The sequence below is a fragment of the Mixophyes fleayi genome, chromosome 6 (assembly GCF_038048845.1).
Source record: "Mixophyes fleayi isolate aMixFle1 chromosome 6, aMixFle1.hap1, whole genome shotgun sequence".
NCBI classification, from domain to species: Eukaryota; Metazoa; Chordata; class Amphibia; order Anura; family Limnodynastidae; genus Mixophyes; species Mixophyes fleayi.
Window position 1 is genome coordinate 24,588,071 of NC_134407.1, and position 72,089 is coordinate 24,660,159.

The 72,089-nt window shown below is 40.5% G+C and overlaps 3 protein-coding genes across 6 annotated transcripts in view; 1 reads left to right on the forward strand and 2 right to left on the reverse strand.

Moving 5' to 3' along the window:
* The first annotated feature begins 6,617 nt into the window (after positions 1–6,617).
* PPP2R2D (protein phosphatase 2 regulatory subunit Bdelta) lies at positions 6,618–32,888 on the forward strand. The gene is made up of 10 exons (XM_075216031.1): positions 6,618–6,916; positions 7,055–7,129; positions 16,982–17,079; positions 23,406–23,571; positions 24,897–25,009; positions 25,840–26,017; positions 27,607–27,771; positions 28,675–28,844; positions 28,969–29,060; positions 30,727–32,888. Exons 1-10 carry the CDS (start codon positions 6,910–6,912, stop codon positions 31,004–31,006), a joined length of 1,344 nt encoding a protein of 447 aa, XP_075072132.1. The 5' UTR covers positions 6,618–6,909; the 3' UTR covers positions 31,007–32,888.
* Positions 32,889–35,875: 2,987 nt separating this feature from the next.
* Positions 35,876–40,369, reverse strand: LOC142160927 (uncharacterized). Of its 3 annotated transcripts, none has more exons than XM_075216034.1 (2): positions 39,786–40,369; positions 35,876–39,707 (listed from the first exon to the last, which is right to left on the reverse strand). In XM_075216034.1, the coding sequence occupies exons 1-2, from the start codon at positions 39,787–39,789 to the stop codon at positions 39,073–39,075; spliced, it is 639 nt and encodes a 212-aa protein (XP_075072135.1). In that variant the 5' UTR covers positions 39,790–40,369; the 3' UTR covers positions 35,876–39,072. The 3 variants fall into 3 exon arrangements, with proteins under 3 accessions (XP_075072135.1, XP_075072136.1, XP_075072133.1); XM_075216035.1 differs by having other exon boundaries at positions 35,876–39,554; positions 39,657–40,369; XM_075216032.1 differs by having other exon boundaries at positions 35,876–38,888; positions 38,967–40,369.
* Positions 40,370–40,520: 151 nt separating this feature from the next.
* Positions 40,521–72,089, reverse strand: part of BNIP3 (BCL2 interacting protein 3) — a 31,729-nt gene continuing 160 nt past the window's right edge. The window contains exons 1-6 of one of the 2 annotated variants that reach the window (XM_075216036.1): positions 72,051–72,089; positions 58,258–58,438; positions 57,555–57,639; positions 55,317–55,423; positions 52,850–52,999; positions 40,521–41,340 (exon numbers count right to left, since the gene is read on the reverse strand). The exon at positions 72,051–72,089 is cut by the window's right edge and continues 160 nt beyond it. In XM_075216036.1, coding sequence (XP_075072137.1) covers positions 41,295–41,340; positions 52,850–52,999; positions 55,317–55,423; positions 57,555–57,639; positions 58,258–58,438; positions 72,051–72,089 — 608 coding nt within the window. In that variant the 3' untranslated portion in view covers positions 40,521–41,294. The remainder of the gene's footprint in view (positions 41,341–52,849; positions 53,000–55,316; positions 55,424–57,554; positions 57,640–58,257; positions 58,439–72,050) is intronic. The other variant, XM_075216037.1, reaches the window with a different exon arrangement.

The window sequence follows — 72,089 nt, forward strand, 5'->3', positions numbered from 1 at the left end:
TGAAAATGAAGTTAACTCCAATTTTTTATGATGTGTAAGTGCAGAACCCAGTCATGTTAGGACTTGCATTTCCTTTGCAGCTTTAGAATGATTTTATGCAATGTATTACATTTTTAGATGTTCTTTCACAATTTATTCAGATATTTCAGTGCCTGCTTTGAATATCAGATTTGAATGTACTATTTCTACCTTATGACCATTAGAACCTGCATGATGTTTTTAAGTGGATTACATACTTCAGTATTTAGATACATATACAACTGAGCTATGCTGACAAAACCAACATTATCTTTATAAAGGATGGAATATTATACGCAGATGGACTTTTATCATATTTTTCATTTTGTCAGCCATATAGTTCAAAGAGCGGACTGGTATGTTTGCATTTATGAGAATTTATAAAATCCTATTGAGAGACATTTTCACCGTACAATAACTTCTTATATTGATGCAGAACATTCTTTTCTTTCCGCAAATTATCATAATTTTTGATTATTTATTTTTATTACCAGCACAATATGTCATACCATCTCCTTTTAACATTGACGGATCCTGTGAAAATGAACCTAAATTCATGATTTTTATTAGATAATAAATATAGATTATCATAGAAACCACATTAATTTTGCCATGTACATGTCATTTCTATTCACATACTTGTGTAGATCTCCTGGATACAAGCTTCCTAATAAAGAAGCTTGTATGACAGAATCTTTGACACTACAACACGAGTATTTTCCTACACCTGTTCAATATGAAAGTTCCAAGTTCTGGGGACAACAAAATGTCCTTTGATGTCACTGTAAAAACAAAGGTCTTCCATGGTTCTGTGGTTACTTTCTGCCTTCGAGATACAAGATGACCCAGTTGCATTGGTTATTCAGAAGATGGCATCAAGGGATCTCAAACGTTAGAAGCCAGGTCAAGGGCACACCACACCACCCAACTGCATTCACTGGAACATATTTTGCACTTGATGCTTAGGGAAACCAACTCAGTACTGGCTAGGAGACCTCTCTCTGTAAATATGTCCTTGAGGTCATCAGCCGAGACTCTTCAGAGCTCAATATACCAGCTAGTCTCTGAGTCATGTGTAGGGAACTGAATGGTGAACTGACCAATGGCCCAAATTCCTTGTCCAGGGTATGGGGGAAAATACAGTATTTTCTAGAGGGAGCAGCGCCTTACAGGTGCATCATCGTCTAATACATGAAAAAGTTGCTCCCGCGCAAGTAGATTCTTGAAACTCCAACATTAAACCGAAAACAATAGAAAGAAGTACAGTACAATTTTCTTTACATAACAATGAGATACTCACCTATCGTTGATGGTCTATGCACTTATATTGCATCAATCCATGGGTGTATGGAGTAACACCGTTACTCCTGATGTCCCAGTGATCAGATCTCATGGGGTACTTTCTTATCTGAGAAAGTAACCCATGAGTACTCGTACACTGTGGGGAATAGAGGGTTCTCCAACATGCAATTTTCATGCATTCACCTGTATTAAAAGAATACAGCGTTTTGGATATTCACTATACTGATATCCATCGGTAGCCTAAAATAACTCGAGCGGAACATTTTTAGGGTTTCTCAGGGTAAAAATCTTCCCATAAACATGGTGACATTTTAATATATATAATTCAGATTTTTTTTCAAATAGAATCGGTTCTAGCAGTTGAAGACCTCACTCTACTCTGCCCTTAACAGCCATGCATGAGTATGCCATCTCACTATTGCAGGGGTCTATAGACCTAGAAAGGTGGACCCATCAGCTTATGGGCCTGATCAGAAACAAAACAAACAGCACATGTGCAGATATAACCTGTCCCCTAGTCAAGTCAACTACACTCCATATTGGCTGACTCAGTACAGCTTATCTCCTATCCCTGCTTACATCACCCCCTAAGATTAATCTGGTCATCCAAAAGGCCATTTAAATTTATGGCAGGGGTGGAAAACAATTTAGACTCTATATAACAAGTTCAGGCAGCTGATTACTATTTGTTCATGTTTATATTCATGTCCTCCTTGATACTCGGCAATCAGGCTTCTAGCCTCTGAGCTCCACATAGACTGTCCTCATTAAAGTGACCAACAATCTGCTCACAGCTATGTCGAAGTGTCACTTCTCCATACTTATACTCCATAACCTGTCTTCATTTTCCAATACAGTAGACCACCCGTTTCTCCCTTGACCTTTGTGGCAATGTTTACTCCTGGTTCATCTCTGACCTTTCTGAACACTCTCTTCAGTGTCTTTACTTCTGACCTTCCCTTCACCTGTCTATCCCCACTCCATCCATCCTAACTGTTGCAACAAGACTGATCTTCCCTCTCTGCAAATCCCCATACTTGCTCTCCATCACCTCCGAAATCCAATTCAAGCTACTCAACCTCACCTTCAAAGCTCTCACCAAGGCCTCCCCCTCATAGATCTCTGATCTCATCACAAGATACATTAATACTTTCTGAATTACAAAAATAATTTGAATCGAGGATATAATGCAAGAGACAGGTTCATGAAAGCTAAAATATTTGGTCAAGCTAATAAAGCAAGGTAACTTCTTTCCATTTTAAGAAAATCATTCTAAAACAATTGCATCATTATTTGAGACTGCCTTTTTGAGAGAAAAAAATCATAGACCTAAGCAATTTGCTAGATTTTTATATATTTGTTTATGTTCTATAGATAAACTGCTGTATGATACACAAAAGGTTTTACATTTGCAAATGGCATTATAGATCTAAACTACTGAGAAACTAGAGATGCCCATACACGCTGTGATAGCAACAGTAATAATGGCAAATTAGCCCTTTGTCATAAAAGTGTTTCCACACAACATGAGCCCAATAATAATCTCAATGTATTGAATCATTATTAGTCATGCCCATAAATTCAGTCGGTGGATAAACACTATCTGCCAATATGTACAGACATCTTTGGACTGCACTTACAGGCCCCAATGTGTTTCAGAAACGATCCAACCTTGGACTGACAACAGAGTGCACATATTTCGTCCCAACAAAACAGTGATCCTTTCACTCTTTGGAAGGGCTGACCTGTGTATGGTCACCCTAAGGATGGGTTTACATACAGCAAAGACCCAAAAGACTCATACAGTTAGTTATGTACACACTGGATTAGAGTGTGTTATAGAGATTAGAGAGAATCTGTCAGCTCCTGGCAGGTGAAGGTTTATCCTGGTTTCCAAGAAATTCAATTTGAATTGAAAGGTAAAACAGTTTACAGACCACAGGGTTAATGTATTAACTTGTGATTTTTGCAAGTCGCCGCTATTCGGCGAGCTTGCAGTATAAATTTAACGCGGCAATGGCTTTAAAGGCAAAACAATACCTTTAAAGCCACTGCTGATTTAATTTTCATTGCAAATAGCGGCGACTTGCAAAAATCGCAAGTTAATACATTTAGCCCCATGTCTTCAGCATCATCATTTGCCTGACATTGCTGGAGTTCCAGACATAAAGTAACTATAACATTTTCTGCCATGCGCACAGTAATCATAGAATTCTGTGTTGGGTGCACAATACAGATAGCATTCTCTGCTGGGTGCACAATACGGATAGCATTCTGTGCTGTATGCACAATACGCATAGCATTGTGAGCTGGGTGGACAATACACATAGCATTCTCTACTGGGTGCACAATATGCATAGCATTCTGTTCTGTGTGCACAATACGTATAGCATTATCTGCTGGGTGCACGATACACATAGCATTCTGAATTGGGTGCACAATACACATAACATTCTGAACTGGGTGCACAATACACATAGTATAGCATATGGCAGGAATAGTCAGATATAATCCAAACTCAGGGCAGATGGCCAACAGAATAGTAGGAGGAAGTTACAAACCAAGGTCAGGGCAGGCAGCAGGGAAGCAGAAATGGTAACAAACAGAGGTTATGCTGGCGACTCAGTCCAGCACTTATAGCGCTGAACAGTAATGTCTAGCACCTAGATCAGAGAAATGTCAAGACAATCAAAGTAAACAGTTTAAACAGGTCGAGATGCAGTGGAATACCTGAATCTGCCACTGTTCCTTTCGCAGTCTCTGTCCATAACACTGATACCTATATGCACTGATAGCCGGTTTGCCAGGGTAACGTCCCCATGCTGCTCTGTACCCATATGGTTTGACAGCCCACCCAATATAATTTAATTTTAGTGTTGGATGAAGTACTAATGAATTGTAAAAAATAAATTGTGAAAAATAAAAATCATTATGTGTGTTCTATAAATAGTCAAATCTTGATTGACAAATCAATCAAAAATTCAATCAAGTGAGGTCTAAATTTTTCATCTTAAACGATCGGATAAAAGCATTTACAGTGTAATCAATCAAGTCAAATAAACCCACACTGCACATGCTCCAAATAAGTGTAGCCTGTGGGTCAGGTTGGGGATCCTCTCATTGACAAAAATGCAATACATTCTACTCTTTGGAGATTGCAGAGCAAGGATACAATGAACACTTGTGATCCCAGCTAACAAAAAAGATTCAGGGCTAGATTTACTAAGCTGTGGGTTTGAAAAAGTGGGGATGTTGCCTATAGCAACCAATCAGATTCTAGCTTTCATTTATTTAGTACCTTCTACAAAATGATAGCTAGAATCTGATTGGTTGCTATAGGCAGCATCCCCACTTTTTCAAACCCGCAGCTTAGTAAATCTAGCCCTCAGTGTCATTGATCTATATAACTGTTTCTCATCCTTTTTTTTTTTATATATTACATGCAAAAGTTTACTAAGTGCCTCTAATGTGTCATTTTATCTCATGTAACTTCTAAAACAGTGGTTCTTAACTTCTTTGAGGGCCGGCACCCCATTGATACTCAAAATACAGTCACAGTCCATTGAAAAATAGGTTTATATTTTGATTTTTCTATCAAGAGAACATAAATTTATTGCAAAAATACTTTTGCATACATGTTTATTGTGTCCGCTTTAACGCGTTGCGAAAGCTCAAAACGCTGCCTCTGTACACACGTGCACTCTCTGCGAACGCAGGGCGGTCTCTGGACGCGTGCATTACCTCGCCATCCAAAGACCGCCCCTCATTCTCACCCACTGCCCGTGTTTGTTGAGCCCTTGGGAGTTTGCCCAAGGGCTCAACAAACCTTCATTTTCTGAAAGTTTTAAATCCGTCTGAGGGGTTTCTATGCATATCCACAGGTTGAGGAGCCCCTCTCTATACATCCAAACCGTCAGCTATGTGTGTGACCAGTGTTCAAAATTGCTTTAAAATAAAGGAGAAAATGTGATCATGATGCAATTGTTCCAATTGCACTTAAAGGACCTCATTTAGAGTCGGAAGCAAAGTCTCATTTAGGCGCATCTAACCAAAAAACACTACCACGCATGTGCAGAAAGCTCCAAATCCGCCTGAATCTTGGACGCTATTAACACTTGCGACTCACTACGAGAGAATGGGAGGAACGCGGAATTGTGAAAGCGTGACCATGTAAATGCATCCTAGTCGCAGTGAGGCGCAGGCGCAACACACGTCAAAACAGGGATAAAGCTGTGCGGCTGGAATTAGTTGGCGCAAGCGGTTAGCTAGCTGCAGGAACCGCTGGCAGCTCGGTAGGGTATTACGAGTGCGACGCAACTGGGGTTTGCTTGCAACTCGTAATACCCTACCAAGCTGCGGCACACTCCCACTCCTTACACGGACTTTGCGTCCGACTCTAAATGATGTCCAAATTGTTAATGTATGTGGTGGTCCATCACTGAAATCATTCCTTTGCTGATAATAAATGATGTTTGTTTGCAGAGCAGTAAATACTCCAATCCCAATACATCATCATCATCACCATTTATTTATATAGCGCCACTGATTCCGCAGCGCTGTACAGAGAACTCATTCATATCAGTCCCTGCCCCATTGGAGCTTACAGTCTAAATTCCCCCCCCCCCTCCCCCCACACACACACACAGAGACTAGGGTCAATTTTGATACCAGCCAATTACTCAACTAGTATGTTTTTGGAGTGTGGGAGGAAACCGGAGCACCCGGAGGAAACCCACGCAAAAACGGGGAGAATATACAAACTCCACACAGATAAGGCCATGGTTGGGAATTGAACTAATCACCCCAGCGCTGTGAGGCAGAAGTGCTAACCACTTAGCCACCGTGCTGCATGTTTGCAGACATATAGAAAAATGTTATATGTTTATATATATATATATATATATACCAGAGGTAGGTAACATGTGGCCCTCCAGCTGTGGTGGCTGAGACAACTAGAGAGCCACAGGTTGCACAGGTCTGTATTATACTAGTCATGACAGAACCTAAGCATGACTGACAACACATAACCCAAGTGTCCCCACATCAGCCATGAGAGAGTCTCCAGCACGCCGAGAGCCTACACTGACAGACTATATATATATATATATATATATATATATATATATATATATATATATTTACATTTATATACCTTCTCCCCAGCATACATACATGCCCTCTCAGCTCGCCTTAACCCCCGTGGTGCCGCCCAGCAGAGGAGAGGCCGCCCGCAGCACACCGCTGCTCTGTCACTCGCCTGCCGCGCCCGGCGGCTGGAGGGTTAAATGACGTCACCGAATCATGTCGACTCGCAATGGGCGCCATTTTGAAACCCCATCCCGGAGAAGCCTAGAGCGGCTCCTTGTACGCCGCGTCCCCCCTCCCGAACTGTACCCGGCTCCTCCTTCCCTTCCCCCTCCTCCTCCTCACCGGGACCGGCGGAGCAGACGAGGCAGCAGCCGCCATCATCCAGCCGAGCTCCCCACACACACATACAGGGGGGGAGGGCACCGAGAGTGTGAAGGGCGAACCCTCCCCGTCCTCCTCAGCGACGCCCGGATTGGGAGGCCTTGGTCCTAGAGGGCAGCCATGGCAGGTAAATAGAATAGGAGGAGGAAGGAGGGAGGGAGAGAGAGGAGGCTGCGGCCTGCTCTGCTGCACGGCACCGGCGGCCTCTCCTCACCGGCTCTGGCCCAGCGCTCTCCTCACCGGCTCTGTCTCTCTTGTCTTACAGGAGTGGGCGGAGGGAACGATTTCCAGTGGTGCTTCTCCCAAGTCAAAGGTGCCATAGACGAGGATGTGGCAGAAGGTGGGTGCAGGACACAGATCTGGGGGCTACTTTCACTGCTCTCATTGTGAATTCATAGACACACAGGACACCCATAATGCTGATTCTACACTTTTACTCTGTTAAATTGAATTTTTATTTTATTTTTTATTTTTTTGTAATGGGTCAGGGGTGCAGTGTGGCACCCACTGGGTGATACATTGCAGCTGCAGGCAATCCTGGGTGACGTCTATTGAGCTGCGCCCGCTGTTGGGGGGGAGGGCAGGGGGATGCTTTTGTGCTGGCAATGACTAAGCTTTGATTTTTTTTCCACCAAAGGTCAGAGATGTGTGGGAATAGAAAGGGTAGGCAGCCTAGTTCCTGCACACTACCATCCATCATCATGGTCAGTGGTACTCCACTATAGCAGCCTCTCTAGGCCACTGATGCTCAGCAAGTCATTATCCAGCATCACCAGGGCAGTAGTCCTCAAGGCATACGTCAATGTATGTTTTGTGGCTTTACTAGTGTTTTAGATTATGTATTTATGTGTCAAAGGCTGGCAGGCTGGGTAGTGCATTTATCATCCTTGTAAATGTCTTTAATTGTACAGGGGGGAAAAAAGAGTCCTAAAAGCAACATATTGCTGACAGTGACAACTGTAATAATGACTGCTCAGAGAGCTCATTTATTTTCTTTGTATACATACTTAGTCCCTCTGTTAATGGTTTATGAATGGTGAGATGGCTCTGGTCTTTGCGGCCCATTCATAATTTCCAATGTGAAATCTTAGGGTGTGTAGTCATTTAGTTTGATGCAGTGATGTCACGTTGATGATAAGTGGTAGTTAGTGCATGCTATGAAACCTGCATGGCTTGTATTTGCTAAACCACCATGGACTTTACTGTGTCTTTTTGTGTGTGTTTAATTGTCTGTTATAGCAGCTCTAGGCAGGCCTACTTTTGATGGTGTTAAAAAAATTTTTTATTGGCTTTGGAGGAAGTTCAAGATTCAGTGCAGTGTCCAATGACATTTCTTGCATTGATCCAGGCACTTTAATTTTTTTTTTATGTATGTATACAGCATCACTATTGGCTTTTCTTTTGAATTATAGCAGTTACAACATAAAGAATAATTTGTATATAACTGTGGAAAATGACCGTGCATAATTAAATACAGCTTTTATGAGTTTACATTAGTTACACCATTTGTATGTACTTAACCATAGAGCAGACATGCTGGACGCTCTGGTACTAATCAGGTTGAATTCACGCTTTTATGCAATAGCGCCAACATTTAAGATGGGTTGGAGGATAAAGATCAGTGAGTAATTCAATGCTGTCATTAGCAGGAGCATCTCCACTCATTACCAATTTTCCTTATTTCACAATTATACATGTAGTTAAAGTGAACAAGGCAGGTCATCGTCTTTAATTTCAAAGCGGTCAGTCTTGATATTTATGTACATAGAAGTTTCACAACCATTCATTTGTGATGTTCCCACTATTCTGTTAGAAACTTCTCTGAACAGCAAGGCAAATCAAAGTGCTCTTACCCCACTTCAAGAATGGTGATTTTTACATGGGCATATTTCAAACCTGTTTAGTAAATATACCCCTTGGTGTAAATGGCACAGATGTAGCCTGTGTAATCATCAAACCAAGCTACCATTCTTCAGAATCCATCCTATTAAGTGTAACTAAACAGCCCTCTTTCTCCATACATGTTTATTTTGTAGCGTTCCGCAACATCTTGTGTATATGTTCAATTAAGTATTCAAGGGTGTTTTAAAGCACCTGTCCTCGATGCAGGTCATTTTTTTGGGGCCACATAGATAACCTTGATTGTTATTTGCTTCACTGACTTGTTTATTTTACTTATTAATCATTTCTCTAATTGAGTACACTTTATATGTATGTAATTAACTGTGTCACACTGTCTTTACCAGATCTGTCATGGTTTGTGGGGTGTTATTTTCAGGCATGGTTTGGGGGATGTAATTTTTCCTTGATGTACATGCTGCATATACTTAAGGCACATACATGTATTTGTTGTAATGGTGAACTATGCGATAGTTCCTTATTGTGCGTTAAGTTTGTGACAGAAGGCTTAATATGTCACTAGACATTTAAACACGGTCTGTTTTTCAGTTTCACATTCATTTATTGACATGTATGAGCCCACATGCACTATCAACTAAAGACAACCCATTCTGGGAGGGGCATGACTCCTCACGCAGCAAATCCTGCTGGGAAATCCTCAATGTTACACAAGGATAATGTATTTTACACAGCCTCCAACCATTACAGTAGAGCTCTATGAAAGGGAGTGGGTCCCCCTTCAGTTACCTGAAGCCAAGAGCTGTTTTTTTTTTTGCAGCTCTCTGCACTGAAGGACATAGGTGTAAATTTACCAAGCTGAAGGGGTTGAAAAGTGTAGATGTTGCCTATAGCAACCAATCAGATTCTAGATATCCTTTTGTAGAATGTACTAAATTAATGATGACTAGAATCTGATTGGTTGCTATAGGCAACATCTCCACTGTTCAAACCCGCCGGAAGCTCACAGCTTGTTAAAGTTACCCCAAAGTCCGTCCATGGCTCACAATAGATCTCTATTGTACAGCTTTGGACAATGTGTAATGGGCTTGTCAGGCAACCAGGTTTGGGTAACAGGGAATTCCTGGTAGGTGGGAGCCCCTTATTTTCTATACAGAGTGGACATATTTTTGTTTTTTTTTCTTCTTGTGAACAGGTTTTTAAAGTAAACAACCTCTTTTAAAAATGCAAGCAATTGCCCCCTCTGGTTTTCTTCTGGCTGCCTCGTGGCATCAGTATGTACAAATAACGTGTTGAGGGCAGTCAGCATGACCCACCACTAGGAAGTATCAGTTGAGCTACTGTCCACCCATCTGCCCCAGACAACGAGGCGCTGATTCAGTCCAGCTTGAGTTGCCTCGCGTGTCCGTTATACGCGCCTAATGCTGAGAAGGAAAGTTATTAAATTCTGGAACCTACAATGCTCTTTGGGCCTGAAAATATTTTGCGCTGAATCTTGCTCGCACCTAGGTGAGCAAAAATCGTCAGTGTTTCGGGTACTATAATAGCTGGTAGTTTGCGCAGCAATGCTCATAGGTCCCGCTCTGAATGGAATCCACTCCTAAGTATCTATTCCCTACCGTGTAATTGACAAAAATAACACTTTCCCGTCACTCCAGGAAACGGTGATGTTGAATGGAGAGTTCATATACTATACAGAGGTCTGTATAGATCTGAGACTGGCTTAGGGAACTGTACTGTTTTACACTTACTTGGAACGTATCCATTAGTTTTGTTACGTCCATGGTTCATGCGAAGACGGCTATTATCTCTTCCTGTGGTGTTTAAAAATACAAAACACAATCCTGGTTTATTGTAATAAAAATACAAATGTTTATTAGATTATGGATTGTGTTTCTAAAATGGAAGGGTTATTTTCACCACAAAATGTATTTTTAACCAAACATGCCCAGCTAGCAGAACTGTGGAGGGACCATGCAAGGTACACATGGAACCTCACTCCCAGGGTTGTAAAAAGTCCAGGCACCTATAGTTAGGGTGCTGTGACAAGCTGCCAGACCCTGTTTTCCTTCTCTGACACTGACAAATCATTCAGTGAAACATGGGGCACAGAGCGTCTCATTGCAGATGGGAATCTGCAGGAAAGCACCACTTCATCTTGCCCCCTTAACCCTGCACAGATGGTTCCTTCCACAGTAGGATACAGACACCACTTCCCTTTCAGAGCACCATAGATACTGAAAGGCTGCAGTAACATTGCTGATATCTCTCTGAGCGCCATCTACCTGAGCCAGAAGAAAAAGCTGTAATAATGAACACATTTTAAGAGGGAATACCTCTTTCATTGTTTCTCAGCAAAAAGCATTTAGATGATGTTAATAATAGCTTATTTTCTGTATAACTAAGATGATCATATAAATGTTATGTAGAAAGTAAATGAATATTCAGATCATAATATCACCTTGTGTTTTAGTCCCCATCAGAAGGGCATAAATGCACTTGGTGATGGGGTTAGAGAGATGAGGTGTTGGGGTGTTAAAAACAGAGGGATTATGTATTTTATTCTGGCTTCTGAATTTTGCAGTAGGCCGCAGCAGATTGCTATTTCCACCCCACGTATTGTCTCTGATGCAATGATCCAAGCACAATAACATGGTAATGGGACATAGAATGTCAGAGGCCTGTTCGGAAAGCCTACCTAGGTTTGTTCACACTGCAAAGCTGCAACAATTATATCTGGAACTGAAAAACCACTAAATTTAATTTATGTAGTGTTAGGGTAAAATGCTTTGTTTGGTCTTACAAAAGTGTGGTGGAGTATTCCCTTGCCTCTCCCATCACAAACCTAAAAAAAGACACATTCTACAATCTTTAGAAATGAAGTACATGACCTGGTATAGAACATAAAGTTACATGAGAGCAGACAATTTCAGCTATATTTGCGTGAACCAGAACCTTGTATTCTAAAATTACGTGCACACACCTAACACACTGAAATGTTAGTTAATAGGAAGTATATTATCACACACCTAAGAACCCCCCCCCCCCCCCTTAAACAAATATGTAACTACACACAAGGTAAATAGAGTCCCAAGCAATAGATAATCGCAAAATTGCTATTTATAGCTCTGTAAGTACCAGAAGGTAACGCTAATGAGCCTTTTTTTATTTATCTTTTTACTAAGACTTGTCTTATTAAATCTTATAGCATATACATGAAGTCCTAGTAAAACAGTTGTCTTCAGAATGTTGCAACAATATTAGAAATTTGTATTTTTATTCCCATGTCATGTTACAGAGGGTTATTTGTTCTGTTGGTAACTATGCTGAATTGCACTTTTTGAAAACCGCAACTATACAGAAATGAAGGACATTCACAGTCTACGAAGATTGGCTAAATATTGAGTATAAAAATCAGGATAGTTTAGATGTTTAGCAAAATTAAATGTCGTGTGAATTCCAAGGCTAATTGTTTATGCTTTTTTTTTTTTTTTTTTTTTTTTTTTTTAAACTTCAGTCCTCAGTGAATCTAGCATATTGTTGGGTGTTTTGCCAAGGGCAAGAAGCAACCTTAGTCAGTTGGTATCTGTGACAGAATGGGATTACTCTGCCACCCTGGCTTTCTCTCGTCCGTTTATTTGTGGTTTTATCGATTCATCTTTGGGTTACTTTTTACAGTCAGTAATTTGCCGTTACTGACCACTCCTGCTGGTGTCACTCGGCCACCAGATACTTGTGGACTTCGAGTGTAATCCAGCATAGTTGTAGGAGTGTAGTCACAGTCACATGGAACCGCTTACATCTGGGTGTTTTGGCTGCTACAGGTCACCTGTGGCTGGTTCATCCTAAGCACTTATTTTGGATCAGGACTGCTGGATACGAGGCAGATTGTTATCTGTAGGTCAGAGGATTGCAGCAGATAATAGGCATTGTGAAGTAGGAACAATAGTGTTTATTGCTCAAAAGTAGTCCTTAAAATCAGTATGTGGTACTGATGTTTCCTACAGAAGAACACTATTGTACATACGCAATACAGCAACATGTGCTTTTTATATTGGGCTAAAAACTAGTCTCCACCCTGCCATAAATTCAAATAAGTGCTTGAAATACTGCACAAATTCTTGTGGACGTTTGAGCAGTGGCCAATCTGGGATGTGGGGTAGACTGCATTAAGGCAGGCAGTCAGAACTATATGGTACTGCGTGACTCATGACCCCTGTGCTGTGAGGCAGAAGTGCTACCCACTAAGTCACTGTGTTGCCCAATGATGTTTATCATCGGTGAATAGTTCCGGTTACAGGGAGCAATGTGTTTGTTAAATGTTTGAATCTCATTTTTAAATATAATTTTGCTTTTAGGACATTTCCATATTATCTTTAACACTGACACACAGTAACCATCTCCATTTAGACAAAGGAATATGGAGATCAAGCCTACACCATCCCCTTAATTGGCCTCAGACTCTGCCAATAATAGAAATACATTGAAACCATTATTTCTTCCAATTTAGAATGCAGGGGTAGGTGGATCCAGCCACAGTATCTCTAAAAGCAAGCTTTGCCTATGGTTATCTAATGTCTTTTAATCCAGTTTGGTTAATGCATTTTTGATGTGTCCAAATCTTTTAATCAGAGTTAAAACCTATTAATTGAAGCCTTACTCCTTGCATTGCTTGGATGAACACTGTAATTTATTGTCAAAATACTTGGATGTACTGTGAATCCCCCTATCTGCCGCCTGCCAGTCTTACTGCTTTACTCACTTAGCAGCCACTATATGGGTGGTTTGGGTAAGATCAGTTGACGCTGAAGATCACGATAGCAGACTGTTGACAGTGAAATAAATGTTCATGGTTTCAGTGTGTTTACTTGGTTAAAATGGCAACATTGTGATTGTCGACAGTCACAAAGTCGAAATTCAAGCCGCAGTGTTGGCACCAGCCGGTGTACCTGTTATATAGAAACAAATCTATCTAGTTCAATAACTCCCAGCTCGTTAATATAAAGTGCATGTGGAGGAATATAGAGTGTTAGCCAGCCAAGAATTCAGATATATACATATCTGGTGTATTAAAATTACCAATCCCTGTCTTGATTATATTCACCAGACTGGAGATAGATAGATATATATATATATATATATATATATATATATATATATATATATATCTATTAAAATTAATTGTAATAACGGCGGATGCACGTACCAGAAATTAAGGTTTATACAAGCACTTTATGACCCGGGATGACCAGGTTTTCAGGTTCAGCATAAGGACACCAGTACTCGGGTTCAGGTTATCCGTATGATCCCACTTGGCTTCAACTCTTGGCTAAAGTCTGTCTTTCTGCGGTAATAATCTGAGATTGTATACTAGATTTACGCGTTTGGATTTAACCCTAAAAGTTTCATACAGGTTAATAAGGACTATATCAGGATTTAGACACATTCAATTAAACATCTAAAGTCACACAAATATCAAAACATAATACATTATAAATAAACTTGTATAAAAAAACAATACATTCATATGCAATAGGTAGAATGTTAGCTTTCACATTTCTTAATCAGAATGTGATGAGCCCATTAATGTATAGAATATGGGATCTTTCGTAGACTGATTCTATTTGGAAGGATGATAATATACTCATAATATAATCCCCAAATCCTCTGGAAAAACAGAAAAGAAACCATGCCTCAACCTCTCGTGAAACAATTCATAACCGCTCTTATTAAAATTAGAACACCTAGCAATCACAGACCGATACAAAGATCAATCCAAAAACCACTTTCATTCAAAATCTTGGCTCAAAGCCTCTAGTGAGCATCTTTAATTTATGAATCCACTTCATTTCTGACACTGCCAATCTCCCTGACGCATCCCTTCTCCACCAATTGTTCTCTACTTTTTCAATCCCTTACAAATTCCTCAAGAATCTTGCAGAGCAATTGTGGTATTTTTTCTAAAATGAAGTGGGACCAAGTGCTTTTCCAATCCTTTTTAATATTACTTTAAAGAGTTTGTCCTCTTTGCGAAGCACCCTTCAAAATTTAACATTTTCATCTGTCAGGGATATTCCTTCTCAGAAGTTGGGATACCAGATTGATCTTCATTTTGATTACAGCACTGCAGCTCTTCCAGTGATATAGCAAGTTTCACAATTCTATTCCAGTAGTGCTTTATTAAAAATGTGTAGTTTAGTCCCTTGGGACTCTCTGCTATCTATTCTTCAGGTAGCAATGGGGGAAACATGGTGGCAAAGTGGTTAGCATTGCTGCTTCACTGCGCTGGGGTAATGCGTTCAATACTAACCAGGGCCCTATCTGTGTGGGACTTGTATGTTCTTCCCCTGTTTGCATGGGTTTCCTCTCACACACTCCAAAATCATACTGGTAAGCTAGTTAACTTCTGTCAAAATAGACCCTTGTGTGTGGTGCAGGAAGGTGCTATATAAATAAGTTATTTCTACAAGGAGGAGCAGGTTAAATTTAGTTGAATGGTGTTCAAAAGAGGCCTTTCCATTTATCCACCTTATATTATAGGAATGTAATGCAGATAGTGAAGTATAGCTGTCTCCAATATTGCAAACGTGAAATGTGTGATCCAATCTTACAATATCAATATTTCTAATACATTTTTATATAAATGAAGGTGTTCATTTTCAAACTAATTCACTTTTCTTAGCTGGAGATCTGGAAATGAACCTTTTAAATGACTTTGCTGTCTATATCGAGATCTGCTTTAGTCCCTAGTGACTCTTTCTGAGTACATTGCTCAATTTATTTGCTGATTTGCTATATCGTAATGGTTTTGTTTTGGCATTTTTTTTACCCTCTTCTGTGCCAGAAGACATATACTATTACACCTCATTTTGGTGAAGTTGCTTGACTGAAAAGATTAAGGGATAGATGTATCAAATCTTCTAAAAAGAATTGAGGGTGTTGCCAGTAGCAACCAATCAAATTCTAGCTATCATTTGCCTATTACATTCTACAAAATTATGGAATCTGGTTGCTACGGGCAACACCTTCACTTTTCCTTTTTAAAAGGCTTTATAAATCTACCCTAAATATTTGAATGAATGTCCTTAAAGGTAATGCTGTGTTGCAGATGTGACCTTGCTAAACAACTGTTGTACTTTATTATCCCTACTACCCCCTATAATGCTGTGGGGTCAGTTGAGTAAATGTACCCGACTGGCTATGAAGCTCTGGTCGAGCAGTATACCGTGTTCTCTGCTTAGTCTTCTGCTACAGCCTACATAGCAATGAATTTGACAAGTCCGTAGACAAGTGTATCAGATATAGTACGTTACAGTGAGTTAGACATGTAGAAAAACTTCCATGGAAACGGGATTCTAAAGATCTGTCAATTCTGCTACTGTGCAGGAAAATGAGCATCAATCTGTGTATGATAAGTAAGTGTAAACAAAAAGCGCCCCATGTTAATATTCTGGGGAGAGAACAAATTTAATGTGCAAAACCCATTAAAGTGGACTTGTAATGCCCACAAACTACAGTGTCTTGGAACATCTAATAGTTACTCTTCTGGTTGTAAAATTGTATTTAAAAAAAAATATATACTCTACTACTTATCTTCTGATGTAAAGAAATATGTGGAGGAAGGACATGGGGTACAGAAGAAGGGCCTAGGTATTTTATGATCTAATACTGGGGGTCAAAAATACAAATTTTTGTGTTTTAACCTCAATTAAGTGTACATTCAAATAAGTGTTAGGTGAGTCTCATTGGGTGGGGTGGCTTAAATGAGAAAGTGACCTTCATTTTTGATGAACTCGTAACAAAATATTTCACTATATATTTTTTTTTTATTATTTTTTTTCATGTCAGTGTGGTCACTGTCTCCTTATTTGATTCATGAATATTGATGTAGCCTTCCTCCTAACTGCCTTCACTCTGTGTACTGTATGGATGTACTTTATCAAAAGCTGGAGAACCACTGCTATGTCGTTCAGTGTAACTGGCGAAAAGCTGCATCTTTAAATAATGTGACGCTTAAGTGGGTGACCAAACTGTACAGGTCCAGAGGTTCAAGCACTGGATAGTATCTAACTGCTCTGTTCTCCATCCATTTCTGCTGTCCTGACAGATCAATTCCTATCTAACTGGATTGGATTTTGACCTATCTGGGTAGAGGTCACACCCAGTGCTGTGGAAAGTCAATGTAGTAAAAGTAAATTGGCCAACCAAATCTGCGTGTTTGAGGCCACATAAATCTATTGGTGTTATTATTGCTTGTTTATGGCAATCTGGTGAATATTTTTCTGGTTAGAAACCATGTTAGGATGTAAAACCTGTTTTTCTTTTTCTCTTATAGCTGATATCATTTCTACTGTCGAGTTCAACTTTTCTGGTGACTTGTTAGCTACAGGAGACAAAGGAGGAAGAGTGGTTATATTTCAAAGGGAACAAGAGGTTCGTTCTTGCTTTCTAAAGTGTTTGTATTTATGAAATTCTAATTTGGACGTGCTTTTTAATAACCCTTTTATATTTACATTACATGTATGTATTTTAGAATATAGGTCTTTTGATTATGTTCATTTAAAAAAAAATAAAAATATGTGTGTTGCAATAAAAAATGGACTATAAGCATTCACCCACTGATTTGAAGGTAAACATACCGTAGTGCGATCAATTGTTTTCAGAGGTCATATAGCTAATTGGAGTCCAGCTGTGTACAATTGGTGTTTTCAAATTATTTCAAAATTAAAACACATTTCTGTGAGGTTCAACTCAATTCTAAAAGAAAGAGCTTCATCGTGAAGGACAAAAAATATTAAAATCAAAGAAAAGGTTAGTGCACCAATCGGGTTAGTGTAGTGCATATCGGAATATATAAAGTTTTCAAAAGTGTTTTAATATTCCCTAGAGCACCGTCAAGTCAAACCATAAGGAAGTGGAGATATTGCACAACTGTGTATTTGTCTAGCCACAGGCCTTCCTCCAAAACTGAGCATCCGTGTGGGAATAACACTTGTTATGGAGGCCACCAGAGGTCTACGGGAACTCCTATGTGGTCTTCCATATCGATAAACTATCCATGGTACAAGAATAGACTAGGCACTTCACAAATATGCATTTTATGGGAGGATAGCAAAAAGAAAATCTGAATGCTAGGCACTATGTTTGGTACAAACTTGGCACTGCCCGTCATTCCAAGAACACATGAAGTATTGTGGAAGGAGAATAATGCTTTAAGGATTCTTTATTGCTTCAGGGATGAAAGTGCACTGTAGTCTGCAAGAGACCTATGACTTGAGAGAAGATTTATATGTCGGAAGGAGAACGACTCCCATTACAGCAGCAGCCACTTTTGCAGTAGCTTAAGTACAAATAGAATTCAAGTGATGTTGTAAGAACTGAAAACATGAGTGCTTGGGCCTGGTAATGTTTGATGGATTGGATGCATATTACGTTCCTGGCGGTACAATGTTGCTGTAGTCTACTTATCAAACGTAAAACTGATAAGATGAGGAAGATTATACTTGTGAATGAAGGTGAAATTGAATTGCTGTAGTTGGCTGTTATGGCAAGGCCCTTGCTTGTCAGGGTCCTCGGTGATTGAGCACATCAGGTAAGGGTATAATTCCCCAATGTAAGAAGTGCAAATAATGGAGTACTTAAAAGGTCCAATGAATTAATTTCATACTTGCTATATATATATCAAATGAAAGAAACATTAAAACAAGAGGTTAAAATGGGCACTAGACATTTTTATGTAAATAAACCCCTTTTCTTCAGGAGTAATTTAGGTAAAAGAAATATCTCTCGAACTGGTGAAAAGGGTGAGAAATGTCTGGTATGGAAACAAGTGGGGCGTAAAATAAAGGAGTATATATTTTAATGCAGAGGGATTTGGAGGCGAGGGGGGGTGGGGTGAATAAAAGAGAAGTAAACAACAAGGTTTCTCTAAATAACACAGAGTAGTGGACATGGAAAAGCGGCAACGACAAAAGAAGAGGCCAGACATACAGCCGTGAGAGATGGGAATGATATAGGCAATGTGGTAAAAACAAGTTATGGAAATAGTACTGTTGGTTATTGTGGGAAAACTAGGTGTTTGAGAAAGCGGCATTCGAAACATACTGGCAATTATAAGATAAAAAGAGAGAATGTGGGGGAGCAAGTTTGACTAGGGTTAGTCAAGTGGTTAAATCAAGTCACATCCATTACAACTGAGTAACATAACTAGGATAATTGGTAAACAATTCGGGGCAATGTACGAAACTAATCACTCAGATATTGAATTCACACCTGATCACAAAACTGGAAGATAAGGTACATACCAACACAATATACATATAGAATTCTATATTTTCAGTCTCTGGTTTTGAAGGTCTTTTTGTTGGATATCACTTTTGGATCTTCATATTAGATTGAAATCTATCCTTCCCCCGCTATATAAGGAATGTGTTCAATTGCTATGGATGGTTAAAAAAGGGATCACGTGATAACTAATTTAATATACACTTGTGTATCGAAACATCTAATTACCAAACAATGCTGTGTTCATGCTCTAGAAACCTGTTTTGTTTTTTGTGTGTAATCTCAGTTAAGTCCTTACTATGTACTGTAAACCACATAAATTAACTTCATATGTGGTATTACAGTTCACAGATAATCTGGTAGTATGTGCTTGCTGTACGGATGTGGATTTATACATCTTTCACTTGGTGTGAACTGCTGGACACGTGCAACCTTTCTAATATCTGCTTCTAGCACCGGTTTAGTGGAATTATGGTCAGCAGAACAATCTCTTGGTGATAAGTGTTGGCTCTGTTTGGAAATACAAAGTAATAAACAAGGATCTACCATATTTTGAATAGATTTATTTTTCCTAAAATAAACACAAGAGTATATGATTGTATTAATGGGTAAGTTTTTGGCACTAACATTTGTTTTATATTATACAGTCGTGTTAACAAATTCACTTGGTCATGTCTTATTATATTATCTGTTTCTTTTGGTTGTTTTTCAATGGTGATTGTGAGTCAGTCGCAAAACACAAGTAACTATTGGCAATGATGGCAAATTTAAAAGTTAAATGTATTCAGCATAATTGTAGCCTAAATTCCAATTTTGACTCTCAATGATCCATCCTCAAAAACAGGTTATTAAACACTGGCTACCCTGAACATCATTCTCTAGATCAGGGGTGGCCAACCAGTCAGAGACTAAGAGCCCAAAAATATATAGGTACTGCAAAGAGCCAACTTTACCTTTTATACATGTGTGCATATACATATACCCAGTATAAACACACACATGTATACCTTACACACATACATTGAAAATATAGCAAAATTTAGAATATCCTGTTAAGCGAAAAAGAAAATATCTAACACATTGCCAAAATAGTCATCAAATCTGCACTGCTCACAATCCTTCACACCTGTTAACGTGCCTCTCTGACCTCTTTACATGCCCATCGCATCTCTACACATGCCATCATATCTCCCCATATGTCCCTTACATGCATATCAGCCTCTCCACATGCCCCAGATATGCTCATCCGATATTCCCACATGCCCATTAAATGCCATCAGACCTCCACACATGCTCATTACACCTCCCCATGTGCCCCTTAAATGCCATCAGACCTCCCCATGTGCCCCTTAAATGCCCAGCACACCTTCCTGCGTGCCACTTACATGCCCATCAGACCTCCCCGCAGCAATCAGATGTTCCCACATGTCCCTTACAAGCCATCAGACCTCCCCGCGTGCCATGAGATCTACTCAAATGCCATTACATCTCCTTACATGCCTATTAGGCTCTTCACATACCATCAGATCTCACACACCGCTTACTTAGCTCTCCCACCCTTAGCAGCTGGAGCCTGCGCAGATGAAGGAGGAAGAGCACACTATACACTTTGCTCCTTCTCTGATTTGATTGTCTGTGCCACTGTGGCTGCTCTCGGTCAGTTGAACAGCAGAGCTTGTTTGCAATCTGCCCCTGCCGGCGCCTGTAACACTATACTTTTGTTGATGCTCCTGGCTAGGAGCCACATTTCAAAGCTCAAAGAGCTGCATGTGGCTCTAGAGCCATTGTTGGCCACCACTGTTCTAGAGAATGCCTACACTCAGCATTGGGATCTACACTGCAATATTGACCACTGCCACTGAATAAACCAAATAACCAGTTCGCAGGGGCATCACTTACTATGTTTAACACTGCTTCAGACAAGATAAAACAAATGTAATGCAACCATTATCCACTATGAACCCCTTCAAAACTAGTTCTACCATCTATTCCAGTTCTTTTTAGAGAAAGTAAATATATCCAGAAATGCTTGAACTCATTTTTCTACTTAGTAGTAAAGAGTAAAAGATTTACACTAAGGGGCGTATTCAATTGTCGGTGGAAATGCCGAAAATCGTGCGCGGAAAAACAGTTAATACGGTAATTTACTCGCTGGATTTCAGCTCGCAGCTCCCTGAGCCACGAGCTGAAATCCAGCTACAAATTACTGTATTAACTGGAAAAACAACAATTGAATATGTCCCTAAGAGCCATAATTCCACTAAAAAGATACTATAAATACAGATCAATGAAATGCTTCCCAGCAATGTATAAATCTACAGCCACACAACAATCATTCTCTCTTTCATGAACTGTAGTACTACATATGTGGTTTATTTAATCACGTGCCTATGTGGTCTGCAGTATGTAGGAAGGACTAAGAGGACCTGCAGTTACGCTACGGAATGGTAAAATTGTGAAAAATTTCATGCAATATAATTGATCCCGTTCATGTGATCCCTCGTGTTTTAGTCGTCATACCAATTAAACACACTTTCTATAGCATCGAAAGATAGATTTGAAAGTTTGTCAGAGTCTTTTTTAGAACTTTAGACTAAAGACCCTTAAAACAGTGAGACTCCATAAAAATACCGACCTTTTATCCATTAGCGATCATTTTATGTGGCATACTTATTTGGTCTACTCTCGCCTACCTTTTTATATTCTAGATTTGTGATCTTGTGTGAACTCCTCTGCCCCCCTCTTCTATTCTTATCCCTGTGTATTCTATCTATCTTTTTTTTTTTTTGCTCTACACTACCCCCCCTGCCCCCTGCCCCCGATCTATAAGTTATGTGATCCTTACCTTTTTAATTAACCTGCTCTTATGTGATCCGTTAATTATCGTTAGAATTAAGAGATTCATGTTGTGGTTGTTTATCAATAATCCTTATTCCATTTCTTGTAATGGATGAGATTTGCACTTTTTTTTTTTTTTCTACTAGAAATGTCAATCTCTGTATAACCTGTGGCAATACCTCTTGCCTCTTTATTTCCTACTACCACTCTTCCATGCCCACTATTTTGTTTTATTATAAGTGTAAAAAAAAAAAAAAAGTCCTTAAGAGATTTTATTCACTTTATTTGCGCTTCTTAATTTTACATTGGGCTATATCTGGATCCTGCTCTCTGAAGAGACGCTATGGTGGTACAATTGTACCTTTTACTGGTGATTTATTCCTTCTTCCTTTCCCTTCTTTACCTTTTGATAACGGCACTACTGCTACACGTTACCACCAGGAATACACTATGCGTCCTGCTCACCCTATAAAGATGCTCTGCATGAAGTTTGCCAGGGTGGAACATTTATAGCAGAAATGTTTTGACCATAAAACATTGTAAATATACACTAGCTACATACCCTGAATAAAAAATACACAATTTTGCACCCCAAAAAATAATAATAATGGGAATAAATAGCAGGAAATGAGTACTTTATTACCAAAAACACATAAAATACCGAAAACTTAAGAAAAAGCTTTTATATGTGTTGCTTAGTAAGAGAACCTGAAAAAATCTCATTTTGATTCCGTGATGTAAGAAAATAAAATGTGGGACTGGAGTGAGACTGCACTAGAGATGAGGCACAACATGTCCCAGCAGACTAAACAGCGATCAGCAAGTGACTGTCGCTACAAGACAGAGCTGCTTTTCTCAAGCACCACGTTCCTTCTGCACATTGCCACTGTGAGCGCCCTCTGCTGGTGTAATGTGACGGAAGCAGTGATGTGCAGAGAGGCATAGACATCAGTTTTGTCCTGTTTGTGCCGTTGTGATTGTAGGAGATTAATTTGTCATACCCCCCTTCCCACCCATCTACACGGTTGAGACTCTGGTAAGCATATGGCTGTTAACATTTCTCCAGCACTTGTGCGGATCTCTCTTTAGTAACTACAGGCGAGCAGCAGCTGCTTTTTCTTCTGACCCTTTATCTGCGGTGATTAAATGCATGTAGTACCTGGCTGAGCAGAAAGACTCCTGACATGATGAAACGGGCATTTGTTTGGGTCAGAGAGACCTACAAACTCCATTGATGGATGCACTTTCAAATTTGAAAAAAAGAAAGAAAAACAAAGCAAGACATAGACAAATGGCAAAAAAAACTGCCATAAATAAATGTAGACTTCTGAATAAGCTGTTTTTCTAGAGCCAAGGTGAGAATTAAAAAAAAGCACCATAAGGTAGGAGGGAAAGTGTTTCTGTTCTTCAAAAAAAATTGTTTAATCTGAGAGTACCTGGTGGTAAATGAGGGGATACTTATAAATGGGACAGTATCAAGGGGGAGCACTATGTGGCACTGAAATGCTTTTGCTACAATTTTGAGACCCTGTATATTGTAATAACTGATATTGATTTGTCCAATGAACTATATTGGTGATTATAATATTTGCATATTTTGTATTTTTTTTTTTTGTCTTTTTATTTCCCCCTCACAGAGTAAAAACCGTCCTCATTCTAGGGGTGAATACAATGTTTACAGCACCTTTCAGAGCCATGAACCTGAATTTGACTACTTAAAAAGTCTAGAAATTGAAGAAAAAATTAACAAAATTAGGTGGTTGCCACAGCAAAATGCTGCCCATTGCCTACTGTCTACCAATGGTAAGTCTGTCTGTACAATAGTTGTAGCGTCGGCATCATCTTGGTTATACTGTTAGTCCTATGTTCCAAACCCTAATAAATGAATCCTCTAAGCACGTTTGACCTTAGAGAAGTTGACTTGTAGTCTATGTTCCACATAAAGTTGTTGTGCTTTCTTTGGCTGAATAACAACTGATATTCTCCTGTATGTTTGAGGTTGTTTCTGGCATTTTTATAGATGAAACCTTTCCCTGACTCTATTCAGGATAAATGTCAATGGCTGTGAAATTATTTGTAAATGTTGCCCATGCTTATTTGTCTTTCAATTGATACTAGCCGGTTCCACTGTACAGCATTCAATGAGGTGTACCAGGTTCTGTTTGTTTATTTTGAGGGGAGGGCAAATGTGCCTTTTTGAGAGCAAATTCGTGACTCTGGTTGGCCAGTTAGATAATGCATTCTGCAGGCTTGGACAAATATTCCCCAAAGTTAGGAGCCAGTAACTTCGTACCAAACAACAAATTTGTGAGAAGTGCAAAAATTATTAGATCTCTTGTATGTTGGTGGGTAACTCACTCAAAGAATGACCAGCATATAATTAAGCCAAATTTTATACATCCCACATTTTAGCAGACTGTGTCTTCTTATAGCTGCATATTGTCAGTATGTACTCCATCACCGTACAGTGTTCGTCTTTGTCCCATTACGTTAGCTGCCAGTGACCCCTTAATAGCGCCTACCCCTCGGTACATGTTATGCAAACAGCGATTACAGAACTAAAGGATCACCCTTACTACACACTGTTCTGTTACTGTATGCAAAGCCACACTACAGTGAGACCCGCTTATACCAGCATTATAAGGTACAGTCTAAACTGCCTAACTAGGTTTGTCATGTTTACTGTGAAAGGAACTGAACTGGGGAATTCTACAGTAGTCAACGATGAAAAAGCTACTTTACGTAGTGTAAATAAGGATGTAGTAGTTCAACATGATTATGTATTTTGATCACCTGTATGTATTTTTTATATACCACTTACTGAGAAAAGGTTTAATCCTTTACATCCGCCATGACCCCAGTGGAGCTTTCGGTCTGTATTCTCTCCCACGTGAACATTGTAATTTCATCAGTAACCAATTAACCTACCAGTATGTTTTTGGATAATGAGAGGAAACTGGACCTCCCAGAAGAAACCATACTGCATCCTATTTAAATTAAGTATCGTAATTCACAATAACATAATTTACAATTGATCTATATGGGTGTTTATTTTATTATCTCTAATTCTATATTTCTTTGAACAGTCTGCACAAGTGTTTGAATATAACACTCTTCTTTGTTTGTAGACAAAACCATAAAGTTGTGGAAAATAAGTGAACGCGATAAAAGAGCGGAAGGTTACAACTTAAAGGACGAGGATGGCCGACTACGTGATCCCTTTAGAATCACTTCTTTACGGGTGTGTAACCTTGAATTGTTAGAATCAAATTTAGGTGAATATCTGAAGACTCGGCAGTATTTCATTTAGTAAGCAAAAATAAGTGTTTCTTCTCGCTGAACAATTCTGTGAAAATTAAATGTTTATCTCACTGAGCGTTATTCTGTTATCCGCTAGGTTAGGCTAAGAAAGGTCTCTTGCCATAAAATCCATGAATACCACATTGGAAATGTCTTCAGTTCTAAGCACCCAAAACATTTGCAGTATCACTGTAAATTATATTGATAGCTCTAATTTTTTTCCTGGAAGAGGCTCCACTAAATTGGCCAATTAGCATCTTAAAGGTCTGGTTCATAATCCATTTAGTATGCAAAACAGCCTGATTTGCATGCCAGTCTCAAGCTAGCCTCTCCTGATAACCCTGCTCTGTCAGCGGTCTAGTGAGATGTAGAGGAACAGGAGACTGGTAGAAAAGGATGCAACTCAGACTGGTAAGTAGTTAGAATCCAGAGTGCGCTTATTAACTTCTAGTAAACAAATGGACACCTGTTTCAGAGGGGACAGGAACTCTTTACAGAAAAAATTGGTTGCTGCGGTATCTCAAGCAGTCCTTTTTTATTGCATTTCTTTTTCCCAGGTGTTGGAGTAGCCATTGTGAAGATGTTTAATGTGATTTATGCTATACATAAATGTGCCAAAAAAGTCATACCAGCGGACATTTGATTTTGTCTATTTAGTGCAAGTTAGGCTTTTGGGAGACAATGTTTGTTGCTATGAGTAACGACACATTTACTGAACAGAACATAACTCATACAATATGTGTGTTTCACCCATTTCATTTCTCATCCTAGGTGCCAATATTGAAACCCATGGACCTAATGGTTGAAGCGAGTCCAAGGAGGATATTTGCGAATGCACATACATATCACATAAACTCTATTTCAGTAAATAGTGATCATGAAACTTACCTCTCTGCAGATGATCTGAGAATTAATTTATGGCATTTAGAAATTACAGATAGAAGTTTTAGTATCCTTTTCTTGTGAAAACATAGGATTTGAAAGGACCTGTACTGCTTTTTGTATGTATTTTTGTTTCTCTTTATTACATGTTCTTTAAAAGTAGAGAGTAAACAACAATGCGACCCTTATTGTATTGTTTAGGTAAACTATAGCAGAGTGTAGCAAACTACCTGAATATACAGATATTGAAGAGTAGACATGGGCTTTGGTGCACAGTGCTGTTGCCTGCTTTTGGCAATTTATGAAGTTTGCAACATGACAATCTATGGGCATCTGGCATTTTCAAAACTGCAGAAGAGACAGTGGTGGGGTTGGGTATGTTTACAGAACATATATACTGCCTCAGAATCATGGTGTCAAATATATTTTACATTAGCAATATTGGATATGCTACAGGACAGAGCTCTTAACAAGTCATTCAACACTTTATCCCCCCCCCCCCCAACTAGTAGAACTATGGGGTCTCTTTTCCAGGAAACCTGATGTTTGCAAAATGGTTGCTCCCCACCTCACAAGTTGCAGCAGCCAACCAGTCTGCATTATCTGGCTAAATCTTCACAGACCCATAGTTCTCTAGAATGTTGTGACTGGCGAATGCAATAAGTGCAGAGTGGGGGGGAAATGTCTCCAACCAAACTACATAGGTCTGAGGATGTCAGGGGAAATTGGTCTGAGTGGAAATTGTAAAATATGTTTCCCACCTTCACATTGGCCTAGTTTATTGGCTTGTACAGGTCATCCAGCAACTTTTATTAAATATACTGTTTTACCTTCCTGGCTTCCATCTGAGATTTCCCGCTATGCCTTTATAGAAGTAGGGGGCGATGCTTCGGGATACGCCGTGCTGTCCAGATACAGTGGTATCCTAAGCAGAGCTCTGTCTTAAGACAATGAAAATAAGTAACAATACCTGATGGTATAAATACTTACATGACTGAAAAACTCACAACCAAGATAGAAAGATAAAGAATTTTGTAGTAGTCCTCTGTGGGTGAACAACTCATTTTAATAATATGTGCTATAATAGGACCTATATTACTATTGCTATTCTTATATAACTTGTATACATCTTCATAAATGTAGACGAGCTTATACCTTACGTTGGAGAATCTGACTGCCATTGATAAGTCTCAATGTATAACCTGCAGACCAAAAAAAAATGATTTGTGAATCTTCCGTGGGATAAAAACAATCCAGATCCCAGTAAACTCTGTAGGCTTCTTACATGGTTAATTTCCTTTTGTATCCAACTATTGCATCCTCTTGCACATAAACGAGATAGACGCAAAGCCATCTTCCCTCCATCTGATCAGTTAGTTGGACCTTATTTACTCTTATTCATGTGATCTTTCAATTTTGCCTGTTGTGGGAAGATGCCACACAAACTGATATTTTAAATGACTGTTTTTTCTTTTAATTGGTGAATCACATTCCTGTAGTGAACATTTCTGGTTTAGCTTTGAATGTGTCCAAAGGACGATCAATAACATCTGATACGGTGTACAGTGTGTGTCTTTAGTGCATCTGAAGTGTTGTTACCCAATGCAGTTAACAGTTTCCACTAAAATCTGAAAAAACCCTTAACCACATTGCCAGACATTGTAGATATTAAGCCTGCTAACATGGAGGAATTGACGGAAGTTATCACAGCTGCTGAATTCCATCCTCATCAATGTAACGTGTTTGTCTACAGCAGTAGCAAAGGAACCATTAGACTATGCGACATGCGGGATTCAGCACTCTGCGATAGACATTCAAAATGTAAGACCAATCTTACAATTGAGATAAATGTTTTGGCTTTTTTTTTTTTTTTTTTGTTGTTGTTGCAGTTTTAATGTGTCTGTGCCCTAATGCAAATGTTTTGTTGTGTGGTTTGTTTTGGTCCAGATAAGCTATGGTATTTCAAGACCACATTCCCATTCTTGAAATAATCTATTTTAGAGTTTCTCCCTTTTTGTTCAACAAACTGTTTAGATCAAATCTAGAGTTTGATGTATCCCTTGAATCTGAAGGTAACGCAAGGGGTACATGGACCACATGCTGAGAATCCTTGAATCTCTTCCATTGTATAGTACTATGTTTTAAAATAAATTAGTTAAACATATAATGCTCCTGTTTCTTGTTTAATTTCTTTTTTCTGTAAAACACAAAGTAACAGTGTGCACAGAGGTCTTATTTACACAGTAAGCTCCATTCATTGCTATATTTGTGCCTTAGTTTTCACCACAAAGGTTATCTTGCAATGATGCAGTTTCCAAGAAGCCCTGGAACTGAAGTGCTTCCCGTCTGAGAGGAAACTACCGCTGTCATTGTGTGCAGCTTTCCTGAAACTGCTGGGGATAGTGTTTGGAAATATAAATGTTAAAGTTGTTTAGACATTAATGGTCTAAATGTTGGTGAGGAAAAACAAAGGTAGTTTTGTGATGTTGTGTGTACTATAGTATTCATTTAGTAGTTGTACATGTTTCATAATGATTGGAGTATAACATTTGACTATTCTTATTTCATGTCAGTCTTTTAAAACTTGCATAATGAGGTACTGAACCTCAATCATAAGTTGGTGTTGGTAAGAGAAGCAGCTGGGTGATTAATATGTGTATGTGGTCTTGGCTTTTTGTCCAGTTGTTGTTGGTACTTTGCTCATTTTCAACTCTTGTGTTTCAGTTTTTGAAGAACCTGAAGATCCCAGCAGCAGATCATTTTTCTCTGAAATCATCTCTTCAATATCAGACGTCCAGTTCAGTCATAGTGGTCGCTACATGATGACAAGAGATTACTTGTCTGTCAAAGTGTGGGATCTCAACATGGAGAGTAGGCCAGTAGAAACATATCAGGTTTGTATGATATGCCTAGCTTGTGTTTTTTTGTAAACTTTTATTATAACCTTATTTCTAGATCTTTTATGCTTTTTTCTTTTTTTTTTTTTTTTTTTTTGTTTTGCTTTTCTGCAATCTGCAGGTCCATGAATATCTTCGGAGTAAGCTTTGTTCCCTGTATGAAAATGACTGCATCTTTGACAAGTTTGAATGTTGCTGGAATGGATCAGACAGGTAAGAATGACTGCTGCAGATGCCTTGCCCAGTGTGAATACTAGTTGTAGTAATTACTGAGCAGATACCTGTACTGCTTTTGGTTCACCCTCCACCAGCATTACTAACCGTTCTTCAAGGCTAACAGACCTCTCGTAATGCCAAAGAAAGATGGAATTTAAAATTTATTTTTATAATACTGCAATCGCTAAATATAATGTTCATATAATGTGAAAAGGAATTTTGTAGCATTAAAGACCGTACATGTGCAAGTTTCCCTACCAAGGCTTATAGTAAGATGTGATAAATTGTACCTTTGTTGTTCAGCACTTGTAGGAGAATACCATGACCCCAGGTCAAATAAAAAGCTGTCATTAGGACGAACTATAACTGCAAATTATTGTCCACTTTAGGTTTCTGTAGAATAATAGAAACTAATCTATTGGCCCATAAACTTGGAGCATTTCTACTTTTAAATTGTTTTAAACCCCCTGAGCCCAACACTGCAGTGAGTGCTGGAGGTAGAGGTGAGAGCTGGCTCCTGTTTGGAGACTGTTCTTTCTAACCCTATGTCAAATCCTCCAGCACTCAAAAATGATTACGGTAGTCCTGGCGACGTGCTAAATTAATGTAAGGACCGGCCCAAGGGTAGAGATCCCCTTCAAAATTGTGTGGGAAAATAGCTACTTAAAACAACCCCATTAATGCAGTGGCTTGGCCAAAATATGTCACCAGCAGGACTGACCCGTATAAAGCAGGACAAACGGCCTATGAGGCCTTTAGTTCAGCACATGCATTTTTTAATACACTTAAACAGCCGCATCACCTTTTTTTATCTTTAGTTGTAGTTCTTATTCAGCATTGTGGCTGTAGCCAAGAACATGTATCTCCACCAATAGTTACAGTGGTACGAATCAACTATTTCCAAAACTATAGTTCATCCCGATAACACAGATAATACCGTTATTTCCCCGTGTATAAGGCGCACCTTTTTACCCCAAATTTTGGGTCTAAAAAAAAGGTGTGTCTTATACAATTGCAAGTTCCACTTACCTGATTGAAAAAGTCGGCATCCGGTGTGAGGAGTCCCCGCTAATCAGCGCTAATCAGCTCCAGCACCTCCAGCGGTGTTCAGCGTGTCAGCCGTTACAAAAGGACCTTCAGGTCCTGCAGGCGCCTCCCACAGTGTCAGCGCTGTCAGTCACATGACTGACAGTTCGGATCATCGCTGCTGCAGATTCCTCTGTGTTTCCCCTACAAAAGCTGCACAGTCTTGTTGACATTAGACAAGTCACGTAGACACGCTTGGGGCAAGACTGTGCAGTAGCGCTCATTGCCTCACTGCCTCATTGCCTTATTGCCTCATTGCCTTATTGCCTCACTGCCTCATTTTGGTGTGAATGTGTAAGCTGCTCTAGTGAATCACAAATTACAAGCTACAGTGTGCTCTGTGACAAATTGCAGGCTCCTCCATAGTGTGCTCTGTGGCAAAAATTAGAAAGAGCCTTTTGATTCCTCCTGCTGCACATTGCATTGAGTTCAATAACTATATAACTTTTTTTGCATTTTGGGCCCCAAAATTAAGGTGCGTCTTATACATGGGTGCGTCTTATACTTGGGGAAATAAGGTAACTTACTACGCTTTGTGTAGGTAAGGCTCTGATAAAGTGTGTGTGTGTCTTTGCAGTGCTATAATGACCGGTTCCTACAACAACTTCTTCAGAATGTTCGACAGAAACACACGTCGGGACATTACCTTGGAAGCCTCCAGGGAGAGCAGCAAGCCTCGTGCCATTTTAAAGCCAAGGAAAGTCTGTACAGGCGGTAAGAGGAAGAAAGACGAGATCAACGTTGACAGCCTAGATTTCAACAAAAAGATTCTACACACTGCATGGCACCCTAAAGAGAATATTATTGCCGTCGCTGCCACCAATAATTTGTATATATTTCAGGACAAGGTTAATTAAAGATGGCATTTTCCTTTTTTTCTTTTTTTTTTCTCGCCTCCATTTTTTTTCTTTTTTACTTTCCTTTGAGGACAAAGTGTTATTCTTGCATAGTTAAACCTAGTTGTTTATCCTGTAAGAGCCCAGACTACATTGTCCTTCCTGTAATAAAGAACATGGATGCACTTCCCTTTGTAGCAAAAAACAAAAGCAGAAAGCTGACCTGGATTTTATTTCACGCCAGCGCTGCTCCTGTGTTCACCAAGGTGGAAGGCCCAATGTCCACGACCCAGAATGCAAATACCCACTAGAAGCAGAACTGATTGAGGTTGGTGCTCAACATGTATTTAATTCTTAGCCTCTTTTTTTTTTTTTTTTTTTGTTTTTTTTGTTTTTTTTGTTTTTTTCCTTCCATTTCATAGACCAAAACAATTACGACAGAGGAAAATAAAATATTAAAATGATTTTTCTTTCCACACTTTGTTTTCTATCTGCTGTACTATAATTAGGTCTTTTAAGAACATGCATTATGTTTTTGCCTGTAACATTCCTCCTCTGGCCTTCCTGTAGGCTTTACATATTTTTACATTTGAGCACTTAGTTAGAACCTGGTTCGGGTCAGTAAGGTTTTTTATTTTTTTCCCCCCTCCTCTTCCCATGTATATTTACTCTCTGTATCTATAACCACACCTTCTCGTGGAAACCACTTAATAAAAATAAGAAAGTATAAAAAAAAAAAGTGTTTTTAAATTTGAACTTTATGTATCCAGTCTTTTTACTTTTTTTTCTTCAATTGCATGTTCCTTGATAATTCTCAGAATTTAAATTTGAAACATCCATGCCGTGCAACATACTGTACAACATACTGTAAGGGTTTATTAACTTGGGTGTGTGATGTGTTGTGGTCCCAGCACACTGTGAGAGAACTCGGTATGCGTCTCCCTATGCAATACACTTATTGATGGATGGCGGAACGAACTATCATGCGTACAAGGAGAAAAATAGTGCATGCATTATTTTACTCCGTGTGATGTTTCCCAGGGCATTGCACACTGAAGTTTTTTTTTTTTGTTTTTGTTTTTTCTTTTTCTGTTTTGGACCTGTGTGTGTGGAACCCACCAAATGACACGCAGAGGAAATGACTCGTGAACGAGCCCTAACATTGTTACTTTTCTTAGCGGTTATTCTTGTAATTGTCGGGCCTCAACAAATGAGACTAAAAATACAGGGATTTTGCACAGTATTATGCGGAATGGTTCCAACATCGAAACGTTAATTGACAAAGTATACCTAATGTGCATTATTTTATTTTTCTATATATATTTTTTTTTATATTTTTTTTTTCATGCATCTTCCATCAGTGCACCTCACCCAAAACTTCTTAATTTGCGAATGCCAAACTTTTTTTTTTTTCTCTTTTTACCGTACAAAAATTGCCACTATGAACAAATAGGTTTAACTATAAACAGCCGCTTGAGTCTGTTTCCGAATGCTAAGCAACAAATGTAGTAGTATGAAGCACAGACTGGTAGTAAGTGCAAGAATTTTGTGCCTCCTCTGTGACCAGATGAATTGACCTGCAATCAGTGGTCCAATTATAAATTTGACAGTAATATGCAAGAACAAAATATGTACCTCATCCTTTAATGACAATAGAGTGCCACTCTTCATATTAGGCATAGATAAAAATAAAACTCTGAAATATATGAAATTGAAAAGAAAAATCTTCCTATATTGTATATTGATTGTGACACCGTTTCCAAATGCTAACTTGTGGAACTTTTTGGGCCATAAATTTTGACCACGTTCATAAAATATCAAACGGACCTATACAACGGGATTGTATATATTTGTTCAATTATTTTGACCAAAAAGTTTAATAAATTTTAAATGTTTACCTGAATTTGAATTGTGTATTTTGATAACTTGTTGGGTTTTTTTTTTTGTGCTGACCGCGTTTTACTCTTCGACATATGTTCTGAGAATGCCTTTATTGAAATGTTAAAAACAAAAGGGATTCCGTTTTAGAACAGAACACATGAAATAGTTGTCTACTTGAATTTTTGTTTCCTAGCCATAACAAATATTAAAATAGAATTTTGCATTCATGTGTTATTTTGTGTCTTGCAAACTTATCTCTGATAAAAATTAGACCTTTTCAGGAACATTAAAGCTAAAACGCACATTTTATGTATATTAAAGAGCTGTTAAGAACCACAATTATACAGTTCAGGAGCTTGTCAGAACTGAATATATTTTAGATAATTATGTGATCATGAAAAAAGATTTTTTTAAAAATAAAGAAGTTTGTGCATAGAATTGTAAGTGTTGACAGACAGTGAGCCTCTTTGTTCTGAAATTGCTGATGATGGCTTACTCAGTGACAATGTAAAACATTAAAAGTTCCGTCAAGGTATGGAAACTTTTAAACGGACTATATACTTGTTAATATTTATAGCGCTTCTATACAAGGTAACTTATATTTTAGGTGTATTTGTTTTGTAAGTTAATGTACATTCAACCATTTATTTGTTACATTAATTTTCTTTTTAATTGGATTTTCAATTTTGTTTGAGATTTACTGAAATAAACTCCTTTAGCAGTAGCAAATCTTATGTTATTTGAACTGTCACCTAGCTTACAGTTTACTCTAGAGCAATGTTACTTGACACCAGTATGTGTATTCTGTTGGATGGGTTGCATCCTGAAAATATTTGGGTGCAGAATATAATAGGAAAAGTTAATGTCTGTAAGTTGAGAGAGCACTTAAATGAGTCCATGAAATTGGAACGGCTTTTATAGGACCATTTCACCTAGTAACACAGGTTTATGCCGTAAAGCTGTAGACGTTTCACATTAAAAAAAATATATATATATACTGTCTTGTTGCGAAGACGTACATTCAGGGGCCAATAAAACCTCTGGGTGAACATCACCATTAGAAACTGGGATGGGAAAGGGAGGTGAGCATTCAGGAACATGAGAGAAGAAATTGTTATCGAATCTGGAATAAAGACAGTTGATCTTTAAATTAGGAGCATTTTAGATTATTGTTATTCATTGAAAAGAAGGTAGGCGATTCATGCGAGTCTAAAACTTTTGTTTTAGGCTTGAGCAGACGGAGATTTCCCCCACAGATTTCAAGTCCCTCTTCCTAAAATACTCTGATACAGAATGATACGTTCCAGTGGAGAGATGAAAATGTTGGTTAGGTGTTTCAATAGTAAATTATAACATGTATAATTGGAGCGCTTGTCTTGAGGAGTTGCCATATTTGGGGGTCATCTAGTACCTCAAACACCTGTATCTCTGATAAGATCTTAATAACCCAACTTAAAGCCTTTTTAAACCAGGGCAGCATACCAGCTATGCCTTAGAGCAGTGTTGGCTAACCTGTGACACTCCTGGTGTTGTGAAACTACAAGTCCCAGCATGCTTTGCCAATATTTAGCAGCTTATTGCTGGAAGGGTATGCTGGGACGTGTCACAGGTTAGCCAACACTGCCTTAGAGTGCCTATCCCTGCATAGATCTAAAAGTGATGGGAAGATGGCATATGATACCTATACTATTTTGATAAGTAGTTAAATTTTCAGGCAGCCATTCATTGGTACTCAAAGGGTGTCAGAGAGCATGGAAGAGATTGAATATGAAATTCATGCCTTGGTATTTGCAAAGTATAGCTATTCCAGGTCATGAGAGACAGATTCGCCATTTATCGAACAATCAAATGACTTGTAGGACCCCAATTTGGGACCAGTGGGTTTGAAGCCTGCCTGCCTGCTGGATTTAACCATGGAGCCACTGCCTCTTTACATTTATAGGCAATATTTGGTATTTGTGCTTTAAAGAAAGGGTCATTGCATGAGGTTGTGGGTGATGTCACGCACACAGGAGAGTCAGGAAGCCAACAGTGCTTGTGGATTTAGTTTCTGCGGCCACTGAACCTGCAGCCAGGCAGAAATAGGTGTGAGGCAATGGTGTGGACTGTACTCCCTTGGCTACAGAGAGTACAGTGAACAGAGCCATGAAGGAAAAACTATCACAATCCAAGTAAACCGGATAATCCCAGAGACTATTGGAATATAGATTATTTTTAACATCTAAAAAGGGAATTATGCAGATTCAGTGTGTTGGTTTATAAGTCGGGTCTAAAGACAAGGCTTCTGGCGGCACCATTGATAGACCTGTTAAGTTAAAAGTGCTTAATTGCCCTGTGTGTTACAAGGGACTCGCTGAAGGAAATAGTGGGAAGATTTGTACCTCATGTATTGAAAATGAGCAACAAGCTCCTCCCCACATGGTTGAAATGGATGAAAGTGGGGTTTGCTGATTGCTACATATATATATATATATATATATATATATATATATATATATATATATTAGTGTATGTGTAATAGACACACTCTGTGTATATGTAGAGTTAAGTTGGAAGTGTGGCATCATTCTGGTGCACAATCGTGTGATTGGCCCGATTATCGGCTGAAAAACCTGTAGTGTGTACCCAGCCTAAATCTTAGCCCCATCAGCATATTGCTTATCATTTGACTGTCACACCCAAACCTTTTTATTGCTTCTAGCAGATTGTAGAATATGGAAAGTATCTATGTTCATTTCCAAGCATTTTCTACACACTCCAGGATATTAAATAAAAACATGCTATTTTTTAAAATCTTAAGCAGCAGGATTTCAAGACACACTGGCGCTATCTGCACCATTGAAAGTAATTGGCTCTATTTTTAAATGTGGTTTTCACGTGTTAACAAATACATGAAAAGATCACTTCTAGAGAAGAGGCGTGTGAACAAGCCCAAAAAGTAGGGTGTTTGTTTTTTTCTTTAAACATGTACCGCTTTGGCTCCCATGAAATATCAGAACACCACAAACGTTTGGCATTTGTAACACTAAAAACTTTATTTCATAACTTGAAGAACATTCACAGTTTACATCAGAAATGCACAATTGTCCATTGCTGGCAAGTTACTAAGCAAGGAAATTAATTACCAGAATAAGTCGGTTATTCCAGATACCAGACTAAATTGCCCTTTTAGTAGTTAATATAGAATTGCTACATGTGGCAAATGCTTTACTATGCAATGCGCATTCACAGGATATTATATACATTCACAAATGGAAAAGTAAGCTGTCCCAATGAGCTATAATTAAATAATCAAGGTAAATACACCCTTAAAATGACTTTGGTTTGAAAAATAAAATTTAACCCTTTCTCATCAGTACACTTTCTACATTCATTTACAACATATATACAGAGATCAACAGCTACAGAATATAATCACTATTATGTCATTACACTAAAAATGTCTTTACAATGTGCAGAGTATGTTTTCCTAGACATTCAGGTGCTTTTCCAGGAGTTTGTGTGCAAATGTAAAATGGCAAGTCCATTTCTAGCATAGTACTCACCAGATCACTGGTAATTTGGCATTCTTGATTATATTTTAAAGAGTGATAAGCGACTTAATCAGTGGTATTTTTGGTGGGTATTTTAGTTGTGTATTCCTGGGAAGGGTTTGAGCAGAGTCAGCACTGCCACTAGGTGAACATAGGCAGTCGCCTAGGGTGCCAGTGTTTAAGGGGCGCCTAAAACATAACAAGAGACACTATGACACTCATTCTAAGGGGTATATTTACTAAACTGCGGGTTTGATAAATTGGGGATGTTGCCTATAGCAACCAATCAGATTCCAGCTGTCATTTTGTAGAATGTACTAAATAAATGACAACAAGAATCTGATTGGTTGCTATAGGCAAAATCTCCACTTTTGCAAACCCGCAGTTTAGTAAATATACCCCTGTGTTCACTGCAGCACCCACTCAAGATGCGACAGCCGCTGACATGGAGGCAGCTGCTACTCCATGTTGGAAATGAGCTACGAGTGCTGCTCCAGGTCATTAGGTCACAGCCTGGCTCCACACAGAATATGCCACTCTGCCATTGTTCCACAGAAGGGTTGAAGTGGAGCAAGGTAGCGTCTATGGGGATGAGCTGCCACTTATGGGTGTCCGGGGCACACATATCGGCCCTGTGCTTGAGTGGTAATGTAAATACTATTGAGACAGTACCTGTGACAACCATTCAGACCATTTGAGCTAATGGATTACAGCATTTGACTGTATAATGCTCCATGGCATGTAATATTCATTGAATTATATAAATATGAATTTGATAGTAAATTTACCGCCAATGTGGCTACTATCAGGCATGGCAGTGCTGATACATCCACTCTATTGGCCCCCAGTCTTCTGAGCATGTGCGGTTGGAGGTGCAAGCGCAGGGACGGCCTTGGCCTTTCGGTTCCAGAGCGGAACCGAATGGACCAGCACGGCCGCGTTCCTCCCAAAGTTTTGCAATGCGACCCGGTGCTTAAGTGTTACCCTAGGAATAAGCAAGCACATTATTATCCTTCATTAAAATGTAGAATACAACTTTAAAACTCATCAGAAAGAGGCTCAATCCATATAAAGATCTTGACATGTAAAGAATAATTAAGCACTCAGTCCTAGCTCTTGAGGTAGGACTTCAAGTCCTAGGATGCCTAAGACTGGCTTAGTCTTTAAGTCTAGGTCTAAGGGCTAGATTTACTAAAATGCGGGTTTGAAAAAGTGGGGATGTTGCCTATAGCAACCAATCAGATTCTAGCTATCATTTTGTAGAAGGTACTAAATAAATGAAAGCTAGAATCTGATTGGTTGCTATAGGCAACATCCCCACTTTTTCAAACCCGCAGCTTAGTAAATCTAGCCCTAAGTCTTTACTAAACTGCAGGTTTGAATAAGTGGAGATGTTGCCTATAGCAACCAATCATATTCTAGTGATCATTTATTTAGCACATTCTTCAAAATGACAGCTAGAATCTGATTGGTTGTTATAGGCAACATCTACACTTTTTCAAACCTCCAGTTTAGTAAATATACCCCCATGAGTTTTATTTTAAAAAATGATGTTAAACAGGGACATTTTACTGAAGCATTACTTGCCAACAAAATAAAATTATTAAACAAACATAAACAGCCTCATGATATCTTTGCCACTAGAGGCACTAATGCATTGCGTATGTAAATATTTAATGTAAGTTTGGCTTAGCAAGTCACGTGATAATTTAGTCATGATTAAAAATGTAAATTTGCCGAGCAGTTTGGTTCTCTGCAATAAGATGTCCATATGGTTTACTAAAATGATCAGAAAGCTATAGTGTAAATATTACCTACTTCTAAATAGAGAATATCTTCCGATTTTGAAAATGTTTAAAATGTAAAAGACTTAAAACCAACAGATCAACTAAGCATTTGCAGGGCAAAATAAAAGTACAAACTTCATTTAAAATCTGTTATTTGCAGTATTTGTGAAAGTTACGTTTAATAGAATGCTCCGCTCTAACCTTTTCTCTTTATTTTTCTTTTTGGTCATTTAGGAAAAAAAAAAAAGAGAAATTTCAAGGATGTTCACTGCCCACTTTGCCCGTCATCTTATTGTTTCTGGTTGACATGGCTTAAAAGGACATAAAATTATTTTACAGTGGACCTGACACCAGCCAACATGGAGATGGGTCCATTTTCAGAAATGTTTCTTTACTCCACTTTTGAGAATTTGGGCCTTTTAGTGCCTTACTTGGAGGCAAGGGAGCCAGCTCTGTGGGTGAAGACGTGGGAGCCAGCTCTATGGGTGGAAGTATAGGACTGCTCTGTGGGTGGAGGCATGAGAGCCAACTCTGTGGGTGGAGGCGTGGGAGCCAGCTCTGTGGGTGGAGGCATAAGACTGCTCTGGGGTGGAGGCATAAGACTGGTCTGGGGTGGAGGCATAGGACTGCTCTGGGGTGGAGGCATGGGAGCCAGCTCTGTGCGTGGAGGCATAGGACTGCTCTGGGGTGGAGGCATGGGAGCTAGCTCTGTGCGTGGAGGCATAGGACTGCTCTGGGGTGGAGGCGTGGGAGCCAGCTCTGTGGGTGGAGGCATGGGACTGCTCTGGGGTGGAGGCATGGGAGCCAGCTCTGTGCGTGGACGCATAGGACTGCTCTGGGATGGAGGCATGGGAACCAGCTCTGTGGGTGGAGGCATGGGACTGCTCTAGGTGGAGGCATGGGAACCAGCTCTGTGGGTGGAGGCATGGGACTGCTCTGGTGTGGAGGCGTGGGAACCAGCTCTGTGGGTGGAGGCGTGGAGCCAGCTCTGTGGGTGGAGGCATGGGAACCAGCTCTGTGGGTGGAGGCATGGGAGCCAGCTCTGTGGGTGGAGGCGTGGAGCCAGCTCTGTGGGTGGAGGCATGGGAACCAGCTCTGTGGGTGGAGGCATGGGAGCCAGCTCTGTGCGTGGAGGCATAGGACTGCTCTGGGGTGGAGGCATGGGAACCAGCTCTGTGGGTGGAGGCGTGGGAGCCAGCTCTGTGGGTGGAGGCATGGGAACCAGCTCTGTGGGTGGAGGCATGGGACGGCTCTGGGGTGGAGGCATGGGAGCCAGCTCTGTGCGTGGAGGCATGGGACTGCTCTGGTGTGGAGGCGTGGGAACCAGCTCTGTGGGTGGAGGCGTGGGAGCCAGCTCTGTGGGTGGAGGCATAGGACTGCTCTGGGGTGGAGGCATGGGAGCCAGCTCTGTGCGTGGAGGCATAGGACTGCTCTGGGGTGGAGGCATGAGAACCAGCTCTGTGGGTGGAGGCATGGGAACCAGCTCTGTGGGTGGAGGCATGGGACTGCTCTGGGGTGGAGGCATAGGAGCCAGCTCTGTGCGTGGAGGCATAGGACTGCTCTGGGGTGGAGGCATGAGAACCAGCTCTGTGGGTGGAGGCATGGGACTGCTCTGGGGTGGAGGCGTGGGAGCCAGCTCTGTGGGTGGAGGTGTGGGAGCCAGCTCTGTGGGTTCTTATGCACCCCAAATATTTGTGCTGCACTGTCCATTTCTATGCATGCCTTGATGGGGGGCATGTAACAAGAGCACTCCCAATCATTTTTAAAAGTTGTCTCCTATGCTTTGGAGGTATTTCTGATGCAATCTGCAAACGAGCAATACACAGTAATGCCAACGGTTCCTCAGTAGCAACTGAAGCGTCACAGGATGTGTTAACATCTAAACGTGATGAAGAAAGACAAATTCTACTTAGAAGCTGTCACTCTCTCTGCTACTGAAGGGAGACGTGTCCAGACTTGGCACTTAAATCATCTACCAGGATAAATAGTGAAAAGATCATTTCTTCTTTTCTTAGGTGCAGGGCTGATTGATAACACAACTCCATTAACGGCACTCTAACCTATTTTGTTTATAATGGTCTTTTGACAGGTCGACATCTGTGACAACCCAATTGTTTTATTTCCCCTACAAATGTGGCAGCTGTTCTTTAGACCACTTAGTTTTCCTTTGCCCTCTGTATTCACTCTGCCCCCTCTCTCAGTACAACTTACTGCTATGTGTCTAACACCATTGTGTCTACAGACAGATGAATGGTAGAAATCATAACCAAGGCTGCTCTACCTGTACGGACATTGGATGTCTTCTCTGGGTAAAAATGTAAGAAACGTGGTGTTATTTGGCAATGGAATAAATCCTCTTTTAATGCTGAAGTGCAGCAATATCGCTTTAACGCTGATTATATTCACACGCTATTTAATGGTGCACACTATGCGGAAAAATGTATCAAACATTCTAAAAAGGAAAACGAGGAAGTGTGGGCAACACTTTCAAACAGATTCTGGCTATCGTTAATCTAGTACAGTCTAGAAAATGATAATTAGAACCTAACTGGTTGCTATGGGCAACATTTCCACTTTTCCTTTTTTAATTAAGTTTTGATACATTTACTCTTATGTGTCCACAAAGAGCCGTTATAAATATGGAGCTGGAGAAACAGGTAGTTTTATCTTTGTTTAAAAGAGAATTCATCTCTATGGCGACATAGATAATATTCTCAGGTACTGTAAGTATAGCAGGAACGGGTTATCCGATTTTTAACTCAAGATACATTCTTACCTGTCAACCATTTGGGCAAGAGAAATCTGCAACAGACCACTGAAAGTAGGCACTATAAATCTTTTGAACTTTGTACATAAAACTGACAATCATTCAAACAACTACAATTCACAGTTGATGGCAATCTACTTAAAACATGCCCACTGATCTGAATGAAATAGGTTACCTTAGGTATAGAGCCTACTCCCACCTCCCCCCCCCCCCCCCCGCACTAAGTAGTATGAGCTTTTACACAACATTCATTTAGAGCAGAGAATGAGAAGTATAGATACTGAAGGACCAATCATCTGGTCTCCTCTCAAGCTTCACGATCGCGTTGCTGTTCCTCCGTTCTAGAAAGTGCCCGTAGAGGTTGTGAGGCGCCTTCCAATATATACCCTATGAAAGAGAGAAATGTGCGACACAGTGGAAGGGTTATTGGAAAGCATATAAAATAGTATTTTACTGTATTTACAGATCAAACTTATAATAAAAGGTATACACACTGTATAATATATAAAATATCTACATACTAACCAACTACAACTTAAACCAGCAATACACCAAACACTTAGTACTTTACTGAGCCCTTTTGATGTGTTTTATTAGGTCAAATGTCCATCCCTGTAAGTGTATTAATATACACAGTTCCAAATTCTTCACACAAACTCATTGGAATACACAGGACTGTTCTCATTCTATTTCGGATATCCACCCTGAGGGAGGCTGGGGGCTTGAAAAACTCTCTTTTCTTCCAAAATACCAGATAGGTGAAAGTTACACAATCATTAGATTTAGCTGTCCTATTTTATATTGTGCATAAATCACTAGCTACCACTATTATAGCTAGTCAACATTTTGGAGACTCTGTAAAATTATAGTTGAGACCCAGGTGTTAGGCTGACGGTCTGTTCACAAACTTACAGATCTAGTTGGCGGAGATCTTCACCTATAGCAGCCGCCTTTCCCATAGAGCTTAATACGCTCACCGCTACTCATATGCCCCCAGGACTTAACGCCAGATGTAGCGCAAGTTTGTAATACAGAACCGTAGCGGCAGGCCAGGAGACAGAGTAGATGGCAGCGGATGGTCAGACGTAAGCCAAGGTTAGGGGTCACTAGCAAGCAGAATGGTCAGATAACACGCCAAAGGTCAGGGTCACAGGCAACACAACGGGGTCCAAGGTACAAGCCAAAGGGTCAGGGTCACAGGCAGAGTCCGAGGTACAGGCAGAAGGTCAGAACAGGAGATCCAATAGAAAAGTAGCAGAGTATCCACAGGCACTGGGATCAACAGGAACAGGACAGGAGCAGGTCAGCAAACAGGGTAGTAAGCGCTATAACCGGCAGGGAGGCTAAGCCCTCTCTGCCTTAAATACTAGTACTGAGTTGCCGGGGGTGTTGAGAGACTGCTCGGCGTCCGGCCCTTGCCCTGGCAACGGTCGGGGCCGAGGATGAGGAAGTGATGTTCCGGTCATCATGGTGATGACCGGGATGCCAGAACAAGGGGAAAGTGAGTCGCGGCGGTGCCCGTGGCCACCGCGGCTCCTGACACCAGGTGGATATTCATTTTATTTATAAAATACTCAGAAGTCTTCCCATGCAAACTTTTGGGTATAACATGCAAGAACAAAGCACATACATGTGCATCACTTGTGTCCCCGTTATAATCTGCCTATGTCATTATACCAAAACTGTATCTGCAAGTGTATGGGAGTTGTGCAGTTCTGAATAAACTTTCACGGTTAGGTAGGCCCATTACCCCCATGTAACCCTTCAGTAAGAGGTTCCCCCCGCTGACAGCATAAATTGGAGATCACTAATTAATTTAACCCACCCTAGACATTCAATGAGATAGGACCGAAAGGGGTGTTTAGTGTTGACAATAGCTCTGTCCAATCAGGTGCTGTATACGATACACGCCTACACAGTTTCTGGAAATTTAAAGCACCAATCCTGCCATGCTGATGTCTCTCTGATGTCGGTACAACTAGACTGCCCAGTGCAATACATGCAGCATTGTTATGTTTGGACCTGACAGACAGATGGATGTAAAAAATAAATGTCCTGATAGGCCCTATGTGGAAAATAATATATCTTTACCCCTATAGCCATATGTTTTATGGCACATTTATAATGGAAAATTATGGCAGGTGTACATGTACATTGAACTGTTACAGTATTAATCAGTGGAAAGGAAGTCTTTGGACTCCTGGCATCAATTTTAAGTTTGTGGCTTGAGGCTTCAATGTAGAATCTACATTAAAGCTATTTTATACAGACCAGGCCTCATCTGGGAAATAACAGGAAGACAGAAGAATACAGGGTACTGTCCATTCCCTTTTAAGATGTGCAAACAATGCATTATAATATTCCACATATTTATGAATAAATGCATCAGCTATGAAATATTCATAATGCAAACACATCATATGCTATTTCAATACTACTATGCCCTCCCTTACTTAAAGACTCACTCACATAGGAAATATGTATCTAGATACTAACTAGGTTTCAAACAGTGTGGGTTACCGTTAAACAAATTATACTGAAAAGAGCACGTATGGAACAATTTATGTGGAGTATTTTTTTTGAATAGTTGTACCTCAAGAGGAAGATCTATCCCCAGTATGACCGTTTGCGTTTTTGCTTTTTTTTTTAGATCAATGATGTACAAAATATTAGTAGGTTGAACAGTGCACAATGGCTTTGCATTTAAAGTCCACTAAACTCCAAAATGAACCATTTGAAAACATTGCTGAGTGTTACCATGACCATACTTGCTTACTCTACCGGAATGCCCGGTACGATCTCAAATTTCGTGGAGTCCTCCCAGACTCCTGGCAGAGTAGGCCATTCTCCAAAATCTTTTGAAGTGGGCGGGGCTTGATGACATGATTCGGTGCGAGCTGCGTCATTATGCTCCCGCTGCGCACTGATGCAAATCACGTCACCCGTGCTAGTCCCTCTGGGATCTCCTGGAGGGAACGTCCAAAAAGTAGGCAATTATGATCCTGACATTACCCTGCAGCTCTGTATTACCTCCCCCCCATTACAGACACGTAAAGCTCCTCACAGATCTTTAGGATAGTGTCCTGATATGACCTCACACCTTCCAAGAAGCTGAGACACCAGGTATTTGAGATGCTCTGACATCACTGTCTCTGTGTATGCACCATCAATCCAAAGGAAGCTCTTAAAAGTCACAGTAACACAGAGAGCAAGCGTGTGAGTCACTGCCTGTTTCCCGTGTAACTACCTAGTTACACGGGAAACACAGACATTTATGAAAACCACAATGTAGAATTTGGATGATAGATCATGTAGCTTTATTAGACTTATTATAAACCACAGATATTTGGTATCTCCATAAACAAAAGTTGCCTTACCAATATTTTTGGAGCACCTATCTAATTGCGCCCTGCTTAAAATACATTTATATTGAAGGAGGGGTGGGGGGGGGGGCATGGACTGCCAATGCATGAAAGTGACCAGGGCATGGCTGGACAGAAATTACTGGCACAGAGAACGGTGACTGATGTACAAAGAACTGTGTGTTCTACTTGTTGGTTCCAGAACAACATGTCAAGCTAATGAAGTAGCGCTGGAGAGTATATATATCAATATGACAAACTGATCTATACATGGGTAGAAGTACACCTACTGGATTTGCCTTTATATATATATTATATTTAATTTTTCACAAAATAAACTGTGCACTTGTTAGAGAGCTTTATCCCAAACCTGCATTTTTCCACTGGAAACATATGTCTGCATTTATTTTGTCTACAGTTTTCACTGCAGTTCAGCGCTGCGGAGCACTGTAGCGCCTTACAAATCAATGATAATAGTAATAATGGTGAATCAAAGAATTTGAGATAATTATTTAAAGCTCTTCTGCTGGGTTTACCTCCTTGGCATGGGGTATTCAGGGCTACGGCCAGAGGTCATAGAAGTGGTAGTCCTCACTGTTGGTGGTCATAACAATTTTTCCTTATATTGTTTTATTACGTTGTCTGTAATTTAGTTTTGTTCCAGTTATAGGGATAAAGTATTACGCTGTTTGTGATGGGTATTTGGGGGAAGGAGGGGGGGTAGCGGCATATCTGTACATGTTCACTCACGTTTTACATCTATTTCTATGGTGGTACATAGCTTAAGAGAGGGCACAAGTGCCCCAGCTTCTGTTGGGTTATATAATGTCATCAGGGACAATAAGCCTTAGGATCTTGAAACACTAAAGGTTGGAATGATTTAGGTAACAGGGTCCTAATGCTCCAGCAGCTCATAAAATTTGCACCTATGATGCGTCCAACTGAAAAGCACTTTGATGGGAAGAAAGCTGCTAGCACTTAAGACAGCTTGTGTAGGCTGAGCTTACCATTATTATTATTATTATTATTATTATTAATTTTTATTTATAAGGTGCCACAAAGTATCCGTAGCGCCATACAAGAACAAACAATGGCACAGTACAAGGTGAAACAGCACAGTACAAGTAACAGTAAGCACTATAACTCTGGGGCTCAGGCTCAGCTAACGAGAGGGAGGGGAGAAGTCAGTACTATGCTATACATGTGATACACTCTGGGGTTGTAGCGATTTTAGTACATAAACAACTCAATTTTATAACTCAAAAGGTTGAAACTGACCCATAGGGCAGATATGTGTTTATAAAAACCATTTCTTATACTGTCAGTAGACACCCCCCATAGACATATGGGTCTGTTGGACATATTGGGGCACTCCGCAAAGAATTCTCTTTGCTGTCCCCCATAATGGTGTGAGGAGAGATCCGCGATGTTCAGGTACCGTAGTACCGGAAAACACGTGCAGCTGCGATGTTCGGAGGGACATCGAGGCTAACTGAAAATGCCCTCTAGCATCTTAAACATACAACTATGTTAGGATACTCCTGTCACTCCAATTCATACCACACATTGTCCAAAAGCGACATCTTAACTCTGACTAACGGAGATGAGAGTGGGTTTGGAGCTCCTGACTGAACACACCCGGGAGAGTCACCACCTTTTATTGGAAGTCTTCAACATGGTTTCAAGGATATCTGGTCTGAAGAGATTCATTGGTGAAAAAAAGAGACTTTGGAGCATGAATGTTGTAGATTAGAATAAGTATATATAGCGTCCTCTATGGATTTAGGGCCATGGCACAGAAAAATTGGGCAGATTTTCCAATGGATATATTCTACCGCAGATTACTATTTTCAAGAGATAAAGAGTATGGGGGATACGGCAGGTAGTTTTACCTCTCTTCATTCGAAATTAAACTTTTGACATAATATTATTCTGTAATAAGCGGGTTTGCAGTATAAAAAGGAGGACGCTATCGTTAATGTGTTTCAATGTTACTATCCATATTTGTATGCTTCCTCTGCAATATATACAGTCTCAATTGGAAGCCTATTTAGATAAAATTAGACACCTATCTTGACACGTGAAGACAGAAAATGTTGGACTCTGTTAAGCTGGGTACACACTACAGAATTTTCCACCAAATATTTATGCAGAGCGATTTTACATGCGATCGATGGTCCGATCGCTCGGTCCATGGACTGCATACACACTAGCCTTGTTCAGGACATTAAAGGGAAGAGCGGACGTCCCTTTAGCGACTTTTTACAGCCATGTTGTCGTGAGCAATGACTGTAATTTCGTACTCACTGTTGTGGATCGGTCGGAAGTTTATACACACTACACAACGGAAACGAGATTGGAACGAAAATATTAAACGGTACGACCAACCAAATGAGGCGACAATCGTCCATTTGGGCAGACTTTCAACCATCGTGTCACTGCACAAACTGACCCGACTTTTGAACGAGCGGTCGTATGTCGGCTGATTTAACCGATTATTGGACGAAAACCGTGTAGTGTGTACCTAGATTTACTATCAAATAAGTTATTAGATCACTAACGAGTTTAAAAAGAAACACAGAGCATTTTTTTGTACCTCTGGGAAGCTTCAACAGCCCCATATCTCTCTTAACAACAAATGTACAGGTGACTGCAAAATTTCTCCCCATTAGACTAAATAAGGTAATTTGGAAAATCATTCATTCTGATCACACTGGCTCTATGCCCAGAACAGTCTACTGAGAGATAAATTTCCTACAACACCCCTGGAAAATTAAGACCATACCAGGTCTAGGTCACTGAAGTGGGCTTAGTTCCCGTGATGATGCTCATAGTAACGTAACAAATGTACTCTAGGTGATGTGTTCATCTAAGCTGGTACACTCCGTGCTTGATTACATGACAGATATCCTGGTTGTGACCGGTCATTTATTTTTATTTTCATTTATGTTTATTTATGCATTACTATTGTTATTCATTCATGCACTGCAAACAGCTGCCCCTACATTTCCACAAAGTGCCCCAAATAGAGAACGTGGTGTCCTAAACAGAAAACATATTGAGCAACAGTACAACAAAGGGGGACGGAGGGGGCATATGAGTGGAGGAATGGTATGTATCGCATGGCTGACAGTGTATTAAATTACCCAACGTAGAAGTAGCAACATTATTACATACAGAAGTAACTGTCAATGCCGGGAACACAGCTCAAACCAACCCTGACTTTTATTAAAAGTTTGCACAGAATCCAATAAGCTCCTATTCAATAACTCAGTGACTTCATTAACTCCTAACAAGAAGGGGGACCTCTACCTCGCTGTGACGTGTACATGCGTCACCCAACATATGAATAGGCTGCGCTGGTCGGCTGGTTTATTAAAGAAATACAGACCACAATCCCAGGGTTTGAAGATTTATCCGTAGAAAAGTTTGTCCCTTGAAATATCCCTATTTTTCCAATACTAACCAACTGCACAACACAATATCTCCAATCTACATTATTTATGCACTCCTAACTAACTGTTCTTATTCTCTATTAGAAGAACAAAAATATTAGATTATAACAAAGGAGATATCCCCCAAAAAATGATTTGCCAACATTGCTACAGAAATCAGCAGCTTCTCTAGGACACTGCGGGTAAACTGTTCTGCAGAGAGCTGCAATATGGACTCCAACAAGGTAATGGACAAACAAAACTGTAGTTTTGGCTGCCTGACAAATTCTATTATAGCAAACAGGAATGGGAGGGGAGCGCGATTTATTCGGCAAGCGAATTCACTTCATTTGCAAATCATCTTATCAATTAGGGAATATGGATTTAGAAAAAACATAACGTGTGGAATTCTCATTTAACTGAACTTGTAACCATACTGTAAACTCTCCCGAAATGTCCGGGAGATTGAGGGATTTCTTGTGAAGACGACGGCTATCACGGCATTGCGCAATAGGGGATGTGTGGAAGGAGGGTCTGTAATGATGCTCTTGTATAAAAATTACATAATTATAAAAATAGGCAATGTATTGATTAAATGTATTGTTTTATTACTGAGATTAAGGTCAATGTGCTGACCCTTTTAAGGTCACTGAGTTGCACCATGCGCCCCCCTAAGTGTATCAGGGTGCCCATCACTGACCTAGAAAGTACAGGTGCATCGTTATCTATTGAATTGTAACAAACAAGAGTTTTACTGCATCTCCTACTTCTGTGCAGATAACTATATAAATGTATATTAAATTACTAACGGCAGGTGTTCAGCTTGTAAAATATTCACTGCTTATCTACAGGCAAACAACTTAAATTTATAGAGAAGCAGAAGGCATTATATTACTTTTAACAACGGGAAATGTTTGCATAATCAATAACGTGCCTTATAGGTAACCTTTCAGTCACATTGTTTCACAATTGTGCCCACATGCAAGAAAGTGGAAGTGGCATATAGTATCGACACTGGCATATAAATCAAAAGGCAATATGTTGAACAACACACGGATATAATATAATATGGAAGCCTGCGGTAAATTTGAACCATAATATATAATATGTGACTACTTTGCTTTATCCTGTCCTTAGGGAGCAGAGGTATGAAAAAGGCTTGGCGTGTCTTGATAGTGCCAATCAAGTCATCAAGATGTGGAGCCATGTAAGCAAGGTTAGGAAACTATGCATAGCATTAAATAAATGAGGTGGTATCTGCAAAATATGATTGTATTGTGCAAACATTACAACTGGACTCTGCAATTTATTTAATTTCAGTTTCATATTTTTTAATGGTGTGCAGTACCTTCCTTCAGCCAGCGCACGTCACTGTTGCAGTAGCTGTCTATAAAAAGTCAGACAACTAGATCTCTCCGTGCACCGCAGATGGAACAGTGACACCTACTGGCCATGAAATAACAAACCTGCATGGATCCTGCATGTCGCAACTGCAGTTGAGTTTAAAAAAAGGACAATTATGAACCGAAAAAAGCTGCCTGCAGTGCAAGTGCTGTGTTTTTGGTTTTTTTTACATTACACATGTATATTTGCACCAAAATGCACATTTGTATGGGGAGGGACATCGTTTAGCTATGCCGAGGTGGTGCTGGTTGCAGGGTGCATTGTTTTGAACCTTCCTATGGGAGGAGCTGGGTGGTCCAGGGCTAGGCTTACTCATGCGCCTCGCATTGAAACCGCCAACCAAAATTACATTCTGCTGAAATGATTTTCAATTAGTGGAGAGAGCACAATGCACAGGGGAGACATGTCACTTACTTTGTCCCCTGTAAAAGGATTTGATTTTTACATATCCTCAGAGGTGGCAGAGAGAGGATCCAGCCTACACTTTTAATGGGACGTCTTTTGCACCATCTAGATACATTTTTAGGTATATTTCCTCCAGTGTAATAATAACTGTATGATAGTGACAGCTGTAATAAGTCCCGAAGTCACCTCACTCTCCTGATTTGACATAAATGGAGCTCGACAAATATTTCAGGAGGAAAGGTCTAAATGAATGAAGGTCCTAGGGGTATACTTACTAAACTGCGAGTTTGAAAAAATGGAGATGTTACCTATGGCAACCAATCAGATTCCAGTTATCATCATCATCATTTATTTATATAGCGCCAACATATTCCGTAGCACTTTACAATTGGGGACAACACAGTAAACTGATAAACAAACTGGGTAATACAGACAGAGAGGTGAGCAGGCCCTGCTCGCAAGCTTACAATCTACGGGACAGTGGGAGTTTGACACATGAGGTTAAGTCTACATTTTGCATTTCGGTTGAGCCAGACTGCAAAGGTAAAAGTGACTAATAAGCTAAATGATCCTGTCACACAACAATGTTGGTCAGGGGGTAGTTGTCTTGTGTGAAATTGTGTAACGGGTGGTAATAGGGTAATGTAGTGAGGATAAGACGGTGGTTGAGGAATATTATAAGCTTGCCTGAAGAGGTGGGTTTTCAGAGAACGCCTGAAAGTTTGTAGACCAGAGGAAAGTCTTATTGTGCGAGGGAGGGAATTCCACAGAATGGGTGCAGCCCGAAAAAAGTTCTGTAACCGGGAATGGGAGGATGTAACTAGATATGATAACTAGAATCTGATTGGTTTCTATCGGCAACATCTTGACTTTTTCAAACTCGCAGTTTAGTAAATATACCCCTTAGGGGCCGATTCAATTCTGCCACGAATAACGCGGTGTTAGCAGTTTTACCGTCAATATGGTAAAACTATGCATAATTATCCTTAATACGGTAATTTCAAAGCTGAAATCCAGGTTAAAAGTACCATATTAACGGTAATACTGTTAATGCCGCATAATAAGCGGCAGAATTGAATTGGCCCCATAGAGTGTTATTTGGCAGGACTTTACAGTGACATTTGTCTATCTCCTCCGTGCGTATTTCCATGTGGACCCCACAAAAGTAGGCGCTGGGGGATTTTCCGGGGGAATTATCAAGAAGCAGAATGTGGGCACTCACCATAGTATGCGCTAGGCAGACAAAGAGGTGCATCCGCCCATAATGAAATGCTCTACTGAGAGCATTTTATACTCTTCATAAATTATTTCCCTAAGAGTGTATGTAGACTTGGCTGCAATTTCCATAAGCACAAGATGGCTATAAACGTAATTAGAGCTTTGTGGGTATGCGCAAAAGTAAAAAAAGATATTATACGCTGAGAACGCAGTTAGCATCCAACTCTACATGAGCTCTACAAGTTCCGATGGGGGGGGGCTGGATGTGGGAGAAACAGAAATTAAGGCCACACAATAACATTAAATGAGGTTAGTGTGCCTTTAACTAGAGTTCACAGTAACACTGGAGAGGGTGATCACACCATATACTTAATGGTATATTTACTTTAAATACTAAAACATGTACTTCTAGAATGTTGTTTACAGATTGTGGTGTTTTATTGTTGCAGAGTCCCCAAGCACTGTGGATTGCCCAATTAACTGTACAGATAAGTATATGTACTCAGCATATGTACGTGTGTTATGCTGTTGTTGGTGAGGTTAAAGATTGACTAAATCTGAATTACAACTTGAGAGTTATATTATGTATACACACACATTATATGTAAGCATGGCTTATAATATACATATAATATACAGTGTTCCCAGTAAGCTGAGGAAAGAGCTAAAAGGTCACTGTAATGAGGGCTCCACCTGAAAGGTTTGCATTCACAATCTGCAGGACGTTTCCTAGTAAGATACAGGTTTATTTCCAGATTGCTCAGCTTAGCTGGAATACTGCATGGCATATACACACATATGTTCTGACAATATGTGCCCGTAGGAAGCCACTCTAAGCTGTGCTCTGCTAGATAGCAAGTGCGCATACAAATTCATTGTGTGGGATAGTTATATACATAAGGGTAAAATTACTACAGCTTCTAAAAAGTAAAAGTGGAGATGTTTCCAATAGCGTCCAATCAGATTCTAGCTATCATTTATCTAGTTCATTCTAGAAAATAATATCCAGAATCTGATTGGTTGCTATCGGCAACACCTTCCACTTTTGCTTTTTAGAAGCTTTAATAAATCTACCCCATGAAGGGGTTTAATGCCATTTCACGGTGCACTATGGCTGAGAATTAAGTGGAGCATCTGTGCTATCTTGTGACTGATCTTTAATTTTGGATGTTTTTATTTTTTCAATCATATCCAAATAGGATGGTTAAGTGGTTAACACTTCTGCCTCACAGCACTGGGGTCATAAGTTCATGTTTGCGTGGGTGTCCTCCAGGTGCTCCGGTTTCCTCCCACACTCCAAAAATATACTGGTAGGTTAATTGGCTACTATCAAAACTGACCCTAGTCTCTCTCTGTCTGTCTGTGTGTGTGTGTATTAGGGAATTTAGACTGTAAGCTCCAATGGGGCAGGGACTGATGTGAGTGAGTTCTCTGTACATCGCTGCGGAATTAGTGGCGCTGTATAAATAAATGATGATGATGATCTTTACAATTAACTCTACTCTATCTGTAGATAGAAAACAAGATGCATTATCTCAATAACAAGATTATTGTTATCGTTCTGTAAATTGCCCGACGGCATTTTTAATGTAATTTTTTCACCCCTTTAGAGCTTTCCACATTCACACATGTTATGATAAGGGCTGATTTGATATATTTAAATTTAGTACACAGTTTGATTCTGATTAAAGAAAGTAAAATCCAAGACTCACTAACTAAGAGAATAAAGGGTTGTGTCTCTAAACTCAGTGGGATATTTTTACTAAACTGCGGATTTTAAAAAGTGGAGATGTTGCCTATAGCAACCAATCAGATGTTAGTTATCATTTATTTACTACATTCTACAAAATGACAGCTGGAATCTGATTGGTTGCTATAGGCAACAGCGCCACATTTTCAAACATGCAGTTTAGTAATTATACCCCATTGTGCTCTAACAGCAGTTTCTGCTGTTGGTCTGATCACAGTGTCAGTATTATGTACCCCTTACTAAACAGTTGTCTGAATTCCTATAATTATCTAACATTATTCTCAGCTGGGATTAGGAAATAGAATCTTCCAAACAATACGTACCCCAGTCCAATAGCAAGCAGGTGAGAGAGCAGCAGTGACGGGAGAAAGACCTTTAAAAATTCAGCGGAGAAGATTCCACCCTTCTTCATAACACTTGTGTTCCTCATGCTCAGAGCCGCACTGCGCTTTGGATGCCTGAAGACAAACTCCCTTTGTGAAAAATAAAGAAAATAATTAAAATTAGAATACAAAAAAAATTAAAGAGAAATGAAATCGCTATGTAATTTGTTTTACACTTTTCATCGCCTTACGTGGCCATTAGACCCCTCAATCTCTGCAGTACCTTGTATTCAGAAATTCCTGGATGCCTAGCATGCATAGCATGAAAGCCACAATTAGATCTCTATAACCCTACAAAGCCACTCTAATGTGACCAGCATTTACTGAGAAACACTGAGACTGCCAATAGGATAGATGACTTACTGTGTTCATATAATTTCAGTAGCAATGTACTGTACTGTAATGAACTGCGCCAGTATCAATATACACTGCTGTCTAAAGGTCTGTGACTGTGTAAAAGGACAGTGTAAAGGTCTCTAACTCTATGGGGGGAGGCAATTCCCCACAATGCATCGTGGAGTGTCTCCGGAACGGTGGTAAAGGTGATGTAACATCACATATTCAGTAGATTTCTCAAGGTCACTTAATTTTCTCTGAGAGCTCTACTGTCCGTTTTATTGAGTTATGATAATCCTCTCATAATACATTAGCTCGGGCATGTGGCCTAGTTGCAAGGGATATACACTATATGGACAAAAGTATTCGGACGCTTGACCATTACACCAACAGGGACTGTAATGACATTGTATTCAAATACATGTACTTTAATATGAAGTTGGTCCCCCTTTTGCAGCTATAACAGCTTCCACTCTTCTTGGAAGGCTTTCCCAGGCTTGCCCATTCTTTCTGTAGAGCATTTATGAGGTCAGGCACTGATGTTGGAGGAGAAGACCTGGCTCGCAACCTCCGTTCCAGTTCATCCCAAAGGTGTTCGATGGGGTTGAGGTCAGGGCTCTGTGCTGGCCAGTCAAGTTCTTCCACACAGAGCTCATAAAACCATGTCTTTGTAGTTCTTGCTTTGTGCACTGGGGCACAGTCATGTTGAAATTGAAAAGGGCCTTCCCCAAACTGTTGCCACAAAGTTTGAAGCATAGCATTGTCCAAAATGACTTGGTATGCTGAAGCATTAAGATTGCCCTTTACTGGAGATAAGGGGTCTAGCCCACAGCCTGAAAAACAGCCCTCCACCACTAAACTTCACAGTTGGCATAATGCAGTCAGACAGGTAACGTTCTCCCGGCATCCGCCAAACCCAGACTCGCCCATCTGACTGCCAAACAGAGAAGAGAGATTCGTCACTCCACAGAACATGTTTCCACTGCTCCACAGTCCAGTGTCAGTGTGCTCTAACACCACTCCATCCGATGGTAAGCATTGTCTTGGTGATGTGAGGCTTGCATGCAGCTGCTCGGCCATGGAAACTCATTCCATTAAGATCCCAACGCACAGTTTTTGTACTTACATTAATGCCAGTGGAAGTTTGGAAATCTTCAGCTATGGAATCAGCAGAACGTTGTCAACTTTTACGCACCATGCGCCTTAGCAGTCGTTGACCCCGCTCTGTGATTACGTGGTCTTCTGCTTTGTGGCTGAGTTGCTGTTGTTCCTAAACGCTTCCATTTTCTAATAATATCACTTACAGTTGACCGTGGAATATCCAGCAGGGATGACATTTTTACGAACCGTCTTATTGTAAAGGTGGCATCCTATCACAGTACCACACTTGAAGTCACTGAGCTCTTCAGAATGACCCATTTTGTATCACAATGTTTGCAAATGGAGATTGCATGGCTAGGCGGTTGCTTTTATACACCTCTGGCAACGGGTCTGATTGAAACACTTCAATTCAATAATTAACAGGTGCGGCCAAATACTTTTGTCCATACAGTGTATGTGTGCTGGCAAAATTAATACAATTTTTGAGGTTACAAAAAAAACCATGTAATTAAATAACAAACACCAGGACTGCAAAGGTCTTCTACTGACCCAGCCAGCATCATTATGCTGCCAACTGACAGGAATTTGTTTACAGGTTGTGCTGACCTGTAGGCTGTAATGCCAGTCAAGTTGACATAAACCAGTTCTTAGATTAGTGTGTGTCAGTCACTCCTTCCCTGCTCAGGATTAATAATCTCCTGTCTATATATTTACTGTTCTAACTCTTCACAACCTGTTGAATGTTGAATTTGGGGGTGATTGATGATGAAAAGACAATACATGAATAGACAGTATCAAAAATCAGGAGACCCGATTTCATAAGGGTTTTCTCCTGGTAAAGTGGATGGGCATTCCAGGTGCCAGAAACCCACCATTCAGGCTGCTTTGGGTGGGTAAGTCATTTGTCAAAAGTGCAATTGTTCTTTAATTAATAGTTGCTCTCTAAATGCAAATGTTCCAAATATCTTACTTAGGTGGAATATTTTCAGGCCTGCTAGACCAGTCCCAGATCCAGTCTGAATTCTTCTTTAATAAGTTTTCTAGCTCTTTCCTCCGTTCAATATAATCTTCTTCTGACTGTGTTATAGACCAAAAGAGATTATCAGAGAGATCATTTAAATAGACAGAAAGGCTTTTTATCACTGACCATGCATTTAGGTGCAAGGTTTGCACTGAACTACACCAACCAATCAGCAATGAGCTTTTTATCTGTCTAATGCGAGTTAGACCATGAAGATAAGTGTCTGATTGGTTAATATGGTTTAGTGTAGGTTTTACACCTAAATACAGCTTTAGTAAATGCTATAAAACCCAAAAGGATTATATAATAGTGCATATAAATTAAAATAGATACCTTTGTTCTATTATGCAAATATCCATCTGTGTGGCAGTGTCTATGCATTTAAATAGCGATCCTTTGTAAATGTGTATTTTGCTGAATAAATTGTATGACTAGGGCTGGGTTGATGACAATTCCTTCTGTCATGTTTTGTGGTTGGGATAGAACTCACATAAACCTTTTGATTTTCTCAACCAAGCAGATTATTTACCTCATACTTGCCAACTCTCCCGGAATGTCCGGGAGACTCCCGCATTTCTCGTGAGTCTCACGGACTCCCGGGAGAGTGTGTCAATCTCCCGCATCTGCCCACATCCTAGTGAAGTGGGCAGAATTAGGTCCAAAACGCCGCAACTCACTGGGAATCGCAGCGTTTGGCTCCGCCCCTGCTGTAAAATGACGTGTTTGCGTCATTACGTCACGGGGCAGGTCCAAAATGACGCCGATTTTGGAGCCCCACCCCCCATCACGCCCCTCTCCCCCCGGCAGGCTCCCGGAAGCCAACTTTAGAGAGTTGGCAAGTATGATTTACCTAGTGGACTTGGATCTGCAACGGAGCTGTAAGTCTACTTGAAGCTATTTGTTATTTCAATTGTTAGTAGCCCATAGCTCTGACGGGCATGCCCAACTAACGGAGAGCCTGGATCTCAAACTCTGCCATCAGCAGAACCTTCAGTGCACGGTGCACCCACATAGGGAAGTGCTCTATTCTGGGATTCTGAGGAAGAACAACCACATTACTTCCTCTTTCAGAAAATACATGAAGTCTATGAAGAGTGAGAGTCAAGTATGGGTTTATTTTAAATACTCTGAGATGAGACTAGAGAGTGGGAATAGTAGAAAGCAGAAAAAGTGTGTGTGGGGGGGTGTAGCAGTTTTAACAATGAAATATACTATACAAATGCACATATATAAAAATACTTTCAGGAAGGAACCAATAAATTATTTCCCCAGTTGACACTTTTTGTCACAGGTTTTTGATTATTCCGCTCCCCCAGGTATCCATTCATCTTTTATTTTGCTTCGAAAGAAGTACATATGTGCGGCCAATCAGATATTGGCTTACATCACTGTGACCTCACTTGGACTGATCGAGAATTTATTTACTACTATTAGTTTGTACATTTGTGCAATATACACTGTACATTTACAAAATACATTTATCAGTAAATATGTTTTCATTCTATACGTTTACAAATATGTATTTTGGATAATTGTGCTTTAAAGATCCATTCTTAATATACACAGATAAATGTTGAGTTAGTGCCGTTCAATGCATGAAAGGCATACGGGATAATGCCACCCCTACTGTAAATTATATTACATATATTAACATCACTTGTGCATTGTAAGATAAAGGAGATTAACAGTGTAACAGGACTTAATGGGTAACATGAAGTGAAAGTCATACTTGTCTTCTTTCTGTACCTCGGAGGGGGGGGGGGGGTAGTCAGGGGCCTTGACGACAACACTTTCCTGGTGGGCCCTGAATACTGACCCATGCTATAAGTATTAGCTACTACATAGTATATAAATAACACATAGTTGCCTACTGTCCCGGAATTTCCGGGAGGCACCCGAGTTTCGGGGAGCACCCCGGACTCCCTGAAGGATAGGCAAACTCCTGGATTCTTGTGCAGACGAGGCTTAATGACACAATCGCACCATTAAGCCCTGCCCCCCGTTTATGTAATGCCGTGAATCTCACCATTTCATAGCAGGGGGCGGGGCCATGGTGACGCAATACCGTTACCACGCCCACTTACAGCTGTTACATGACCTACCCTTCGGGATCTCCCAGAGGAAAGATTTTAAAAGTAGGCAAAGTATGAAACATAACTAAGTATAACACTATGCAATGTTATTTACCTGTGAGCTGCTCTTCTCCTTGCTGCCGTGAGTGTCGCTGTCACTCAGTCTCTGAATGCTCTGCGGGGTTTGAGATCGAGGTGGACTTTAGAAGGCAAGAGAGAGAGAGGGCAATATATTACATCCAGAGCTGGCAACGTGTACTGAATAAATGTAGGGAGATCAATACAAAACACTTGGGGCTAGATTTACTAAACTGCAGGTTTGAAAAAGTGGAGATGTTGCCTATAGCAACCAATCAGATTCTAGCTGTCATTTATTTACTGCATTCTTCAAAATGACAGCTAGAATCTGATTGGCTGCTATAGGCAACAGCTCCACTTTTTCAAACCCGCAGTTAAGTAAATATACCCCTAGAAGATAAAATAGAATGTTGAAGGCAAGTTCCACCCAAAACTCAAAACCCCAGTGGGCCTTGTTCTTGACTGTCAAAGTCCCACCACTGTGAAGTTCTCATTTACAAGACTATCCAGAGCATGAGACAGGATCTCCTTTTTGGACAACTGGGTGATTTGGGAGACCCGCTGTCAATTTTCCCTTGGGTCCTATAGAGATGCGAGGGAAAGTGAGCCGAGATATCTGTACAGTATTAGCCAGCAATTATTCCCATGGAGGCTATGTCCGGGGGCACGACGCGGCTAATTGAATCTGCCCATAGGAAGTAATACTTCAGAAAATCCAGTCACTACTTTTTGATACATACCTATCGCAATGAGAACTCTCTCTGGAGCTACTCCTCCCAGACTCATGCTGGGCATCCAATAGTATCTTTTCCATGTCGCCATTGTAAATGGAGATAGAGGCGGGCGCTTGCTCTTGTCCCACCAGCGGTGTCATGCCACCATTGCCATTGTTGCTAAAATGCAGCTCTACCCAGGAACCTGCTGGCCAGAAGAGAGGGCACTGTTAACGTAGAATGTTAAACAAAACAATAATAATAATATTCTGAATATGTTGAGCATTTGTGGATGACGAAAACAAAATGTATGAAACAAACATAAATGTGGCAGTTCTTAAAATATCTACACACAATGGAGGCAGCCATTTTGTGTTCCGTGCCAGTAGTTATGAAAATGCCTATAAACCAGTGACATCACTGAAACAATAAGTGTAGTGGGGCTTCCATTGTGTCCCACTTTTACCAAGATAATATCCATTCTATCCAATTAAAATCTGTATTTCACATTACCTATTGTTTTACCTTTCTTGGGACCTAAAAGGAAGTCCTGTTTATTCAATTACATATGACATGATAGGACTTGTAGTGCTCCTAGGTCCACTTTCAATGCACATTGTTCCTCAGATGCATTGAAAAGTGTCCACTGAAACTATTTTAAAATGTTGGCAATTAGCTTGAAGGAGCACCCTCACGAACAGTGGTACAACCCACAAAATGGCTGCCTCCACTACATGCAGGAAGTGAGTAAACTTTAAGGGAAATACAATAACAGAAAAAAACAAAAACAAAAGTAAAGGTTACTCAGGTTCAGGTTTCAGGACAAGCATCACCAGTTTTATTATTAACTGTTACACTATTTACCTGGAAGAAAGAGAACATGGGTCACGTCAGCAGCCCACATACTTTATCACAACCATCTTTCCACTCAGTGTAAACGTATTATACTGTATGAGGAATTCAACTGACTCCCGGCCACATGACATTTGTTTACACCTCAGACTGGAGGCGAGGGAACAAAAGTTCAGTTAAAAATAGCAATACAATATGAGATGTTACTAGGAACTGCCACAAAACTAGTCACAGATCTACAAATATGTAACTCATTAGATAATTAAAAAGATTGTTTGCCTGGTGTATTGTTAGGTCATGTATACTTGTCTACTCTCCTGCAATGTCTCAGAACTCCAGAACTTCCAGGACTCCTCCCAGATTCCCAGAAGAGGGGGCTCCCTCCCACACTTACCAGGTGACCGCCCCTCCAGGATATCCCGGAGGAGAAACAGCAAAAGTTGACAAGAATGACGCAATGTGGTGCGAGACAGAGTTTAGCTCTACTGGGGCTGGAACTGATGCAAATGATCAAATATTCCCTGTAAACCACAGCGCACTACAGAAAATTTCTCCTGATGCAATATAATTTTACCAAGGACTGAATAAACAAAAAAGCCCCGATCAGCATACCGATTCCTGTGCACACACTAAACATGTTTTACACAAATTACCGTCAGATCTGTTCTCTTCATCTGTCATAACCATCAGCTGAATAGATTGTGACTCTGCACACTCCATAGAGATCTATGGACACTGCCGGTCGTGAGTGCTTACACACTGCAGGACTGGAACAAAGTTGTTCTGTAGTTGAACGAGATTTTTAGTCCAGTTTAAAAATCAAATGAAACGATGCTATGACCTTTGGAACCATAATCGTTCACTAATGCGATATCGGGCCGAACGCTCGTTTATCATGTGATTGGCCCGATAATCGACTAAGAAACCTGTAGTGTGCCAGCCTTAGGCACTACAGTGCCAATTTTAGGAGACTGTCCCGAGGGCCAAAAGCTTGGTAGGTATGTCCTGCCCCTCATATTACATAGCATTTTACAGAGAACTTGTGCATACAATAAAGCAGAAGTGTTTTCAGAGGAGGGGACAGGTTTGGGGACATGGTACGCCTCTAACATGACACGAACACGCTAGTTTTGGGTGGTGTATCGATCTGCAAAGAGTCAGTGGGAACCAATATCAACAAAATGCATGTATAGACTGACGTTTTCCAGCATCCTGGAACTCGCCAAAATCAGTCTCCAACATACCCGTGACTGGAGGGCGGGAGGGGGCGGGGTGCGGCCCATCGCGTCATTTTGGCCCGTCCCCGCAATGTAAATGACGGTTTTGCAGGGGGCGGGGCCAAAATGGCCCGATTCACAGAGAATCATTTCAAATGACGCGATCTCGGTGAATTCCGGGATGTGGGAGAAATGCCAGCTCTCGCGGGAGACTGACCCGAATTTCGGGAGTCTCCTGGACTTTCCAGGAGAGTTGGGAAGTATGGTCTCCATATCTTGGTAACCATAAGATTGATCATCGGAAAAACTAAATTTGTAACTGGCTCTAGGCGTGTCTAAGTGAGCCTGCTCTTACTGCACCAATACCCTGCTGAATCACCAATCACAAATAAGGAGGTAGACGTACCAAAGGCACAGTCTTGTGGCAGGAAAGGATTGACACACATCTCAACAAGTCAAGGCTCTCCCGCATTCTGCAGGGATGTCTATCTGTGCTTTAGAGGGTCTATTACAAGCCAAGTAAAGTGCATCATGCACCCATGTTGTAGATCTATGTGTATTTCTAATTACCTGATCAATTTGTGTAAAGATGATTTAAGTGGTAGTATCTAAGTGTAGTTTACAGTTCAATATCTCATATAAATCATGTATTCTTTATGCGATGCTGCCCTTTTTCTATGTTAAGATTTGATCATGAAGCAAAATGCCTCTTTGGATAAAAACGCCCCTTAAACTATTGAGAGGAGTAATTTCAGTCGATAGAAAAAAATGCAGTGTAACCAATGGTTGGGAGAGAATGCTAGATAAACAATGGTTAATAATAACAGTGATGATTGATAAAAAAAAATGGCCTAGAAAAATGTTGGCTCACAGCGCTGTTTATACCACAAGCACAGAGAGAGCCAAGTCTAGTATTTCCCTGTTTACAACATTGCTATTCTTTGTATATGCATATACCATTTATCACAAAATGATATATTGTTTACTAGAAGCCAAAGTTATCACATCTGTCCTGGCATTTTGTCAAGGAACACTGGCAGCTTCTCTTTCAAAAAGAAGCAAAAGTTTCTAAAAGGTGATCACGTTTAAAAAAATAAAATGTAAGTAGCAGGTAAATGGTAGTATATCCTACCTGCCAACATGTAGAATCCTGGGACCGGGGGTGTAACTGTGTCACGAAGGGGGTGTGGCCACACCCCCGGCGACGTACCAAGTGCTGCTCCTTAGCCACCGCCCCCATCCTTCCACACACCCATACAATGTCGTGCGTACCAATATCAGGTACGCACCTCTCCCGACCACTGGAATCAAGACTGTCCTGCTAAAATCAGGACAGTTGGGAGTTATGGTATATTTATGTTTAATTTAACAGATCTAGTTCCTCAGTGTTAGCCATACTTGCCTACTCTACCGGAATGTGCAAGAGAATTTGAATGTCAGGGAGTCCTCGCAGACTCCCGGGGGAGTAGTCCACCTTGATCACACGTATCGATGTTAATCACACAATAATAATGGCTGCTACTGAGAGATGGCACAAATTACATTGTTGAGCAGCGGGGTTTAGGGCTGTGACGATGTAGCCCCCCCCCTCACACTTGTGCGTTGGACCCTCCCGGTGCAGTCTCCTTCCACAAGATCAGTGCACTGATACCCTCTTTTAAAACCTCGCCTCTGGGAGATCCCAGAGGGGAGGTCATGTGACAAGTGTATGAAGGGGTGTCACCATGGCCCCGCCCCCTGCTATTATTATTAATTTTTATTTATAGGGCGCCACTAGGTGTCCGTAGCACCGAACAGGGACAAACTAAATTACAATACGAGGTGAGACAGCACAGTACAGTAAACAATAAGCACAGTAACTCAGTGAACTCAAAGCACAGCTAGAGAGGGCAGGGGAGGGGAGAGGGGAAGGTCCACATACGTCGAAGTCCAAGAGGGAGGGCAGGGATGACAGGGAGACCCCCAGGGGGGAGAGGAGGGAGCGAGAGGGGACGGGGGGAAGAGGGTCCTCGAGGAGGAGGGCTAGGTAGCTGGAGAGCAGAGTTAAAAGTTGTGAAGACAGGAGGAGAGATGACCCTGCTCAAAGGAGCGTACAAACTAAGGAACTGCTGAAATTCAATGCACTGCAGGATGGTGCAAAACTGCGTCATTAAGCCCCACCTCCACCAGGACCCAGGAGGATACCTGCTCTTCCGGGAGTCCTCCACAAAATTTGGGAACTTCTACCTTCCGGGAGAACAGGTAAGTATGTTCTATCATCACCCACTTTAAAGCTGGGAACATATGGAGGTGCTGACTATTATAAAGTTCTCAGACACTAATTAAACCTTAATAAAAAAAAAAATGAATAAGTTGAATGTATAACATTGAATCTTATAGGAGTGCGTTACTTACATATATTCTGTTGCTGTTAGTATTGCAGCTGTCTTGTGTCATAAATGTTCTAATGTGTTTTTTTATAACAGAAAAAGTAAATAAAAAGTTCAAATGAATCATGAACATTTGGAGAAAGTGGGGCTGCATTCCTATCACCAGTCACAGAACAGAACATAATGTGGGTGATAAGTAAGTATTTACAGAGGGTTTCCTAAGATCGCTCACCACACAAGTAAACAAGAATTGCAGATTACAATGGTACATAACTGTCATCTAAAGGGACTCTACCAGGCAACAGTTTCCAGATAAAAACAGATTAGTGGAACGGCATGGACTCAAATATAGGTCAAACTCTACTAGACGACTGTGGTAGGTAGTTATTTAAGTTCTAAACCTTCAGGACCCTATATCGCTTGCTCACTTAGTTGGTCTTAAATTACAAATTAAAGTATGAAAACTAATTAAAAGGTTCATACTAAGTTGGACGTACAACTGTTTGTTTAGCATAAAATATGCAATTCTGTACTGTGCAACTGGGGGAACGGAAGGGGGGTGCTGGCAAATATTAGGGGGCAAGACTTGACTTAGCAGCCTATTAGGGACATTTTAAATGAAAAAAAATTCTGCTAGCCCAGTGACCCAGCATAAGGCAGTCCACTATGGGACTGGCCAGTTGGCAGACGCTCCCCCCAGCCCAGCCTGCCCCTGAGGAACAGGGAAGGGGCGGTATAGTAAGGGCAGAGGTGCAGAAGAAGCTGTCAGTAATTATATCTGTTGCATGTGCCCGAGGGCTGTGGAAATACACATATTGATGATGGGGCCAACAGCACTAGCTGGTCTCTTTTAATTGGCTGATTGAGGATTCAGCTCTCAAACTGATAGGATTTAATTAATTGCTTGTGTCTATATTACATGCGTTAGTGGATGTATGTTAGCAGGACTTACCAGCTACTTCCATTTATGCACAAGAAGGAAGACTGTCCCAGCTGTACTATAAAGTTTTTTTTCAAACTTATTAGTGAATGTGAATTTTGCATTGATCTCACCAGAGCTGGCGTGCTTCTGTGTTCATCTCACATTGTATTACACTTTGTATATGTGAATTAAGATGTCTGTTGCTGGTTGTGCTACGTGACCTCCCATGAAACAGTTAATCTTTGTGTTCATTATGCAGCATGGCTACCCAGCTGAGTAATCTGGGGATGGTATTATATATCAGTCTTTACAAAAGCCTGTCTCTACAGCCTGACTCTGAGGATGAACCTGTAGTTCACAACAATATCGTTACACCGTTAGACCTAACCAGGAAGCAACAGCTTCTCTAACTGTGCATGCTTGTACCATAACTGCCAAATTCTATTATAGCAGGTCAGGTTGTAAGTGGGTCAGGGGGCACGGTTAATTCTTGCAATCTAATGCCAAGAATGAAAGTAATCTCATGCGGAGACTGATGACGAATTGTGCCATTAGGCCTGCATCTGCCGGGATACTCTTCCAGGTGGACTCCCCTAAATGTTGAAGCCTAAGAGCAGGCAAGCATGGCTTGTATTATCCTTGTACACTTAACATAAATCTAGTGCATATACTACTGGTGCAGAGCTGGATGCATCATATGTTCATTTGTTTGAGTGGTTTTTTAACACCTATGTTTCTAACTTCGCACCACACTCTAAAAGTGCAATCTTATGGTCATTTTTTTGTTGTTGTTCTGTTTTGTTGTTTTATTTTTGAAACTGCAAATGTTGTGAGCTTTTTACCATGAAACTTGATTCAGTCATTTTTCAAGGATGTTGTCCTAAAACTTTGAGTTCCCTTTGCAAAATTGGTCTGTGGTGCACATTTATAGTGGCCAGTCTCTTGAAAACATTTGTATTAGGTTTGTTCCCAGGAGAGAAAAACCTGAGCCAGTCAGTCACCAAGCTCTTTGGTGGTTACATAATAGCAACGAAAGGAGGGGGTCATGCTATGATTATTTCAAAGCCTCTCTGCTCACTACATCATATGTCATCATCATCATTTCTTTATTTATATAGCACCACTAATTCCGCAGCGCTGTACAGAGAACACACTCACATCAGTCCCTGCCCCAATAGAGCTCACAGTTTAAATTCCCTAACTTACACACAGACAGACTAGTGTCAATCTGATAGCAGCCAATTAACCTACTAGTATGTTTTTGGATTGTGGGAGGAAACCAGAGCGCCCGGAGGAGGAAACCCACGCAAACACGGGGAGAACATACAGACTCCACATGTATGTCATGTGACTGTAATAGCCATGGTAACCACATTACACTGAGCAAGCTGTAAATCATTAATAGTATCTTGAATCAAAGCGCTAATGAAAAATTAACAACTCTGAGTCATACAGGTAACCAGAGGTCACTTTTTAAATATTCCTGAAACTATGAGATATGTTGGTGAAAACACCAAGAGGAACTAAAGGGATTCAAGTACACATAACCAACATTTTCAAAAACTGTTCCACAAAATTTGGCTGCAACATTTTGCACAATGTGAGGGTGGCAGCTCTATACATGGACTATAAATTCAGCAAAATGCAACTTTATAAATGCAAAGCAGAAAGGCATTCCCAAAGTCGGTGAAGCAAAAGTGGAACCTGAAAATTGCATGGCTGGAACTTCACAACTCTGCTAAGCAGCCTACTCTGCAGTGAAACTCGATTTGAGCTAAACTTTGCTCTACAACTACAACTCTACAGCCAACTACCGTTACCAAATATTCACAGCTTTAAAGTAAAAGACGATATATTTGCAGGCGACGGGATGAGGAGTGTAAATGTTGCTATTTTTGAAGAGGATAGGACATCAGTATTTTTTTCTTAAATATTTATTTAAGGATGTGTCCATGCACTGTACAACAAACTAACATACCATTCTCACAATGACCAGCATATGTGCTGCACAGTGGCTTAGTGGTTAGCACTTCTGTCTCACAGCACTGGGGTCATGAGTTTGATTCCCAACCATGGCCTTATCTGTGTGGAGTTTGTATGTTCTCCATGTGTTTGTGTGGGTTTCCTCCTGATGCTCTGGTTTCCTCCTACACTCCAAAAACATACTGGTAGGTTAATTGGCTGCTATCAAATTGACCCTAGTCTCTTTCGGTCCGTGTGTGTGTATGTTAGGGAATTAAGCCTGTAAGCTCCAGTGGGGCAGGGACTGATGTGAATGAGTTCTCTGTACAGCGCTGTGGAATTAGTGGCGCTATATAAATAGCTGATGATGATATGATACAGTCTGTGCTGATCAGCGTAATGTTCATCTTTCAATGAACAGTGTATTATATACCACTACTCAAGCCTAGGAAAGGCCAATGTTCCTCTACCCAAACATGTGCCACCCTTCACACATAGGTTGTTGATCTTGTGAGACAGCTACATGCAGCACCTCATCGCTCTCACCCACCTCCACCTCCCCCGACACAGTTACCACAAGCTTGCAAACTCCTTGGGTGTAGCTGTTTACCGAGCCTAAATCCACAGTCAAATGTGTGGGAGCGGATGGGAGTATGAAAAATGAGGTTTGCATCCTGCTTAACTCTCCATCACTGCTGACAGCAAGCAGGACAAGCAGCTGCAACATAGAATAAATTGCCGTTATCGTCTGTGTTGATTCTCTTTAACAAAAAGTGTTCTATGGAAATGGTATCATTTTAAACCTATAGATGTGGGATATTGTCAGTGTGTACAGAATGACAAGTGTTTGACACATTAGTATTATTGTTATTTATTTTCATAGCGACTGTACTCTCTTGTTTGTAAAATTCTGTAATAGTAATAAAACCAAACTGTGCATTAATAGACAAAGAGGTAAAACAGCCCTGCTTGCAAGATTATAATCCATAATAAATAATTCCATACTGTTCTGGCCAGATTACAATCAGAAAAATGTGCCCATGGGGCTATATAATCCAGTCATCCCGCAATGCTGGTTTTGGGGATCAGAGGGTTGTTGACATTTAGAAGGGTAATAAATGTAAGTTTTGAGTGAACTATGTAATGGGATGGAATAGCCTAAGGAGGTAAAGAAGGTGGTTCGGGAATTTGAGAAGCTTGGAGAGGTTCGTTTTCAGGGAACACTTGAAGGTTTGGGGGCCTGGAGGAACGACGGGGTACGAAGGAATTAATTCCACAGAGTGTGTAGCCTGAGAATCTGGAATAGACACAAGTAATGAGTGTGGATGAAAGGCGCAGGTCCTGGGCCCAGCGGAGGGGCCCATTTGGGGTATAAACCACTAATAATGGAATTGCACTAGCCAATGAGGGAGACAATGAGTGCGTGAATTAAAAGTTTTGGCAGAATTGTGTGAGATATGTGCATATTTTGGAAACAATTCTTAGCTGTACACGACAGGATTACGACAAATTGGATCTGGGAACAAAGGCTAAGTCAGAGTCCATAAGGACACGTAGGAAACAAGCTTGAGAGGTAGGATTTACTATCATTTTGTTGTCAACAGAAATAGAGATGTCCTGTACGTGGCATCTGTTGACTGGTGGGATTATTATTAGCTCAGCTTTCGAAATACTGAGTTTGAGGTGACAAGAGGACATCTAAGAAGGAATGGTAGAAAGACATTCAGTAATACTGTCCAAAACATGCGGTGAGAGACCTGGAGAAGAGGGATAAATGTGAGTACCATTCACATACAGACGATACTGAGATGCAAAGCAGAGTATCAGTTCTCCGAGAGACTTCTAGATAGAGAAGAGCAAAGGCCCTAGGAACGAGCCTTGTGGTACTGACCGATACATGAAGTAGAGAGGAGGTCAATCCAAAGAAACAAACATGTGACTACAGTTAATTAACAAACCACTGGCAGATGTGTATGACACAATAGCCTGATGCACTAACCCAGACACGTGTAAGAGTGATGCAATGCAAGGCTGTTGACTCAATGCTCTTTCAACACCATCTCCCTCCTGCGTTTCATACAAACAAAACAGAATCTAATCTTCAGGAGAGAAAAAGATGCTTCATTTGTTTTTGACAGCGACACGCTATGAGCAACAGTTGGCCAAGGCTCTATACTAGCAATAGCTCCCGCTATTTTCTGTCTACCAAGAGGTCACGTTATTGTCTGAAGACAGAGGACTCTTCAGTGTGACAAGTCCTATACTTCCCAGGATAGTCTCTTTTTCACATGGAATGTTCAACTCCTCATCCGTATTTGTTTTATTTAAAACTCTTAGTACATTGACAACGCCATGTGGCTAGGGGCCATGTGGCTAGGGTTATACGATACAGAACAACATAATACCTATCTGTCTGAACAGTAACTTTATTCCCATTTTACATGAATGCTTATCTCATACATGTCTGCTCTCCAGGAATATCCAGGAGGCTCCTGAATTTTGGGTAGTCCTCCCAGACGTGCAGGCACCCTCCCGAGGGTGGAGCTTAATGGTGTGATTGGCATCATCATAGCCTGGCCCCCTACTGCGCAATGCCACGAGATGCTTGGTATGGCGAAGCGGGGAGTGGGGCTAGGGTGACTCGACCACATTGTCCCCTCACCACCTGACCTCTACAGTGACTTGCCTACTTTTTGCATTTTATTGAATAATCAAGGCCTCACCCACTTCCAAAGGAAGTGATGAGGGATCCGGGAGGATAGACAACTCTCCTGGCAGTCCACAAGAACTCCCAATAACCGTGAGTTTCCCGGAATATCCGGGAGAGTAGGCAAGTATGTTTACATCTACCTACCTCTCCTTGTGACCTTTCAAACCTTCTTCATCCTTTTCCCAATTTACTTACTATTCCCCTCCCCAGCTCTTTGTAATTCCCTCCTGCATTGGTCGTGTATATATGGGATAAAGCACTCAATACTGTAAATGATATTGAGGATCATAAAAGGCTGTAGGTAAAGTGCATTAATACAGGTCACAGACATCCAAGGAGACTGCCAATATTCATAATTATAGTAGATTGCACTAGTCCTTATACTACATAAGTTTTCCTAATGAACATTGAATGGTTATACCAAGAGCCGTCAATACTGTTATAATTTACAGGAGTTTATACCATACTTGCCAACTCTCCCGGAATGTCCGGGAGACTCCCGCATTTTGTGAGAGTCTCCCGGACTCCCGGGCGAGTGTGGCAATCTCCCGAATTCTGCCCACTTCACTAGGAAGTGCCCCACTTCCTAGTGAAGTGGGCAGAATTAGATCCCAAACGCCGCGATTCCCGGTGAATCGCGGCGTTTGGCCCCGCCCCCGCTGTCAAATGACGCAATTTGCGTCATGACGTCACAGGGGGCGGGGCCGAAATGACGCGATTTCGGCCACCCCGCCCCTTCACGCCCCCCTCCACTGGCTGGCTCCCGGAAGGGAGCTGAAGAAAGTAGGTAAGTATGGTTTATACATGTATGTTATATGTCAGTAACACTATTGCCTGGTGTCCTATTGGTGCCTCACAACGGTCTATTCCCCTTTTTTTCTTTTGTACCCCACAAATCTTACTTTTTATTGCTTTCAAAATGTAAAGTTTATTCACTATCATTAAGTGTCCTCTTTATAAATTCTATATACAGTATATCGCCAGCTATTTGTTCCAGAAATGCATTTGGTTTTCTTTTAATCTGTCCTCCATATAGAGCACAATACATTACACGCAGGGCCGGCACCGGAATCTCCAGCGCCCCCCCCTTCATCATCATCATCACCATTTATTTATATAGCGCCACTGATTCTGCAGCGCTGTACAGAGAACTCATTCACATCAGTCCCTGCCCCATTGGAGCTTACAGTCTAAATTCCCTAACATACATACAGACAGAGAGAGACTGGGTTAGAACCGAGTTAGACTATTCGCCGATCCCTTATACCCCTGCGCTTGCTCCGATTCCCGCTCTAATCAGAGCAGCGGTGCAGAAAAGAAGGGGGCACGTCCCCCACAACGGAAACAAAATCATTTTCGGCACAGGTAGCCTGGCAGAGCACCCCTGTAAACGTGACACCCTCTGGCCGCGCTAATCGTCCTGATTAAATTCAAAGGCAAAATATAGAACAATAAAGAACTATGGGCCTTATTCATTAAGGATCTTAACTCAAGAAACTTCTTATTTCAGTCTTCTGGACAAAACCATGTTACAATGCAAGGGGTGCAAATTGGTTTTCTGTTTTGCACATAAGATAAATACTGACTGTTTTTTCATGTAGCACACAAATACTTGATAGCTTATTTGTACACTGAAATATAAAGTTGATATTTGTGTGCTACATGACAAAACAGTCAGTATTTAACCTATGTGCAAAACAGAATACTAATTTGTACCCCTTGCATTGTAACATGGTTTTGTCCAGAAGACTGAAATAAGAAGATTCTTGAGTTAAGATCCTTAATGAATTAGGCCCCATGAGAGCAATTATACTAACTAAGCAGAATATATAAGACATAAAAGGCATTGTATAGTGCAGAACATGCCAGAGGCATAATACATGGATCCACAAGTGGATGAGCTGGGAGTGGACAAGAAGACAGGAGGAGAGAGGGCCCTGCTCTTGAAAGCTTACAATCTAATGGGCACATATAGCTGCTTGTAATGCAGTTATGTAGCTTGTGTATTTTATGCCTCGTACCTCAGTGGTGCTACTGGTTCTCAGTGAACTGATGGTCTGAATATTTGTTCAGCCAACAAGTAGTTCCCTTCAAAGCTTAGCTGACAGATCCATATTAACATACGTGTAAAGAAAACAGACACTGCTGCAAACACGTTTTGGGGGAAAAAGATGGCTAGGGACTTTTGGGCACAAAATAAAGATTATGGAACAAGTTCACAGAAAATGACAGCTGTTATCTGAGATATGACACAGAAAATAGCCACTTACAATATTTAGAGCTGCTATGCAATTAACTCGCACCTGTTGTAATGTATTAATTGTTTGCAAACAAATATATGGATATCTATGTTTTTATTTTGAAACTGAAATGAGCCTTGTATCTATGTGAAATGCAAGGCATGCATTTTATCTTGAAATTAATTTAACTGCATCATCAACTGGAACTAATAAAGACTGATTCAAGCATTGGGCAAAAGATATGCATCATCTAGGGTGTAAACTTTATCAGGGGTAACAATCTATATTCAGATATATGCATAGCTTTAACGTTGGCTACTGTATCTGAGCAATGACCCCCACAGAGATGCATGACGGCTGTAAACATTATAGTACCAATTTGTGTGAATTGATTAGATGAGCTATTGTATAAATGTTATGGCTAATGTCAAGATCATCCATTGGATCTCAGACAACATCAAATATAAAAAATTCTGATGGTAATTTTAGGGTGATTCACACCTTGGCAGATCTATAACCGAGACAAGGGTTTGCGGTGGTATTGGAATAGAATGTTAACTCCTACTGTTCTGAGTGACATTAGAATGTTAACTCCATACTGTCTGAATAGATATTTTTGTGGTTTTATGGAAACCCAAAGTATAGCAGGTCCCTATCATTTATTTTGCACTCAGCGGCCCATCATCCATCTAATGCATTAAAATTGTCTATAGAATCTTTAATGTTAGACATATCCCATAGATTGTAAGCTTGCGAGCTGGGCCCTCTTACCTCTCTGTCTGTATTACCTAGTATCGGTTTATTACTGTATTCGTTCCCAATTGTAAAGCGCTACGGAATTTGTTGGCGCTATATTAATAAATTATGATGATTTATCCAATGCTTCCAGGACAATCAACCTCATTGTCTAACTGTTACTCGGATAATGTTGGCATTATCCAGTTTAACTTTATACATGGCCACTGGAAGTAAACATGTCAGTTACATTTTATTTTGTCAATGACTGCTCATTAGCTATACTTCTATACTGCTCACACAAACTGATTCTTTCACCAATAGCAATGCTGAGCTGGATTCAGATAGAACCCAACACATATCACTCGGGACATTGTCGCATTACTCAATAGAGCGATCTGTGACCAGGTCACATATGGGCACAGTGTTATCTTTAGTCCAGACAACGTCACTGACTGCTGATGTCAGGAATACAAGTCTGCTGAGTCTTAGTGAACACACTGACTCCATTCCTGGGCTTTGCACTGTTCTGCCATGTAAACAATCGACTGGGAAAAGCAATCACACCTACACTGTTGACATGTGCAAGCAAATACAACTGAGCCTCTCACAAACACCACAGACAAAAGAGCATTTCAGTACAGTGTTATGGGAGCTTCTGTGTGCCTCTCATCAAATACAGCAGTAGCTGCTGACAAGCACAGGCAAGGGACCTATACAAGGGGATCTGCAGTTACTGGTTGATAATAATTCACAATACATAGTGCATACAGCATACTGCAGACATGTTTCCAACAATACAGGCATCCTTACCCTGTAGAGGCTCATCCTGCAGATTCTGCCCTTCACTGT

What these genes read in the sequence shown, in the direction of transcription:
- LOC142160927 (XM_075216032.1), bottom strand. Translation starts at nt 39,789, where the DNA reads ATGCCTCCACCCACAGAGCTGGTTCTCATGCCTCCACCCCAGAGCAGT.
- PPP2R2D (XM_075216031.1), top strand. An exon ending in TTGCCTACTGTCTACCAATG is followed by an intron (nt 23,572 to 24,896) that starts GTAAGTCTGTCT and finishes CTTTGTTTGTAG; the next exon opens with ACAAAACCATAAAGTTGTGG. An exon ending in CTGCGATAGACATTCAAAAT is followed by an intron (nt 27,772 to 28,674) that starts GTAAGACCAATC and finishes CTTGTGTTTCAG; the next exon opens with TTTTTGAAGAACCTGAAGAT.